The sequence below is a fragment of the Balaenoptera musculus genome, chromosome 10 (genome assembly GCF_009873245.2).
Source record: "Balaenoptera musculus isolate JJ_BM4_2016_0621 chromosome 10, mBalMus1.pri.v3, whole genome shotgun sequence".
NCBI lineage: Eukaryota > Metazoa > Chordata > Mammalia > Artiodactyla > Balaenopteridae > Balaenoptera > Balaenoptera musculus.
Window position 1 is genome coordinate 10,392,259 of NC_045794.1, and position 71,172 is coordinate 10,463,430.

The following is a 71,172-nucleotide window of genomic DNA, read 5'->3' on the forward strand; positions in this document are numbered from 1 at the left end:
TAGACTGTGAGAGCCTTAAGTATGGAACCTACTTTACTTCTGTCCTTAACTCCAGAGCCTGGTTCCAGGTAGGACGATAAATGTTGATTATTTAATGAATGAATGAATGAACCGCATGGCTAAGCAAGGTGTCTGTTGACTTAAATTACAATATAAATATGTACCCAGGCGACTGTGTGTGTGTTTGTTCGTATGAACTTAAAAAATTGCTTTTCTCGATGACTCCCTTCACTCAGGGCAAATCTAGCCAAGAAAACAAACTAAACAGTAGATTTATAAGGAGTAACAGTACCAAATGGATGAGGTTAAAGAAGAGATTGATCAGTTCGCGGGCCTTTCCGACTCAGTCAGGTGTCTTAGATGGAGAAGCTTGGATAACTGCTCCTTTTGTTTGAGCCCAGATTGACGCTCCATGAGCAGAGGAGAGAGCGCAAGTGGGGAGAGGGTCCTTCTGTTCCCCGAGGTCACAGCGTGCCTCCATGACAGATGGTGACAGAGAGAGGAGACTTTGTTTTTCTATGTGTTTACAGATTAGTTCTGCTTCCACGTTCACTCTTTTTACAAAGTATCTTAACACCTGGGGACTTAGAACTGAAATCTGTAAAGCAGTCATTCTGAACCACAAGTGAGTTGAAGGTCCTTGAAAATCTCAGAAAGATATGAAACTTCTCCCTTGAGAGGTGTAAAGAGACAGTCATGAACTTTCTGTAGTTTCAAGAGTTTGGCAAGGGGGCACAGTTGTTAAGAATCTGCCTGCCAACGCAGGGGACACGGGTTCGAGCCCTGGTCTGGGAAGATCCCACATGCCATGGAGCAACGAAGCCCGTGTGCCACAACTACTGAGCCTGTCCTCTACGGCCCACGAGCCACAACGACTGAGCCCATGTGCTACAACTACTGAAGCCCATGCGCCTAGAGCCTGTGCTCCGAAACAAAGAGAAGCCACCGCAATGAGAAGCCCGCGCACCGCACCTAAGAGGAGCCCCTGCTCGCCGCAACTAGAGAAAGCCTGAGTGCAGCAATGATGACCCCACGCAGCCAAAAATAAAATTAAGTAAAAAAAAAAAGAGTTCAGCAGCCTCCTTTGTGTTACCAGAGTAATATAATCCCCTCACACAGCAGGTGCTTAATAAGTACCATTGTGTTGAATCCACTGAGTAATGAAACATGCCAAGGAAACAGCCTTGCAAAAGAGGCCACAAGTGACTGAGCACCTGATAACATGATTCAAGCTCTTAAAGGAAGGTACCTCCTGTCTATCAAACTAAATCAAACCATGCACTGCCTTCCTTAACTGTAAATACTTTTGTATTTACAGCAACAGACAGCTTTGGTGGAAGTTCTGTTTTTCCTTTAAAGTGTCCCAGGGTTAACCCATTAAACCTTATCTGTCCTATATTCCTTGCCAGTAAATGTGTTTATCAGCTTCTTCCTGGGAGGGGGGAAAGGATTGAGATAATGGATGTAAAGGATTGAGATAATGCTGTGTCTGGCATAAGGAGGTTCCCAACAGATGTAAGCTGAAAACAGAAAACAAACAAAACAAAAGAGCAGATTAGACAGGGAAGGTGTTGGGCACACAGAGGAGCTATGGGGGAGGATATGGAATTAGTGGGGTGGTGGTGGCTGGATGGGGAGGTAGGGCGGGGACAGGAGACCAAGGTCAGGGGGCATCCCCTTCCTAGCTTGTTTTAGAAGCCCTTAAGATTACAGGTGAGCTGCAACCAGGAAATGAGGTAAAGCCCCTGACTGATGCCCGGTGGTGTATCTCAGAATGTGTAGAAATACAGCAGTAGCACCAAATCCGAGTCACGGAAATCAAGTGGTGAATGGAGGTGTTTGCTCGGAGATGTCAGCCTGGCCCCAGTGAAGTCAGTTTGTCAGCTCTTTTCACTTGGGAAAGAGAAACGAAGGGAAGAGCCACAGCTCCTGCCAAACCTAAACTGTGGAAAAGCAGGCTGTTGAAGGCAGCAGGGCAGCACCAGCTGCAAATGAGCTCAGCAGGGCGAGACCAGCAGGGAGGCCGCCAGAGCTCTGGGGAAAACACGGCAGAGACACAGCCCTGAGGTCCCTGCAGAGTCAGCCGCAGGGGGACGAGGAGGCCAAGGGCAGAGGGGGGGCCCAAAGACTGCCTGACTCTGGAGTGAGGAGGGCCCAGCTGTGTGGACGTGGCATCACATTATGAAGGTTGAACCATGTGCAGGCCGCTTGCCTCTCTGAGCCTCGATTTCCTCATCTGTAAATTGAGGATAATAACACCTGCGTTGGAGAGTTTCTGGAAAGATAGAACATGAGACAGAAAACACAAGTGCTGCAGAAACTGAAAGCTCTGGATAACAGGTTTCCTGATCATGAAAAAGAAAGTAAACTGGTTGTCTGAGTCTGCTCGGGCGGCCTTAACAAAATACCACACCCAGGGAGACTTAAACAACAGAGATTTATTTTCTCACGCTTTTGGAGGCTGCAAGTCCAAGATCAAGGTGCTGGCAAGGTAATTTCATCCTGAGGCTGCTTCTCTTGGCCCGCAGGTGACTACCATCTCGTTGTGTGCTCACAGGACCTCAGTTTTTTTTTTTTTTTTGGTTGCACCACGTGGCATGCGGGATCTTAGTATCTTAGTTCCCTGACCAGGGATGGAACCCCCACATGCCCCCTGTAGTGGAAGTGCGGAGTCCTAACCACTGGACCGCCAGGGAAGTCCCTCTGGTGTCTCTTTTTATAAGAGCGCTATTCCCACCGTGAAGGCCCCACTCTCATGACCCTAACCCTAATTACTCCTCAAAGGCTCCAGCTCCAAATACCATCATTGAGTGTTAGGGCTTCAACATAGGGGTTTGGCAGGGACACAAACATCAAGTCCATTACACTGGTTAAAAAGAAACCAGTCCTTCTTAGGTATATTCCATGATGTTATGTATTTTAGTGAAAAGATCCTGGGTAGTAAGCAGATAGGCTTTAAATAAAATGCCAAAATAGGGAAAATGCTTATCCCCTGGGCTGATCTTGCATTTCCTAGCCAGGCCCTTGTTGGTATATCACTATTGTACTCTTTTTTTTTTTTTTAATGTTTGGCTGTGCTGCTCGGCATGCCTGGGATCTTAGTTCCCTGACCAGGAATCGAACCCGTGTCACCTGCAGTGGAAGCATGGAGTCTTAATCTTAGTTCCCGGACCAGGGATCAAACCCGCGCCCTAGGCAGTGAAAGCACGAAGTCCTAACCACTGGACCACCAGGGAATTCCCTACGGCACTTTCTCAAGGAAAATGCACATGTATTTCTGACAGTGGAGAGGGGTTCTCAACTTGAAATCCATCTTTGGATCCCTGGTGTGTGTCTGTGTGTCTATGGTCCATGGACCATGAACCCCTGCACTACTGAAAATAGGGAATGTTGGTGGTCCTTGAGAATATCAAGGAATTTCTTCCATGTTTTTGGTGGATGGGAGTAAAAATGCAAGATTTTAAAAATATGCAAGATGTAAAAGAGTTTGCTATCTAAGTTGTTATCCTTAAATAAGTCATGAGATGGGAATTAGGGTGATACAACAGCTGGATGCCTGGAACAGGAGTCTGGTGACCTAGGTTCTAGTTCTGACTCCCCAGTTCACTAGATTTGGGACTTAAGATATGTCTCTCATTCTCTGAACTTCAGTCCTATTATTGGTCAAGCTTATTCCCACCTAGAGCTGCTAATTACTGATGCTATATCATGGGCCAGACACATTATGCTAAGTGTTCCCCTCACCCCCAAATATTATTAACTAACAGTTCAACGTTGCAAAGCGTGCGTATATATATGTATATCACATACACACAGTATTGTTATTATTCTGTTGGAGGAGAGCCAAATTACTTTACAATGGGAAAATAAAATTTCCTTAGGTCTCAATTCAGAAGTTCTTTCTCAAGGGATCCAAGACAAGCCTTGGTTCTGGGAAACTGAGTAGTCATACCCAGAAATACCTGGGGCCTTCATCTTTACCAAGATGAAGGCAGCTTGGTCTTCTTCCACTTTCTGTTAAAATCGTCTTCTTTTCTCCATACTCACCTTTGTAGGTACCTATTTACATGGTTCCCTCCCAGGGTCACACCCATCATTTTCTTGAAAAGACGTTTCAAGCAGTTGTGGTTTGGCATAGCACCAGAGAAATAAGGAAGTGACTGGCAGGTAGGTGGCAGGCCCAATAGCACTCTTGTTTTGCTCTGCACCTGCTGTGGGCCAGGATGGTTCAGAGGTGCCACGGCAGTGTGCCTCTGCTGGTGGGGGCCCCGGAGTGTTGCCCGAGTGCCAGCCCGGAATCTTTCCACAGGAGTTTCACTCTGGTTTGGGTTTGTGTTGTCCTGGGAATTAGCCATTGCCCATCTCTGGGTTGAGGCCAGAACCAGACGGGGATGTGGCCTGGGGGCTGGAAAGCAGACTGGAGACCCCTCTCATTCCAGCCCCTGTGGGACATTAGCCCTTTGGGCCATATTCCTTGGGGTCCCCCTCCAACACACTGAATACACTTAGCAACCAAAGGACAGGCAAAACAAGGTGATAATCTGCTAATTTTCCAACCCGTAAGGACATTTTGATGTAGAGGTGATTTACTGATCTGGGTGAAGCCCTCTTACTCATTGATTCCATTTCATCTGAAACACTATACATACCTGGCACATAGTAGGTGTTTTGTACAAGTATATACAGAGGATACATGGATAGTTCTCCTTAGTCCTTTTGCACTGAAAAAAGAGCTGGCACAAAATAGGCCTTCGATCAATAGCTGGTCCTTATCTCTTTCTTCCCTCAGGTACTTCATTCTTGTGATAACTCAGGAAATCATGATGGAGGCTGCAGTAAGGAACATATATATATTTAAAAACTTCAGGCCAGTCTGTATTGGAAAGCCAAATATTTCCTCTGCACTCAAGGGAGAATTAACTTCATTTACTGACCTTCTTATCTTGGTAGGGATATTTTTCCTGTGTTCCATTGTCTCATCAAGTAAATTTTGGACAAGTCACTTTTCTTCTCTGGGTCTTAGCCAAGACTTTAGGGACAAAGGGAAATCTGGGTATTTGGGGAGTTAGTTTATTTGAAAACAGTTTTAGAAGTGAAGGTCTTCTGTGTCTGTCCAGGTAGAAACTCCGGAGTGCCTCAATCGATGTCAGTAGAAATGTTTTCATTCTTCTCATCTTATTTAATTTGCTGGGAGATAAATGTTATGGATTGAAGGCAGAGGAAGAAATTTGTGGTTCCATGAGAATCTAAATGAATCATCACAGTGAACAATTGTGAAAAAAATCCTAAGATGGTAAACGTTTGGAAGATGGTACCAAAGAGGATAAAAACAAGATGGGAAAAGTTATCATTTATGCTCCTCTGATATTTTCCCCCTTTGGCTAAATGATGAATGACTTATTCTAAACCACTCTAGGGACTGACAAACTTTATGTTAATTTCTAAATCTTGGGATTTCCCTGGTGGTCCAGTGGGTAAAACTCCACACTCCCAATGCAGGGGGCCCAGGTTTGATCCCTGGTCAGGGAACTAGATCCTGCATGCCACAACCTAAGAGTTCACATGCCTCAGCTAAGAAGTCTGCATGCCACAACTACAGATCCCCCACGCCACAACGAAGATCCTGCGTGCCACAACTAAGACCTGGAGCAGAGAGAGCAAGAGACCAGAAAGAGCAAGAGCGAGAGATCGAGAGAGCAAGAGAGAGAGAGAGAGAGAGAAAGAGACAGAGAGAGAGAGAGAGAGAGAGAGAGATAGGTCAGGGCAGATCCACTGGGCAGGTGCGAGGGAGCTGAAAGAGGACACTGCCAGCTGCATTGGGTTTCTCAGTCACCGAACCCGTCTGGGCACTGAATGGGATTCTCTACTCCAGCCTTGGGGTCACTGGTGGCACCTCTCTGGCGCGCATGGCAGCTTCAGCTCATAACTCTCCTTGGAATCAAGACCCTGAGTACGAGCGCAGTCTTAAAGTCAGTCCCAGAACAGGTGGGCAAGTGTGAGCTGTAACCCCAGCATTTTTAATGGCCCGACCCCGCGAGGCAGAGGACAGGCGGGGACAGGCAGGGCTGGTGTTCGGCCAGCGTGCTGACTGCAAGCTCAGGTTCCCCACAGGCTGCGTGCCAGGGCCTCAAGTGTTGTGTCTCCCGCGCTACACGTGTTTACCCTCTGCATGCTCCCCTTCTTTGCTTCCGTCTCCTGGAGGTGGGAGGATGGAACCAAGGCCACGTCCAGATGAAGGCCTGGGACTGCTGCTGCCCTAGGCGAGCTCTTCTTAGCAGCTCACAGGACCTGCTGGCTGGTGCAAAATCATCTCCATTTCAGAGTGTTTTACTTTCCCAGGGCTGTGTAATGAAGTATGTCAGACCAGAACAACGGAAGTTTACTCTCTCAGGGTTCTGGAAGCTGGAAGTCTGGAGCCCAGGTGTGGGCAGGGCTGGTTCCTTCTGGAGCTCTGAGGGAGAAGCTTCTGGTGGCTGTCGTCCATCCTTGGTGCTCCTTGGCTGGTGGCAGTGTAGCTCCAATCTCTGCCTCTGCCTTCCTGTGGCCTCCTCCTCTGTGTCTCTGCCTCATCTGTGCCTGTGCATCTCTCCGTGTCCTCTTCTTATAAGGACACCGGTTGCTGGGACTTCCCTGGCGGTCCATTGGATAAGAATCCGCGCTTGCATTGCAGAGGGTGCAAGTTCGATCCCTGGTCAGGGAACTAACCTCCCACATGCCGCATGCCATGCAGAGCGGCCAAGAACTAAAAAAAGACACCGGTCGCCGGAGGGGCTGCCCATCTCACACATCCTCAAAGGTCAGGGGGGCCACCTGCTTCCTGCTGCCGTGCCCTTCTGCTTCCAGGGTGAGTCTGGGACTCCACGACTCCAGCTGGCCACTGTCTACTTGTCCGGTTTCATCTCCTGCTGCCCACACTCGGTGTCCACGCTGTACTGACAGGCAGGGCTGTCACAACCTCTGTGCCTTTGCAAAGTCTGTCCTCTCAGCCTGCAATGCCCTCCAGGCTGTCACTCGTCCTCCTCCCGCTCCACCTGAAAAACTTACTCTTCCTTGAAGCCTCACCGCCCCCCCGGGGGAGGGCTACCCTGAACGTTGCGGCCTTTCATGCCCAGCTGTGGCCCCGTGTGTTCCTTCCTTCGGCATAACATGTAACACAATGCATACATTTGTTTCGTTACATCCATCTCTCCTCCAGACTGAGCTCCTTCAAGGCAGTTTTCTTATGAGTCCCTAGCATGTTATATAGAAGTTCATCCCCAGCTGCTAAATGGCTGAAAAAACGTTGAGATTCCTTTCAGGCGTAGAGACGGAGTGGCATCTTTCTCATACGTGTGTTACATTCCCTGCAACGCTTGGTGTGTAGCTGGCTCTCAGCTGCTTCCTGTTCGGTTTAGTGATTGGATGGAGAAGCCACGATTAGCAGGAAGCTGGCGGGAGCTGAGGTTCAGTGATCCCCTCCATTCCATGAGTGTAATGACCTGAGGACATAAAATTACCCTGTGTTTTTCTCCTCCAACTGAGGTGCTTCTTTTTTTTTTGGCTGTGCCTCACTGCATGACATGTGGGATTCCCTGACCAGGGATCAGCCCGTGCCCTCTGCAGGGGAAAATCGGAGTCCTAGCCGCTGGACCGCCAGGGAATTCCTCAGATGCTTCTTTTTTTTTTAAAAAAAGGCCACCTCAGCCTCACCTGGCGTTTCCACAAGGGCCCACTCGCTTACAGGTTTCCCAAGGGAGTAGGCTTATTTGTTTTTTAAAAAATATTTATTTATTTATTTGGTTGCACTGCGGCTTGCAGGCTCCTTAGTTGTAGCACATGGGCTCCTTATTTGTGGCATGAGAACTCTCAGTTGCAGCATGCATGTGGGATCTAGTTCCCTGACCAGGGATCGAACCTGGGCCCCCTGCATTGGGAGCTCAGAGTCTTACTCACCGCACCACCAGGGAAGTCCACTGTGCTTCTTAAATGGGATTTCATGGAGCTCGGGGGGCGGGGGGCGGGCAGGTGGCACCTTCCATCTTGCTGGTGAGGAAGTGTGGGGAGAGAAAGGGGCAGCTCCTGCCCTGAGGTTCTACAGCCCCAGATGCTGAGGTGGCCGTGGTGAAGGGGTCAGAGCACCAGGGCACTGGGAGAGCCACCGCATTCCCGGTTCAGTCCTGCCATCAAGGATGGGGTCCTGGCGGCGATGATTGGGCGGTGAGGGCAGGGTCAGCAAGGACCGGGTTCTGGGGCTCCCAGAGGGAGGCAGACCCGGCCCCTCCTCATGGAAAGTGACCTCTGCCGGCCTTGCAGCTGAATGAAGGTGCTCTCCAGCCTCTGGAACAAGTGCCCTTATTGTGAGCCTCTCTCTTCTCATTTCCAGTCACTTGAGCTTCCCTTCTGTGTCCCTCAACAATGTCACCTGTCACTCGAAGCCAGGTGACACTCAGAGGAGGAGAACTTGAGTTGGAGTGTACCTGGGTCTCCAGACTCCCCTTACGGTCTTTCTCCCACTGATTTCCAAGGGCCTCAGCCTTGTTCTCTGGACCATCAGCAAATGAATTATTTCAGCTACTGGGTCCCTCCCTGTCTTCCTGAGGGGCGTCTCACAATTGCTCAGCTACCCCGCCCTCCTTAGTCTCCCCCCCCAGTCCCACCCCACCTCTCAGACAGCTGGACCCGCAAGGATCCTGGGGCAGCGCAAGGCACCCAGGGCTCAGATTTTAAGAGGGCGCCCACTCTCAGGGCTGTGTTAGTGTCACCTTAAATTTTGTGCCCTGAGTGCCTCGGCCCAGTCCTGGCTTGACGCTGGGCTGGCTATGGATAAAGGGATGGGAGGAGGAAAGGAGGGTAGAAGGGAGAGTGCTAGGAGGACAAGGTGGGAAATCTGACATCCACAGAAAGGCGGAGACTAATGGGCACAGGCGACCACGGGCAGGACTTCAAAGCAGGCATCCCCACAAAGCTCTCCTGCACGCAGCCCTGGACCCGCCAGCCAGCCAGCCAGCCGGCACTAGAGAAGGAGGAGCAATAGGAAAAACAAAACACATGCACCCCTTTCTCACTAGGTTTCCCCGAGTTTCTTGTGGACGTCGGCGGTAGGGGGATGTGGGGCAAATCCCCAAAGTCATGAGCCCTCTGCTTTCACTCCCTCCTCCGATTTGACATCTTTTTCTTGATGCCATGAACCTCACCCTAGCCTTGGTGATCCAGACCCCTAAAATGCCAGTGCCCGAAGAGCCCTTAGAAACGTCTGGTCCAGGGCTGGAAGCTGGTCCAGGGCTGGTCCAATCTGGTCAGGGCTGGAAGCATAAAACACATACTGGGCATTTGAGGATGTAGTTTGAAAAAAAAAAAGAATGTAAAGCAGCTCATTAATATTTTTAAAAATATTGATTACATGTTGAAATGATAATGTCTGGGGTCTCTTGGGTTACATAAAATACATCATTAAAATTAATTCCTCCTGTTTCTTTTTATTTCTTTTAATGTGGCTGCTAGAAAATTTAAATTACACACGTGGCTGACCTTCGTGGCTTGAATGACACATCTAGGGGACAAGGCTGAACTAGTTCAACTTCCTCCTTCAACAGATGAGAAAACTGTGGTCAAGAGAGGAGACCTGAATTAGCAGATGGCACACGCTAAAAAGCACTGTCGTTCCCAGTCCCTGGCAATCACACACACACACACACACAGACACACACACATGCACATGTATGTCTAGGAGCCTGGGAGAGGAGCCCGTGGACCTGAGCTGCAGGCCTCAAGGGAAGTGTTCCAGGACTCAACACACTGGCTGTGGTTTCTTGAGAGAGAGAAATAAAAACCTACCAAAAGTGGAGGCACTGTCTCCAAAAAGTCACCTTTAAAAAGACTGGAAACTTGGGGTGTGAGGAGACGTGAGGAGAAGGCTGGGGAGCCCTAGGCCTTCCCCGTTCATTACATGCATAGTATCCCAGGTTAGCTGACCTGTGTGCTAACCAAGCAGCACCTTAAAAGCACACAGCGCCCTCCTGCCAGGCAGTGGGGTAGAGCCTTGCCTGAGGCCAGCACCCAGGAGGCAGCCTCTCAGGGGTCGTTTGACAAGTCAATAAAGACAGGTTTCAGTGGGATTGGCTTGATCATGGCCAAGGAGTGGGCAGCGGAGGGAGGGGGAACCAGACACCAAAGGCAAATTCCTTTATTTCATAACTTTATCTGGCATCCACATTCTCCTCCACCTGCACTGTCAAGGCTTTAAGAGAGGTAGGAAAGTAGGGAGGGAACCATCTCCCCGTCTCTCCGCACTGGGGCAGCCTTCACGGTGCCCGTCTGGGGAGAGCTCTGACCGGCCGAATTGCAGAGCTGACTCTGGGCCCAGGGAGGAGGCTTTCCTTGGCTTCACCTGCCTTGGCTGAGGAGATCCGAGAGGGTGGCCAGCTCCTCCTCTCCCGGGCCTAGCTTCCCAGGGGTCCCAGGACCCAGGAATCACTCAGGCGCTGCGAGCTGTCTAGCCCTTGCCCTGGGCGCACGGGAGTGCCCGGAGCAAGGGCAGGTGTGGCTCCCTCCTGGGGGTGACAGCTGGCAGGACGGACACTGAGCAGTCCCCTCTGACTCCTTTCTTTACCCCCGCGCCCTGGGACGTCCTGAGCTGCTGATGCGCCGGGTGGGGCGGGTTGGGTGCCTTGGGTGCCCCCTCCCATCACCACCACCACCTATTTCAAGGGTGACTGTGCCGCTGACGTCAGGCGGCTTTTGGCTCATTCCCTGGCACGGGGACTTTATTTTCATAACAGCACGCAGTGCCGTGGAACTGGAATAGGCGTGTCCTCTCCCCCTACTCCACCCCACCCTGACCCTCCCCCGCCCCTCTTGCCTCTGCTCACCCCCTCTCTCCCTCCTCCCTCCGGCGGCAGCCGCCTTTATAACTGCTCCGCGCCGGGAGGGCGGGATTGCTGCCCGCGGGCTCCGCTAGCACCGAGGGGCTCCTGAGCTGCCTCTGTGCGTGGGAAGCAGCGCCAAGTTCACTCGCCGAAGCCAAGGTAGCAGGGTAAGTGAGGCGCACTGCGCACAGAGCGCGCCCGGCCTCGGGATTGAAATCCTCCGGGGGGGACGCGCGGCGGGGAGAGCGGCGCTGGGAGAGGGGATACGAGAGGAAAGAAACCCTGGTAATAGACTACAGCTGGCTCGGAGCAAAAAACAATCCCAGGAAAGGAATTCCTGTAGTTTAATTCAACTCAGATTCCCACACCCCCATCCCGGGCTTCCCAGGCTAAGAGGCAGAGAGCAAAAAGATAATCAGGATAAATAGTTTCTGCTCAGACACATTGAACAAACTGAGTAGGTGGAATCCCGGCCAGGCAGGTGAGCAGTTCTGGGGTCAGTCTAGGGGAAGAGAAAAGAAGGAGGAAGATCTTAGAGGAATGGCAGGGAATTGGTTGGGTGGGCAGGAAGAAGGAGATGGTGACCACTGCTACTTTACCCAGGTACTACAAAGTGTCCATTTATTTTGTCCTTCCACGACAAGCGTGCCCTTCTGAATTTTGGGAAGTAGATTCTAGAAGCCATCCCTTCTCTTGACGTGAGTGTGGCCCTCAGCTCTGCAGCATTCCCTCCTCTGCTGTCCCTTGAGTTGCTCTGGATCCCTGGGTTGAATGTCCATTTGAATGTCCAGTAATAGCCCACCTTCAGGCACCAACCAGATGGGCCCAAACTGTCCAAGATGGTCCCTTAAACATCCACGGGGGAAGGAAGCGGAGGCAGCTCAGGTTCAAGGAATTTGAAGGACTTTCCATTCCTGACTTCTTTACAGACTGATTTTTGCCTCTGAGGGTTTTGTAAACGCCACACCTGTTGAAGGGTTTGGTTGAATCAGCCAGGCCTGTGGGCTCATTCCTGAAGGGGAATACTTGAGCCACTTCAGATACAAGGGGCCTGGGGAGGGGTGAGGATGGGGGGTCAGAACTCCGCCCTCCGGTCTGTGTGCTGGCTTCTCCTAGGAGAGGGAAGAAATGCGGGGGGGAAGGAGGGTCAGCAGAGGTGTCACCCAGGAAAGAGGCTCCTCTGGGGTGTGGAGAGGTAGGTGGGTGCTCCAAGGGCAGATGGGAATGAGCAGAACTCAGAAGGAGCTAACATTCCTGGGAAGTGCTCTTAGCCTTGAGTCAGGAAGCCTGATTTCTCACCCCAGCTCTGCAGGCCATGTAGCTGTGAGGAGGCCTGGGCTGGGCCTTGAGTTCCTCCTAAGGGGTCTTGGAAAGGCCCCCAGCTCCTTCCCAGGGCTGAGATTCTAGCCCTTCTCTATCTGTATGTGTCTCTTTGGGCGTCCTCATTGGAGCCTGCTTCTTTGTATTCCACTCCTTAGTGGGAATTGAAGGTAAGAGGGCGTGAAGAAGAGTTTTGACTGTGATTTTATTCTCATTCTGGGGGTTTGTCTTCAGGTCCACTGCTATTTAAAAATCCACAGACTGAGCTGAGGAAATGGGCAGGAAATGATATGTTGGTACGATAGGGCCTTTAAAAACAATGAATCGAATAATAATTTTGCTTGAGGAGTCTCAAATTTTCTGAGTAGTTTGGTGTTTTTGTTTCTACTTATATTCCTATTTTTATTGCCTGTGGTCAGATTATATACATTTCTGTGCATTATGTACATTCCTGTACATTTCTTATTTCAGACTTTTTTTTTGGTGTGGTCTAAAATATGCTATTTTTGTAAACATTCCATGACCACTTCAATAAAAGAAATCATATAGAGAGGGCTGGTAAACTAGATTCCTGGCTAAACACTTCCCACAGTCTGTTTTTGTAAATAAAGTTTTATTGGAACTCAGTTATGCTCATTGTCTATGTATCATCTATGACTGCTCTCAGCTACAAACAAATGGCCTGCAAAGCCTAAGTTCCTTATTATCTGGTCCTTTACAAAAGATGTTTGCTGATCACAGATATAAAGGATCTGAATGACATGATTAATAGTAGAGATCTAATAAAATATGAAGATAGAGCATATTAAAGGATCCATAGAACATTTATAAAAATTTACCATATTACTATTTGCTTTTTCTATTTCATCTGCTGAAGACTGATAAAGAAGTATTAAAGTTTCTGTAACTATAGTATTTCTTTGGGTTTCTCCTTGTATTTCTGGTAGCTTTTGTTTTAGGTATTTTGGTGCTGTATTATTCAGTGCATAAAAGTTTATGATGGTTGTATCTTCAATGTGGAGTATTCTTAATTATTATAAAGGAAGCTTTTAGGTCAATGTAATAGCTTTTTGTCTTGACTAAACTTTGTGTGATATTAATAACTCAACTCTTACTTAATTTTCTTACCTTGAGCAAGCTATTATTTAACTTTGTACCTGATACATAATACTTGCTAAATAAACATATCTGTTATTGTTGGGGTTTTTTGCACTTATTTTCATTTTTTCCTTTCTTTCGCTTTCAACTTTTCTGAATCTTGTTGTTTTAGGTGAGGTTCTTACAGGTATAATATGGTTTAATTTCATCTTTTCAAAATAAAAAATTACCATTTACATTTATTGTAATAATAGTTGCTTGCTATTGTCATCTAATTTTTGGCCATGTGGTCTGCTCTCTCTATCTTCCCCCACATTAGATAGTCTATATTGTATTTTTAGATACACTGAGTGTATGGTAGTACCATTCTCAGGGTTTAGAAATAAAGGCTTGTAAGGAGAGATAAGTTTAGCTTGGGAACATAAATATGTTACCTTCATATGTTGAAATAAAATACTTGAAAGAAGGTGTCTTTGAGAGCTTTGAGGCGGTATACCAGTAGAGGCCTTCACTTTATCCACCTATTTCCTGGAAATTTTATGTCTTAAAATTCTGGGCCTAAGAGATTTAGTAGTTTCACTCAAAATCTTAAGTTAAAAAAGGGGATTTCCAGTATTTTATTTTATATTTCAGTAATTTATCTGAAGTTCACATGCATTGTTTAGAGCAGAGGAAGATGGTAATACCTCCAAAAGTGAATAAATTGGGATGAACACTGTTGTTATACTTGTTTAGATCTGCCTGTGGTGGAATGATGATTTATTTTCTCCCAGTTACTACATAGAAACTCAACTCAGTGATGTTATTCAGATGTTATTCATAAGCTGTTGCCACGATGCATCACTTTTATGTCCTCAGAATCTGGATGGCTTACCCAGAAGAGGGGATCCTGGAGATTTCCCTGTAGACACTTTCCATTTACAGCTAATCCTTCACCTAGGGCAGAGAAATTTCTGTGGGACTCCACCCTCGTCTTAGAGCTCAGCCTAGATAAAAATACAAGGATTAGCATCAGCACATATTCAGCTCCCCAAATCCTTCCTCCCCATTACTCACACTTGCTAATGAATAACTTGCTTTGAGTTATATTCATGCTCAGTTTTAGTCCAAAACATTTGCTCAACAACCACTGTGCAGAGCACATAGGGAGATACCAACAAATAGAAGACTTGCTCTATTTCCTTAAGAAGCTTGTTATCTGATAGGTGAGTTAGCACTGATATTAATGTATAATATATGACATATATATGGAAAAACTTGAGCACCGAGAAATTCTTAATTGTAAAAACTATGAAGAGATCTACAAATTTAGAATGAGATGGGACTAATAATTAAAAAACCCTCAAGGTAGAGATAAGTTTTGCGTCAAGTTTCTAAGAAACATGGTACATGAATTGTGGCTAGGAGGAGAAGGGCCTTTCTGGCAAGGAGAATAATGCATGTAATGAGGCAAAGAGCGACTTTGTAAGAGAGGGTCTTAGATGAGCCCCAGTTCCCTTCCAGATAGAAAATACTCTTGGAAGTTTTGCTTACCTTGCATAGATGTGGGGAGGGGAGTTAGGAAACTAGGAAAAAGTGGGTGGGAGGACCAGTTGGAGAAAAGCCTTGAAGCTCACACTGAGGCTGAATCTGTTGTAACAGACAGAAAGGAGCTGATATGCTTTTAATTATTTATTTATTTTTCTTTTGATATGCTTTTAAATTGCTAAACCCAAAGATTCCTTCCCACGTCTTCTCTTCTTTGCTGCCCTTGTAGCATTTAACTCCATCAACCACTCTTTGGGAAACTGCTCCTTGACTTCTAAGAAACCAGCCGGGCTTATTTCTTGTACTAACTCTGGCAGTTTCTTTTGAACAACCTTTGCTGACTCCTGCTTCCATGAGACGGTGTCCCAGGGTTCTGTCCTTGGCCCTTTTGCTGCCGTGCATGCTTCCTCTGTGATCTGGTCTCCTCCAAAGCCTTCCGATACCTGCTATGAGCCCATGACCCCCCATCTGTACTCATAGCCCAAACCTCTCCTGAGCCTCAGGCTCACATGTTCAAGCACGCAGGGTCAGCACAATCTGGTGTCGTGGAGCCTGGCTTTTATTTATTTTTTATTTAAAATTTTTTTTGGCTGCGCCACTCGGCTTGCGGGATCTCAGTTCCCTGACCAGGGATTGAACCCGGGCCATGGCGGTGAAAGAGCTGAGTCCTAACCACTGGGTCACCAGGGAACTCCCAGGAGCCTGGCTTCTAAGAGCCAGGTGATCTTGGGCAAGTTATTTAATGTCTCTGTTCCTCTGTTTCCTCCACTGTAAAAAGAGGGTGTAATCTGGCATGAACACACACACACCCCCCACTATATATGAGACAGATTACCAACAAGGACCTACTGTATAGCACAGGGAACTCTACTCAACACTCTGTGATAACCTATATGAGAAAAGAATCTAAAAAAGAATGAATATATGTGTATGTATAACTGAATCACTTAGCTGTACACCTGAAACTAACCCAACATTGTAAATCAACTATACTCCAATAAAAAAAAAGATCTTAGTTCCCCGACCAGGGATCGAACCCGTGCCCCCTGTGGTGGAAGCGTGGAGTCTTAACCACTGAACTGCCAGGGAAGTCCCCCCAATTCATCTTAGATTTAACAAAGTTAAACTGGATATCTCTCCCCACGAGCCTGTATTTCTAAGCTCCATTTGGTTCTACCTTCTTAAAATCTCCCACCATTCCCTGCCCGTCTTTCAGGCCTCATCTCCCCCTGGTCTCCTCTCTAAAGCCTTTTTTTTTTTTTTACCGCTTTAGGTAGAGTGGGTCACTGTTTTCCGTGTGCCCTCAGCATTCCCTGCACACTCTGCAACCCTTGTTTGTATGTCAGTGTGACTCTGTTGGTGCTCCTAGGGGCAGCGGCCACACTTTCTGTCTGCGGGTCTGCATGATTTGTACACTTAACACAGCAAATGCAGGAAGATTGACAGGAAGATTGACCAAATGCAGGATTGCTTATTTTGGAGGCTTCTTGGATGTGGTTTAAATAGAGAGAGGCTTGAACAGACTTGTGGTTGCCAAGGGGAGGGGTGTGAGGGAGGGATGGATTGGGAGTTTGGGGTTAGCAGATGCAAACTATTATACAGAGAATGGATAAACAACAAGGTCCTATTGTATAGCACAGGGAACTATATTCAATATCCTGTAATAAACCATAATGGAAAGAATATGAAAAAGAATATATACATATGTATAACTGAATCACTTTGCTGTACACCAGGACCTAACACAGCATTGTAAATCAACTATACTTCAATTTCAAACAAAAAAAAAAATAGAGTGAAGCTGGAGTCAGGGAGAAAAGCTTCAGAGAGCATAATAGTGATTTAGAGATGAAACAAAAGATTAAATTCTAATTAAGACTACTCATAAAGGGATATTCTTCCTAACTAATTCACACTGGACGTGTAACTTCATCTCTCCAAGAGTCAGTCTAATCACCTATAAAACGGGTTGTAGGAATATTAAATATGAAAATAGATGTAAAAGCATGTAAATGGGTGAACGCACATAAAAAAACATATAAACACTCAGCATCGAGCCTGGCTCATAAGAGGACTCAGTACGTGACAGTAGTTGTCATTAGTTTTAATCATACTTATATTGTGACTATTGTTATTACTACTGACTGAATGTGGCAATTCCAAGAATAGAGAGAAAATTAAAATGCTAGAAAATTGCCAGTTTGCCTGGCTTGGGATGGTGTGAAGGCCCAGCTTTAACAAACACTTGAGTTATTTGATATCATTCCCCAGGCAGTTGTCCTAAGAGGTCAGTATCGTCCTCTTCTTTTTATTTTTATTTATTTTTATTAAAAATATTTTTTTATTGGAGTATAGTTGATTTACAATGTTGTGTTAGTTTCAGGTGTACAGCAAAGTGAATCAGTTATACATGTATCGTCTTCTTCTTTTTAGATGACAGAAGGAGATAGATCTCATAAGGAGGAACATAAGATCAGCTCTGGGCAAGATTCAGGGCCTCAGGTAATTCCTGCTCAGCTAATCTGGGGTGGGCCGCGTACAATCAGCTAGGCAACTTACTAGGTCTGGCCGTAAGTAACTCCAGATGCCTCCCCACCTCTCTGGGGAAACAGGAGTCTCAGAGGTTGCAAAGAAGAAGCTGAGAGACCCTTCACATGCTGGCATTTGTCCCTGCATCGCAGTCAATGCCGTGTGTCAAGACCAGTCTAGGGCCAGTCCTGCTCTAGCACCCCTGTGGCTCTGTCTGGCAGGTGAGCGTTCACCCTGCGTCCTGAGCCCAGCCCGTACTCAGACCCTTCCACCTCACCTCCAACCCTGGTCTGGGGTTTGGTTAGGAGTTTGCAGCACATATTCTTTTAATGACAGGAAATGGGGCAGGAAGGAGGATGAGGGGGAGGGAGAAAGTGATTTGGAAATTGTCTACAAGGAGTTCCCCAGAGGGATGAACAGAGGAAATGGACATGGGTTCAGACCGCCTAGTTCAGCACCAGCCCCGCTTTGGAGAGGATGGAGGTTCCAGGAGATGGTGTCCGCACACAGAGGCCGCTGAAACCCCTCTTTCCTAAAGGGGCGGAGTCACAGGGCTGGGAATTGAGCGCAGCGACTCCCTCCTTCCCGGTCCTCCCCTCCCCCTCAGCCCCGGCTTCTGGTTCTTCTTGTTTCTCCTTTCCTTCTCCCTTTCCTCCCTCTTTCGTTTTTTTTTTTTTTTAAACCTTTCTGTCATGCCTTGGCTCACCTGTAAAGGGCTTAAGGCAGCGCCGAGGGCTATCAGGGTCTTGGTTGTGGGTGTTGGTGGATTATTGGACGGCGGTAGTTGGCTCAGCTGCTGTAATAAGTGAAGAGGGTCTCACCCTCATGACTCAAAGTCCTTTCTCGTGTCTCAGGCCAGAGGCGGCACACGCTGAAACCTCACCATCTCCCTCCAGAGCGCAGGGTTTAGTCAATCAGGGAACTGAGTGGGAGTGAATGACTGGATGCCAGTGAATCCCTCTGCTTACTGGTGCTGCTTGCTCAGGACCCATGCTACCAGAAGACACCTGGGGTCACTTAGATAGGAGCCCAGCCGCGGCCCGGGCTGCCCCCGTTTGGTCTTTGTAGGAGCAAGTCCTTTCTTGGTTGGACCCTAGGTCTCTCTGCCCTTTTTTCTCTTTGCTGTGCCTCGCAACTCGTGGGATCTTAGCTCCTCGACCAGGGATTGAACCCGGGCCGCGGCAGTGATGGCGCAGGGTCCTAAGCACTGGACCACCAGGGAATTCCCACAGGTCTGTCTGCCCTTGACTCTGGTGATGAGCAGACATAACCAGACCAGAATCTGGTTATGACTCTGGTCCTATGATGTCCATATGGCCACCAGTTTCATTTTCTCCTTATGCTCCAGCCCTTAGGTTCTTCTCTGAGGCTGTCGCTTTAGCTCCTGGTGGTTTCTGATCCCAAATGCTGATGCTTCCCTTTTCTTCCTCAAACCTTGCTTGCTAGAAGCCCTCAGCTTCTCAGAACCCTGTCCTTCGTCCCCAGCCACTTTCCTGGTGGCTCATCTGGGCCATTCCCTATGTGACCCAGCGCCTTCTCAGTGCAGACCTGCTTGTTAGTGCGTTTGGTGAGTTTGATTTCTCTCTGACAAAATTCAAAGTGCTCAGGACACTTCAGACCCGTTGTGAAATCGCTGTCAAGCTGGGGAAGGGGTGAAGGAGGGCTGAGAGGTGAATTAGGAAGGATTATTCCAAAAAAATTAGTCACTCAGATAAAAAATTACTTACTCAGAAGTTTTTAAAAAAGACGTTTGAGAGAATTGAGAACTCTGAACCCTAACTGGATATTTGATATTAAAGGATCATCGTTAATTTTTAAAGTGGGGTTAAGTTAAAAACGGTTTTATCTTTTAGAGATACATACTGAAGCATTTATGCATAGAATGATGTCTGGGATTTCTCACTAGATTAAAAATGATCTAGTGAGTGGGATGGGGATGTAGATGAAGGAAAATTGGCCAAATAGTGGTAAGTTTTGAAACCAAATGATGGGCCTTCTTTATACTATTCTCTTTATTTTTGAGTATGCTTGAAATTTTCTATAATAAAAACAAACATTAAAAAAAGTGGGTTTTTTTAACATCTTTTCATGTTTTATTTTTTTATCTTTATCTTGGTAAAATTTATTCTTTTTTTTTAAAACATCTTTATTGGAGTATAATTGCTTTACAATGGTGTGTTAGTTTCTGCTTTATAACAAAGTGAATCAGCTATACATATACATATATCCCCATATCCCCTCCCTCTTGCATCTGCCTCCCACCCTCCCTATCCCACCCCTCTAGGTGGTCACAAAGCACCGAGCTGATCTCCCTGTGCTATGCAGCTGCTTCCCACTAGCTATCTATTTTACGTTTGGTGGTGTATATATGTCCATGCCAATCTCTCACTTCGTCCCAGCTTACCCTTCCCCCTCTCCGTGTCCTCAAGTCCATTCTCTACGTCTGTGTCTTTATTCCTGTCCTGCCCCTAGGTTCTTCATAACCATTTTTTTCTTTTTTTTTTAGATTCCATATATATGTGTTAGCATACGTTATTTGGTTTTCTCCTTCTGACTTACTTCACTCTCTATGACAGACTCTAATCTATCCACCTCACTACAAATAACTCAATTTTGTTTCCTTTTATGGCTGAGTAATATTCCATTGTATATATGTGCCACATCTTCTTTACCCATTCATCTGTCAATGGACATTTAGGTTGCTTCCATGTCCTGGCTATTGTAAATAGTGCTGCAATGAACATTGTGGTACATGACTCTTTTTGAATTGTGGTTTTCTGAGGGTATATGCCCAGTAGTGGGATTGCTGGGTCATATGGTAGTTCTATTTTTACTTTAAAAAAAGCGTTTTAAAGGTAATTCAGGGACTGTTTCTCCATCTCCCTTGCATGACTGGGGGTGGGAGGTGGAGGTGAAATTGGGGGAAGTGGGGTTCTTCTCCTCTACATACCCACTGTCAATTGCTCGTGTTGTTACTTGGAAAACTGGATTCACTTCTTGGTGAGTGTTGAGCCAAAAGACACAACCAAGCCAAAGATCAGGAGAAGGAAGGATTTAATATTACTTGTAGCAAGTAAGGAGAACACTGGGGATCTTTCCCAAAGCAGTGTCTCTCCAAATGGCAAAATTGGGGAAGTTTTAAGCTAAGGGTCCATGCATATTCATGAAGGGGCTTGGGCGTCAACAGAGTCCAAGCTTTTGTTGACTTAAGTCATGATGGTCAGAAAAGGTCAACACCATCACCCCTTAGACTCCAGTTGATCTGGTGGTTGAGCGCTTCAGGCTAATCTTTGAGCAGAACTGGGAGTCTTTACAACTGATCTATTATCTTTGCTGTTGGTACTTCTCTTGCCTGATCACGGTTGCTTATTTCTGCATTCTTTTATTCCCTTAAGATCATTAATTGCTGGGACTTCCCTGGTGGTCCAGTGGTTAAGCCTTCGTCTTCCAATGCAGTGGGTGCGGGTTTGATACCTGGTTGGGGAGCTAAGATCCCACATGCCTCCTGGCCAAAAAAACAAACCATAAAACAGAAGCACTATTGTAACAAATTCAATAAAGACTTTAAAAAAATGGTCCGCATCAAAAAAAAAAAAAAAAAGATCATTAATTTCTGAGACCTGTTCATGGGCAAGCACTGTGACCAGGCTTAGATCACAAAACAACTTAGGCCAAAAATGGCTTCTCTTATGTCAAGAAAGCCATGCCTCGTTCTCTTTCTCCAGGGACCCCCTACCTTACGTGCTTACAGTGTCGGACCCTGGTCTGTGGGCACCAGGAGGCCCCAAGACACAAACCCTTCCTGCACAGCTGCACAGATGGGAAGGGCCTAGAGGTCCAAGTTGGGAGCAGGAGGTCTCTGCCCTGCCATCCCTCTGTGCAGCACCAGAACCTTCCTTTAGGTGAGAACCTCATCAGTCTCTCCAGACTGACAGTCATCAGGTTCAGAGTCCTTTATAATTATCAGGTAATTATGATAACAACTACCTGTCAACAAACAGCACTGCCCTGAGGGGTGGGGAAGGAGCAGTTTCCAGGGAAGGGCGGGGAGGTGAGAGAAATACCTTTCCAGCTGGACACTGCCCTTATGATTAACCTGAGAGGAAGTGAGGTGGGGAGGTGGGGAGTAAAGAAAATGCTGGAGCCTGGTCCCTTCCCCTGTGCCGCTGCCCTTGAATTAGACCCGGCTCTTCCTCTTCTGCATCCTCAGCATAGACAAGGGGGCGTGTCCCCCCCCACCCATCCGGTTCCACCCAGGGCGAAGTGTATCAGACTTTGGGGGGCCTTGTATTTCAGGGGTTGCCTGTATCTGAAGTGCATTTGCCTTTCTTTTTCCTCCTGTGTCTCATTCTGCACTGCCCTGGGGTGGTGGAACGTAACCCACTCTTTGCTCTGTGCTCTGCATGCGGTCGGGATGACCAGGGTGTCATTTCCCTGGAGTGGACTGCAAGTGACAGACCCCTGGCCAGGGAAGGCCACAGGAAGGTCGTGGCAGTGGTGGTGATTACCACCATCTGTCCATCTATTTCTTCTACTACAGCAAGGATCATGTCTGATGTCTGTTTTCCCCTTTACCATTGAGCATCTAGAAGAGTGATTGACATGATTGACACATAGTGGTGCTGGTTGAATGAATGGCTATATTGTAAAGTGAAGCTTGCAGGGACTTCCCTGGAGGTCCAGTGGTTAAGACTTCGTGCTTCCCCTCCAGGGTACACTGGTTCGATCCCTGGTCGGGAAACTAAGATCCTGCATGCCACCCAGCGTGGCCAAAAAAAAAGAAAAAAGTTAAGCTTGGAGAGGCAAATTTCATTACAAAGTGTGGAAGATAGATTTAAGCCATCAATTATTTAAGTTATTTATTTTATTCGAACACACCACACATATAAAATGCTAGCGTCTACGTAATAGTCATTCATATATGTATGTATGTGTCATATGGCATATACATATATATAATGTTTTCCTAATGGCTATGTGAATAAAACAATGCTGGGACACAACTATCTCACTGAACTGAAGAGATGATTTTGCATCTTTATTTATTTATTATTATTATTTTTAAATTTATTTATTTATTTTGGCTGAGCTGGGTCTTAGTTGCAGCACGTGGGATCTTCGTTGGCGGCATGGAAACTCTTAGTTGCTGCATGTGGGCTCTTAGTTGTGGCATGTGGGATCTAGTTCCTCGACCAGGGATTGAACCCGGGCCCCCTGCATTGGGAGAGTGGAGTCTTACCCACTGGAACACCAGGGAAGTCCAGATTTTGCATCTTTAAGGGAAGCAGGTGTTTGAATTCTGTCTACGCGGAGGAGGATGCTTGTTTGCTCTGCAGAGTCAGCCAGCAATTGCTCATTATGTGTCCCACCTCGCTGTGCTCCGTCTTGTGATTTGATCTTTTTTTTTTTTTTAATAAATTTATTTATTTATTTTTGACTGCGTTGGGTCTTCGTTGCAGTGCACGGGGCTTCTCTTGTTGCGGACCATGGGCTCTAGGCGCACGGGTTTCAGTAGTTGTGGCTTGTGGGCTCTAGAGCGCAGGCTCAGTAGTTGTGGCACACATGCTTAGTTGCTCCGCGGCATGTGGGATCTTCCCGGACCAGGGATCGAACCCGTGTTCCCTGCATTGGCAGGCAGATTCTTAACCACTGTGCCACTGGGGAAGTCCTTGATCTTTTTTTAAAAATTCTTTTCCATTATGATTTATTACAGGATATTGAATTAATAGTTCCCTGTGTTATGCAGTAGGACCTTTTTTATCCATTTTACATATAATAGTTTACATCAGCTAACCCAAACTCCCAATCCATCCCTCCCCCACCCCCTCCCTCTTGGCAACCACAAGTCTGTTCTTTATGTCTGTGAGTCTGTTTCTGTTTCATGGATAAGTTCATTTGTGTCATATTTTGTGATTTGGTTTTGAAGAGACAGGATGGAAGGGGAGGGGAGGGTTTTCTTGTTTGTCTTGGGTTGATCACAGCACCCCTACAGTGCTGTGAAGGGCCTGAGAAATCTTGTTTATAAGCATTTATGGGTATGTGGTGCAGAAATTCTGAGCTGTATTTTCTGCTATAAGGAAAGAGGCAGGACTCTAGATATTTTTTGCTTTTTCCTGCTTCTCAATCCCAGCTGTCTTCTTCTTGCTGATTTCTTTATGCACATTTTCTCCCAATTTGGCACTAGAAGAGGCCAAGAGCTTTCACTTGTGCTTTTCTATGGAGGGGGTCTCAACGAGCCTTCCCTTCTTTTAACTCTGCCCCCGCTCCCCGCCCCCGCAATATTTGTCTTCTAGTCAATTCAAAAGATTTCTCTGTTGAGTGAGCAATCCTGTCAGAAAAAGAAAAGCTAGAGCCAAAAAAAAAAAAAAAAAAAAAACTACATGCATAAATAGTATACAACAAATCAATAAGAATCGTGCCATAGAAACTTATAAACAGTAATATAATTCAGAAAAAAATTATAGTTTTGTTGAGAAGCTGTTAAAACCAGAGCGGTCCTGAATTTCAGCATCTTATCTGACACTGACTTTGGAATTTAAGAATCATCCATTTTGAGGAAATATGGGAACAAACTCCTTTCCCTTCCCATTTCCCAACTCATCTTCCCACGTGTGCCCGGAATCCCTAGGAATTCGATTTCATGGGGTTTGGGAAATCAGCTGGGTCTAAAATTGACATGGAGGTTGTGGAAGGAAAAAAGGCAGCAGATCTGGGAGATTAAGGACAGATGTATAGGAAGTAAGCTCCTCTACCTCAAGTCGATTTCTGATTATCCCTGAGTGGGTGAGTAGATTACCTGCTTTGTGGATCATCTATCACCTGGGAGCACCTATCCTTCAGTGGGGCTGAACTAAGAGAGTAGAATTAGGACCACAAATAGCTGGTTTATGCGGCATCTGATGAGGGAAAGAAGGGGGAGGGAATATCTCGGATTGCATTCTAAGGCCCATTAGAACTCCCTGGAGAGGTAGCACCTATAGTAGTTAAGACCAGGGATCCTCACCTAGAGCCAGATAAAACCTGGATTCAAATCCTGCCTCTGCCATTTCCTGGCTGTGTGATGTTGGGCAAATAACTTGATCTCTCCCTGCCTCAGTTTCCTCATCTGTCAAATAGGGATAATCATTTTTACCTTATAGGATTGCTATCAAATTAAACTAATAAATATATATATGAGAAGTGATTAGAAGGGTTTCTGATTCATAGTAAAAATGAGCATTAGCTATTGGGAATATTTTTTGTTGGGTCACCCACCGTTTTTGTGTCATCCGGGCCATCCCTCCTTACAGGTAGCTAATTAAGAGCTCACTATGGGGAATTCCCTGGCGGTCCAGTGGTTAGGACTCCACACTTTCATTGCCGAGGGCATGGGTTCGATCCCTAGCTGGGGAACTAAGATCCAACAAGCCGCAACGCGTGGCCAACCCTATGACAGGGAAGACCCCTTCCATTGCCTTTCTGGATTAGCAGAGCCAACTTTACAAACCTTAATTAAGAAGGGAAAATAATATGTGACAGCAGAGCTGAGGAAGAGGACCCAGGGGCTGAGAGGGGAAGGCTGGTCTTCTGCAGAGAAATCTACAATTCAGACAACTCCTCTTGTCCGTGAGAGAATGGAATGCTTACAAATAATATCTGAGGCCGGGCCCAAGGTGGAAAAAAAACTGGAGACTGACAAATTATGTTTAAAGTGTTTACTTTTTAAATTTTTTGGCCACACTGCCCTGCTTGTGGGATCTTAGTTCCCTGACCAGGGATCCAACCCGGACCCCACCAGTGAGAGCACTGAGTGCTAACCACTGGACCGCCAGGGAATTCGCAAAGTGTTAACTTTATGGTTACATATTTCCATGTTCACCAATTCCTAAGGAAACACTAGCCAAACATATCAGGACCCCTGGCAAGTTATTTGTGACGTAGTTTTCGAGATGTGACTCTGAAACACCTTGTCAGAGCCCTGGGCCCTCTGGCTTCAGGGTAAATATTAACATAGTTAAATTGCGGGGAGGAAGGTATGAGATTGTTTCTTCCCTTCATCAGCCTTTAGAATTTGCCATGAGAGGTGGAGAACAGCTAGTAGCTTGATCTAACGTTGTAAGTTCAGGGGCAAAACCCTGGCTAAATATACAAAATAGTTTCCGAATCGTTTTTGGTCCTCCGTGCCTGAGTTTGTGGGGAGATTCACCCCCACCTGCAACTTTGCTTTCTTGCAGGACGAGAATGGGCACAGTTCCCCCTGACGGTTGCTGCTTGGGCCTGGACCCCAGGTACCACAGGCTCTGTGATAGGAAGGCAGCCTGGGGCATCGTCTTAGAGGCCTTGGCTGCGGTGGGCGCTGTGACCTCGGTGGCCTTCATGATCGCCCTCCTGGTCTTCACCTGCAAGGTGCAGGACTCCAACAAGCGTAAAGTGCTCCCCACCCAGTTCCTCTTTCTCCTGGGTGTGCTGGGGATCTTCGGCCTCACCTTCGCCTTCATCATCAGCCTTGACGGCAGCACGGGGCCCACACGCTTCTTCCTCTTCGGCATCCTCTTTGCCCTCTGCTTCTCCTGCCTCCTGGTTCACGCCTTCAACCTGATGAAGCTGGTCCAAGGGAGGCAGCCCCTCTCCATGCTGGCGATGCTGGGCCTGGCCCTGGGCTTCAGCCTGGTGCAGGATATCATTGCCATCGAGTATGTGGTCCTCACCATGAACAGGACCAACGTCAACATCTTCTTTGAGCTTCCTCCGCCTCGGCGCAATGAGGACTTCGTCATGCTGCTCATCTACGTCTTCTTCCTGATGACGCTGACCTTCTTCACGACCTCTTTCACCTTTTGGGGACCCTTCACTGGCTGGAAGAGGCACGGGGCCCACATCTTCCTCGCTACGCTCCTCTCCATTGCCATCTGGGTGACGTGGATCAGCCTGCTCTTGGTTCCCACCCCTGGCCCAGAGTGGGATGACACCATCCTCAGTTCCGCCTTGGTGGCCAATGGCTGGGTTTTCCTGTTGGCTTATGTTGCACCCGAGCTTCAGCTGCTCACAAAGCAACGGAACCCCATGGATTACCCTGTGGAGGATGCTTTCTGTAAACCTCAGCTCATGAAGCAGAGCTATGGTGTGGAGAACACAGCTTATTCTCAAGAGGGAATCACTCAAGGTACAGAGCCTGGCTGGGTGGAGAATCCCTTATGGGAAAATGGGGGAGAATCATAAGATATTATTACTGTAAGGAACATGAAAGATTATCAGGTCATACTCCCGATAGAACAGATAAGGTCCCCGCAGCTCAGATCTTACTTAAAATCATCCAGCTAGAGGGACCTCCCTGGTGGTGCAGTGGTTAAGAATCCGCCTGCCAATGCAGGGGACATGGGTTCGAGCCCTGGTCTGGGAAGATCCCACATACCACGGAGCAACTAAGCCCGTGAGCCACAACTACTGAGCCTGCGCTCTAGAACCCACGTGCCACAACTACTGAAGCCCATGCACCTAGAGCCTGTGCTCCACAACAAGAGAAGCCACCGCAATAAGTCTGCACACCGCAATGAAGAGTAGCCCCCGCTTGCCGCAACTAGAGAAAGCCTGTGCGCAGCAACAAAGACCCAATGCAGCCAAAAAATGAACAAATAAATGAATAAAAATTAAAAAAAGAAAAAATCATCCAGCTAGTTAGAGACAAGTAGAACTAGAAGCTGGCCTTAGTGGTCTTTATCTAGTATGTTCTACCCAATACCATGTAGATTTCTCTGAATTAAAACAAGATGGAGCAAAGGAATGGGAAAAGAATGATTAGACAAATTCCCAGAGACAAGTGGGTGAGATAGTGTTCTTCATAAATGTCAACTAGGCAATCCTTCCAGAAATGTGGAGGCTTTGTAGATTTTTTTTTTTTTAATTGTATTTATTTATTTATTTATGGCTGTGTTGGGTCTTCGTTTCTGTGCGAGGGCTTTCTCCAGTTGTGGCAAGTGGGGACCACTCTTCATCACGGTGCGCGGGCCTCTCACTATCGCGGCCTCTCTTGTTGTGGAGCACAGGCTCCAGACGCGCAGGCTCAGTAGTTGTGGCGCACGGGCCCAGTTGCTCCGTGGCATGTGGGATCTTCCCAGACCAGGGCTTGAACCCGTGTCCCCTGCATTGGCAGGCGGATTCTCAACGACTGTGCCACCAGGGAAGCCCCGGCTTTGTAGATTTGAATGCACAAAACCCAGCCATGCAGTGACCACAGAGCACAGAGTGGGGAGAAAGCTCTTTTATCATAAACCAGTGGGAATCTCCGTAAATTTACTGAGGATTTCGATGTAGCCTGAAGAGACACATTTTATTGCCCGTCTGTGGCCCACGGGAGGGAATTTTGCTCTTGTCTGGAGTCCTGAGCAGCCAGGTTGCACTGATAGCCAGAAACTGCTTTTGCTCCTACGCCTCTATGCATTGATCTCTTGGGTTTACATCAGCCTCTGGGCCTAATCAGGGGAGGGGAGTGGGTTTGGGACAGGAGTGAGGGACCTCCAAGGCCAGGTTCGTAGCTCCAGCTAGTAAATTTCTTTGCTCTTGAAGCCTTCAGTGCAAAGCTTGCCGGTGTTTCTCTCTGCAGCCCTGGTCCCTCTCCTGTGCACTGGGAAGAGTGAAGGGAGGGGGAGGGCCGAGGGGATATTTTACCACCCACCTCCTCCTGTGCGTTCCCAATGGACACTCTCACTCTGTCACCTCACGCTTGGACTCTGTGTTATCGGTCCCTAACTAGTCGTCCTTCCCTTATTATTAATTAATTAATTAATTTAGGCTGTGCAGGGTCTTAATTGCGGCACGCGGGATCTTTAGTTGTGGCATGCGGGATCTAGTTCCCCGACCAGGGATGGAACCTGGGCCCCCTGCATTGGGAGCTTGGAGTCTTACCTACTGGACCACCAGGGAAGTCCCTAGTCTTCCTTCCTTTAATCCTTGTTTCCCTTCATTCTATTGGCCATTGCCAGCTTCCCCTCCCTAAAATGCTTCTCTGGCCACCACCCCTTCCGGCCCGCATGCCTCACTGGAGCCCCAGCATCCACTGCATTTCCCGAATCCTTGGTGAGGCTTTTCACAGCCCGAACCCACCACCCCTGAAGCTGTGCTCTCAGTTCAAACAAACCAAGCCCCTGCAATTTCCTGCCTGCGTATCCGGGCTCAAAGAGCGTCTGTCCTCTGCCTGACGTATCCCTCCTTATTCTTGCCCTTTTGCAGAGTCCCTATTCCCCAGTCCCCTCAGTCTTTGCTCCGCCCGCCTAACTCTAGACCTTTGAGATGATCTTATCAGAGTCTGTCTCATTGCGTAGTTATTTGCGTAGCTGTCATATATTCCGGACTCTCCAGCGGCACCCTCAGGGCAGGAATCATTCTGATGAATCCTTCTATTCCTCACAATATCTTACAGACAGAAGGTGTTTAGGTATTTATTGAGTAAACTGAACAGGTAAATTTGGTGGGAAATAAATGGATTGCTTTACATTGTATTTATTTAGCCGTGCCCTGCGGCATGTGGGATCTTAGTTCCCCAACCAGGGATCGAACCCAGGCCATGACAGTGAAAGCGCAGAGTCCTAACCACTGGACTGCCAGGGAATTCCCTAAATCGTATTCATGATGAGCGTATGTGTTGACTCGTGTGTTCCTGAGTTTAAATCCCTCTGATTTTGGACTTCCCTGGTGGTCCAGTGGTTAGGACTCAGTACTTCCACTGCAAGGAGCATGGCTTCCATCCCTGGTTGGGGAACTAACATCCTGCATGCTGCGTGGTGCGGCGAAAAAAAAAATCCTTCTGATTTCCCCTAAATACATAGAAAACAATTACTCACAGGTTCTATCCCTTCACAAAGAAACTCATGACTTTTTCCCGCCCTGGTTGGGCAGGTAAGGAAGTGGGTAAATCCCCAGTGAGATTCTCTCTAGGTACACCTCCAGCCAGATCTGTGTCTGAAAAGACTGGTGTCAAATGTGCTTTTGGAGTGGTCCTAGGATGAGGAGGGCTCTGGAGAGGTTTTGGAAAGCATTTCCCTAGTGATTATACGCGGCTAGTTATTCATTTGTTCAACCAGTTTTGGGCTGACTCTGTGCCTGCGCTTGAGGACGCAGTCTCCTCCCCCATGAAACTGACCATCTACCAGGGAGACAGAGAATTAAAGGGATAATGCATCATGCTTTATAAATGACTCAACTGGGGCGAGCACAGGTGGGGGCTGTCAAGGAGGGGACCCTGACATTTACCTAACCCACATTGTCTGTTTCAGGTGCTGAAGAGACAGGTGACACGTTCTATGCCCCGTACTCCACCCATTTCCAGCTGCAGGTAAATGAGCTCTTTCTCTTTGTTCATCAGCAGTGTTAGCACCCCGGGAGCATTTGTCCTTTGGGAATAGATGATGTTGCCACTCTGATGGCCCCTAGACGCCACCTAGAAAGGATCGCGGGTCTACTTTCCTGTAATCTGCCTCATGGCGTTAGGACAGGAGACTGGAGTGCAGGGCAGGGGAGGGCTTAAGAGGAAGGGAAGGAAAGTTAGACTCCTGCCCAGGTTGGAGTGCAGAGTGCTGTGGAAATGGCCGGGAAGTGGAGTGGGTTGAAGAATATGAATGTTTTCTTTTCAGAATCGGAACTCCCCAAAGGATTACTCCATTCCGCGGGCCCAGACTCGGGTTAGCCCTTACAGTGACTATGAAGGAAGGAAAGATGTCAGTTAACACGTCCCGAAGGGTGGGATGAACACAGCAAGTCAGCAGGGCCAGCGGGGAGTTCATGGGATGTGGGCGGAGTCCTGAGTCTTCCCAGGAAGCTGTGCAGAACATCACAGGAAGACCTCGCCTCCCTGCAGCCTTCAGCCATGATTCTTCTGTTCTGGGGTTAACGAGGGCCGACGGGACCGCAGTTCTCAGCACCACTGTAGTCGTTCCCTTTGTCCCATAGCTAGGCTCCTTCTCTCGAGTGGGAGTCTCGGGCCACTCCGGGTGGCTCGTAACCATCCCTGCCACCTTACACATGACTCAGGCTCTGGTCATCTGACCACACACCGGCTCATTCAGCCTCAGAAGCCAACTCTTCCAACTGTGGGCTGATTCTGTGAGAATTGCTTGGCTCAGAGCAGAGCTGCAAATCTGAGCAAACCAGCAAAGGCCTGTCTCTCAGACCACCCCACCTACATCTACACTGGAAGCCAACCTACCGACACTTCCCTTCATGCCCGGATGGGAGAGGCTAAAAGTCACCCGGAATTTGCTAACCTCTGTGATGCTGCCTAAGCAGGGTCCCCAGCGCCAATTCACTCCCAGACTCACCACTGGTCCCCAGACTCACCTCCCGGCCCTGTGCTTCACCGGGAGATCTCCCTCCAGGCCTCACCAGCGTGGACAAGCCCAGTTTCTCTTTGCCAGGAGAACGTGTGCACTGGCTTGCTCTAAGCTCTGCTCAGTGCCCTAAGCACTGACTCTTCTCCCACCCCCTTGCTCCTCAGACTCTGTAAATAGATGTACTCCGTGTTCACCCCCTGCGTTCTGGAAGTGGGTATTGTCCACTCACGGGGGAGCGTTCCTTGTAAAATAAGTTACTCACCGTTCTTCACTGGCGATGCAATAAAGGTGTGGTGGCAGCTCTTGGACTGTTGCTGTGGCAGTGTGAGTGGTGGACACCGGACACGGGGAGAGTCGCAGGCTCTCGTCTTCACGTGGGAGCTGAAGTTCAAGGTTCAGTCCCACTGGGTGTGGACTTGACCTTTCTTTCCTCCTCCTTACGTCTACGACAAGTGTGTGTTCCCCAGTTTTGGGGGTGAGCGGCAAAGGTGAGGGGGAAGCTGGGAAGGGTCACGGACCTGAGGTTTTGCTCCAGGAAACAGAGGAGTGGCAACTTCAGAATGGGGTTTGGCAGCCCAGGTCAGACCGGGAGGAGACCTCAAAGGCAGTTAGTTTCTCGTTTCATCTGAGGTTTAATTGTAGGAGGGGATAAATCCAGATCCCTAATTTGACAGAACTGGTTCATAATATCTCTCGGAAAAGACAAGGGTACCTAACAATGATCATTTGCTTAATCCCAGAAACGGCTTTGTGGGGCAGGGCAATTGAAGCTCGCTTTCGGGTGAAGAAGAAAAAAATAAATCCCCATGCACAGAAACTGAATGACCTTTACGAGATTATAGCTGAGTTAGGGAGTTACTGCCTAAGAGCCTGACGCTTGGCTTCTCATCACAAAGAAAACCCAGTTTTCTGGGGAGAGGTTGGAGAGCAATTAATGACTTGCCGAATTAGGGATATTGACATTCCACAGAGATTTAGTTGATTGTTTCCCATATGACTTTGCACTCACATTAGCCCAGCTTCGTATTGAAAAGGGGAATTACAGATGATGATTTGGATCCTTCTAGACTATTCAAGTCTTCCCAAAGAGGCCATAACCCAGTGAGGTTTGTTGTGAAGAGAAAACAATATCGTTTCATGGATATTATCTATCGCAGTGTGGATACTCAAGAAACATGTATTTCCTTCCCTCTTTTCTTTCCTTCTCTGTCTCTGGCCTGTCAACCAAGCAAAGGGGGCTGAGTGAGAGGTAAAGCCACAAAATACTCTGGATTTGCTTTCTTATTAAGGAAAGAATGTGCCAGGCCTTTGTAGCCCCGTGATGGCCATCCTCAAGCCTCTTCAAAAACAGGAGAGGGCATGGAAATGGCACCCATCCCTGGAGATTGGTTTCTCCTCCAAGAAATACAGTTTGGGGACTTCCCTGGCAGTCCCGTGGTTATGCCTCCACGCTTCCACTGCAGGGGGCATGGGTTCGATCCCTGGTTGGGGAACTAAGATCCCATGTGCCATGTGACATGGCCAAAAAAATTTAAAAATTAAAAAAAGAAAGAAGTACAGTTTGGACAAGTAGATCATCACCTCACTGAGTTCTTTTTCTTTCCAGGTGGCAGGAGAATGCTGCCCATTCAAATAGCACTCGTCACCCCTGTCCCCCCCACCCATGCTAACCTGACTTCAGGTCTCTGTCTTCTGGACATAATGAAACGCTTTTATTAAAATAGGGACATCTCAGGGACCGGAGGTTTGGGAATCTGACGGTCGCTATGCTACTGGAGAAGAGGGTTTCAAAGCCCTCCTGTAAGTCTCCATCTCCACCTGGGCTGAAATAGAATGTGCAAATTTAGCCCAGCCTGGTCCTTGAGCGACGCCAGTTGATTGATGGCTGGAAACCAGAACGGCATCTCCTTGTAACTAAATGGGTGATAATGAAATGAAGCTCAACGACCTTCCCCTCATCTTTCACTGTCGGTTGAGAAATAGACCCGAGTGTCGTCTCTGCCTCTCACTTGAGGCTGAGGCCGTCCACAGCGGCCATCCCCCCTGGTTCCACTGGATGGCGGTGACACCTCAGGTATCGGCCCTCAGGGACTCAGCGTAAGTCCACAGCTGCTCTTCCGTGAACGGTACGAGGCAGGGCGGCAGCTACTCAGCTGGCTTGAGGCAAACGCGTCCCATTTTAAAAGGCTCGAACGTGTGAGCTGTTTGCATCGCCCCTCCCAGCGTCTTTAAAGAAGCCACGCTCCGTCTCCTTTCCCAGAGCTTCATTGCCCTGCGTCTCATTTTTGTGAAACGTTCCAAGGTATTTCCAGCTCATCTGCATGCAACCTGGCATCTTTACAGGTATTGGTCTCATAGGCTGTTGTTATTAATGTCGAAGAGTGTTTATGTGGTGAGAACATTGGCTTTTGTCAGGGAAAGTTTGCCAAAACCAAGAGTACAGTCTGGCCCCGGGAATGCAGCAGTGAAATCCCCGCCCCACGCGTTCTGGGCTTTCTCCCGTCATTTCTGGACTTGTCATCGTCCCTGAGAACTGAACTGCGCCCCGCCAATCTTTCCCTCCTTGTCCACTTCCTCCTGTTGCTACCGGGTTTGCAGGTTTGCCACTGTTCCAGCCCCAACCTGAAACATGGGACTACTTTAGAACTGGAGGTGGCAGCTTCAGAAAAATCTTTCTCAGTTGTCGATCGATTGCTGAGATCCCGGATCTGGGAGCTCGGCCTCCAGGGTATAGCCAGCTGCCTTTGGAAATTCTGTGGTCCACCTGTGGTCATTTTCTGGCATCCCTTCCATCGGGGCAGATGATGCTTTGCCTCCTTGGCTTCAGGTTTTCCAGGTATGCAGAGTGTGTGGCAGAGGATGGGTGCCTGACCCCGATTCCTGCAACCTCCTGATTACCACCACTTCCCTGACCCTTCAGAGTGGGACACTCCGCTGCCTAAAACGTTAGCGTTTGAGAAGGTCACAGAGCTTCCTTAGCTGGTGACCACAGCCCTCATTTTACAGAGGAGGGAATTCAGGCCTGAAGGACTTAACACAACTGGGCTCAGATTTCTGGTACTGTGCTCCTTCTACTGTCAACACGTGTGTGGTCCGTTTTAGACACTTTTTTTTCCAAAGGGGGTGTTTGAGGAAAGAATCAGACAAAATGACTGCGGTCAGCATATATTTTAAGCTCTCCTCTCATCTTCCTTTGCCTCCCCAGATGCCTTTCCTGCCCCCCGATTTCTCCTCCAGGCACCCCTCCCCCGGGCATGGAAGCTGTGGGGAGAGGGACCGGGCGAGGACTGACATTTTCTGGGTCACCCCAGGTCACTCCTCCGCAACCTGCAAGCCACACGAGCCTCCTTCTGTCAAAGGAGGGGCTGCAAGGGAAAGCAAGAGTTCATCTTCCCAGTTGCTGTAATAATCGTTCCACTTCCTTGAGTCCCAGCCTGTGTCAAAAACCCATACCCAGGCCCTGTTCTTTTCCTTTGCCTGGAGCTATAGATACCCTTGGCAATCTCTCACTCTCTATGCGATTTCTTTTTCTTTTTTTCAAATGGAAATATAATTGACTTACAATATATTTGTCTCAGGCGTGCAACATAGTGATTCCATATTTTTATTCATTACAAAATGATCACCACCCTATGTGGTTTCTGAGGGCAGATTTCAGAGGCAGTCCTCAGGAAAACTTTGTAAGGAGCTGTTGTGTGTGTAGTGGATCTCAAGCACCAGATCCAACCATGATCTTCAACAGAAAAGAAGATGAAACTTTAATGAAATTTGGTTACCAGCTGCTTTGAGTCAGATCCCCTTCCATAATATGATCTACCAAACCTGCTGGATTTTTATCAACTCAATTTAAAAAGCTCTGAGAAACCCATGTAGCTATGCCCTGAGCTCTGGGACATGGTGGTAGAAGTTAGCACCATACCCTGTGATTATGTAAAGCTACTTCCTTTCTCTTAAGAAGGAATAATTCCAGATCAACTATTTTTTTACCCACAAGAAATTGAAATAGTAAAAGCATACATTGTTTTAGCCGGTATCTTTTAAAAAATTTTTTTATTGAAGTATAGTTGATTTACAATGCTGTGTTAATTTCTGCTGCACAGCAACGTGATTCAATTATACATCTATATATTCGTCTTCATATTCTTTTCCATTATGGTTTACCACAGGATACTGAATGTGGTTCCCTGTGCTATACAGTAGGACCTTGTTGTTTATCCATTCTATATATAATAGTTTGCGTCTAGCATGATATCTTTATGAACAAGCTATCTTCATGAAAAAGGCAGGCCTAATGATCATAGAGTTAGGTGGAGTCATAAGTCAAACATCCAAGAAAAGGTCATTTATTAGCTGGAGGTCTCTAGTGGTGTCCCACAGGGCTCTGTTTTTGGATCTGTTTGGATAACATTTTTATTGACCACTTGGGTAAAAATAAAGCATATTTCTCAAATTTTGCACATGACACAAAATTAGGAAAGACTGAATAATAAAACCAGAATACAAATGTATTGCAGTAGACTGGAATAAAGATCCCAGACCAAGAATTTAGTTTAATAGATGTAAATGTATTCATGCCTCCAAAATAAATTACATAAGTATAGGTTGGAAAGGCTTGGTTCAACCGCAATTTTTATGAAAAAGACCTAGTAGTTTTAGGTGTTTATAAGACTGATAAGGACCAAGCAGACAAAAAGCCAACTCAATCGAAGGCAGCACTGATACCATTGTGAAGTCTGGGTCAAGGCAGGTGCTATTCCCACTGAACTTGGGGCAGGTTATACCGCATCAGAATATTAAATCCATTCCTGTGCATCTCACCGTAATGGAGGAGCTTCTAACAGAGGAGCTATTTTTAGAACTACGTGATATACAGCATGGTTGATGGTATTGGAGATATTTCATCTGGAAAGGAGAAGACTTTGCAGTGTGTATGACCATCATCACAGCTAACATTTATTGTGTGCTTCCTCTATGCCAGGCTCCATTTAAGTGCTTTACTTGTTTCATATAATTTAATACTTATAAAAACCATATGAGTTATTATGATCATCATCTCCCTTTATTTAACAGCTGCAGAAATGGAAGCATGAAGAGGTTAACTAGTGTCCAAGGTGACACAGTTGCCAAGTGGGAGGGCTGGGAGTCAAAGCTGGAGGGCCACCTCTGGATCTCCTATGCACACCTGCAGCCTGCCTCAACTACCTGTAATCATGACGGCACAGCAGACGGCTCCAGGGTTAGAAATTGGAGGGAGATGGATCCCAGAAGAGCTGCCTGTGAAGTGGTGGGTTATCTCTTGCTAGAAGTGTTCAAGGTCAAGGGTGCTCTGCTGAGGATGATGTGGGGAATTCTGTGTTAGGTAGGAATGAGGTTGGAGTAGATAACCTCAAGGAGTCTTGTAACCCTCAGGGCTCTGGACTTCTACTTGCCGCGTTGTTGTTCTTGGTGCCCTCACCTTTTAGTACATGTTATTATTGGGTGTCTTAATCCATCCCCTGGCTGGTAGTTGTATTTTACAGAACCCTTCTTCATAGCCTTGCTTTAGAATGGAAGGTGCCTTGTGAATAGAGTCTGTGCTATATTTAATTTTGCATTACTGTGGACATGATGATGATGATGTAGAATCCTTTGCAACGATACTTGAACTTTATAAAAACCAGTGTGCCCCTACCCCTTGCCTCGGGTACATGCACTCCATGCCTGAAATATTGCCTGATTTAGTTCTTTACTCAAAAGCTACTATGTCTTAAGTCCAAAAACTACTAGTCCCTGTTGTTCTTCAAGGGTGATTCATGGCATAAGAATGCTATGATTTGTATTGCTCAGCAAAATCAAAAAGGCTTGTGGGTTGCACTTGGACAGCATGAGCTTAGTCCTCTGAGTCATGAGCCCATGAAGTCTGTGAACACTTGGGAACCAGGATGAGGGTCAGAGGGAGCATCTGATTGTACTTAGCTAGTCGAGAGAGAGAGAGAGAGACAGAGACAGAGAGAGAGAAGAAGGAGAAGGAGAAGGAGAAGGAAAGAAGAAGAAGAAGAGGAAGAAGAGGAAGAAGAAGAAGGAGGAAGAGGAGGAGGAGGAGGGGGAGGGGAGGGGGAGGAGGAGGAAGGGGGAGGAGAGGGGAGGGGGAGGACCAGGGCTGTGGAGAGAGGAGAAAGTGTGGGAGTTGGGGTGAGGAGATGGGGAGAGAGGGTTGAAAGGCAGGAGGAAGGGTTGTAACATCAACCAAATAATGGCAAAATAATGAAGAAAAAAGCATTGTAAGGTGAAATAAAAGTTAAGGACTTAAGAATCAGAAATTCAGGAAAACATTAAGTTCCAGTTCCCAGAGCGTCATGAACTGTCTGTGATATTGGGCAGATGAGTTTGACCTCATCACAGAACCTCCTATGAAGAATGGCTATTTTTCCCTCTAAGTTCCCAGAAGTTCCCTGAATCATGGAAGAGGGGGACGGTGTGAGGAGAAGCAGCCTCTGAAGGCACAGACCCTGGCATGTGGTTCTTCTGATTGCCTTGACCCTCCCTCCCCCCCTCCCCTCCCCACCCCCTTCAAAGGCACTGGCTGGGGCCTCTGTCCCCTCCTTTTCCTGATACACCACACCTGGAGGCAGTGACACACCAAGCCGGAACCCGTTTATTTTCCCCAGGTCACTGGGGCGTATGCGTGCGTGCGTGTGTGTGTTTTGCATTTAATTTTAGGAGAAAACAAGAGGATGGGGGAAAAAGAGTTCTTGGGAATACCCTGGGGGTCCAGTGGTTAGGATGGTTAGGACTTTCACCAAGGCCTGGGTTTGATCCCTGGTCGGGGAACTAAGATCCCGCAAGACACATGGCACGGCCAAAAAAAAAAAAAAAAAAAAAAAAAATTGGCCTTGGTTTAAAAAGAAAAAAAAATTGTTCTTTATCAAGTCCACATAAGGGATAAATGGAAGAGTTTTCATGCTCTGCAAATATGTTTTCCAGCGGCCTGTGGGAGTCTCTGAAATCCCAGTACGTGTGTGAGGTGTCCGCCTGTGTAAGGACATGTGCACTCCAGCCCCCAGCCCTCCCCCCGGCAATACACATATCTACCCTTGCCTATAGCCACAGATCAGATGGAACGGTAAGGTACGGAGAGCCCTTCCCACAAGCGTGACGAAACAATTATCCTTGATCCCGGTCGCTGCCTGTATGCATACATATTATCACGCCAAAGAAAACATATTTCCATTCAAATCAGTAGCAGATCAGAAGGTTGCTGAGTGCGTAGCTGAGAAGGGATGCATGCCAACCACTGTCCCTTACTCAGGGTGCATGACCCATCCCTGGGACCTCGGTCTCCACAATCTCACGTACCCTAAGGGTTGGGTCACAACCAGACGGCATTACCCCACTTGCTCCAGCTTCCCAGACCCCTGCTTTTCTCAGAGTGTCCCATCAGCCAGAAATGCATTCCAGTCTGAAAAAACCTTTCCATATACAGCGAAGAAATCTGAGCATATAACCTAAATACCTAGTCGAGGTTAATCCCAAGTAGGTTTTCACTAGATGGTTCGGTTTGGGCCTAAATCCTTAAGTAGGGCCTTCTAATCAGTTCACCTATTGGGACACTTAGAAGTGGTGCAAATAATTTAAGGCACACAGGGGCAAATGGACACTGCTGTGCGTTGTCCCACATAGTCAGTCTGGGTCTCTGGCCTCCCCAAACCCTGCCTGCTGCCCCAGTGCCTAGGGAATCAACATTTTGCCACCCTTGTCATCCATTCCACTCAATGCCTCTCTCCTGTCTGGTTCTGACCCTTCCGGGTAGAGTTCTTTTTTTTTTTTTTCTGACTTGGAAATAAGTTGTTTTTTTTTAACATCTTTATTGGAGTATAATTGCTTTACAATGGTGTGTTCGTTTCTGCTTTATAACAAAGTGAATCAGTTATACATATACTGATATGTTCCCATATCTCTTCCCTCTTGTGTCTCCCTCCCTCCCACCCTCCCTATCCCACCCCTCTAGGTGGCCACAAAGCACCGAGCTGATCTCCCTGTGCTATGCGGCTGCTTCCCACTAGCTGTCTATTTTACGTTTGGTAGTGTATATATGTCCATGCCACTCTCTCACTTCGGCCCAGCTTCCCCTTCCCCCTCCCCACATCCTCAAATCCATTCTCTAGTAGGTCTGTGTCTTTATTCCCGGCTGTGCCGCGCAGCATGCGGGATCTTAGTTCCCTGACCAGGGATCGAACCTGTGCCCCCTGCAGTGGAGGCATGGAGTCTTAACCACTGGACCGCCAGGGAAGTCCCCGAGTTCTTAATGTTTCAATCACTCATTTCTGAGACAAGTTTCTCCATCAGTTCTTCCCTCGAGGGGGCCCAGCTCTACAGGCCTCTCACTGCAGTCTCCCTGCCCCCGCCGCTGCAGCTCTTCCCCTTCACAACATTTGCATCTCAGCTCAAATATCGCCTCCTTAGTGAGGCCTCCCACCTCCAGTCTATTTAATGCTGGTCTCCCCTAGCAGCTGGTCTTCCGAGTCATCAGTCTGTTTGCTTCAGAGCGCTTATAATTTGCAATTACATTTCTGTGTTGGTTTACTTGCGTTTCTCCCACTATTCTGAATGTTTTAGAAAGACAGAAAATTGTTTTGTTTCCTCCTGTAGCCCCAGGGCCTAGCACAGTGCCTGTGCACATAGGAGAATTTATTGCAGGAACCAATAAATTTTGGGGGAGAAAGGTAATTCTTTTGTTTGTCACAGGCTAATTAGGATTATGGCACCTCCCACAGAGAGCACCACGGTCAGATTCCCTCTTGTTTGCTCTGGTGTCTTCGGTGTCATTTATCTTTAAATAATTGTGATGAATTGTCATTTATCTTTAAATAATTGTGATGAATTTCAGCTGATCAACCATCCGATTTTTTTGTTTGTTTCCTTACAAGAACACTTAACTCCAATGTGATAAAAGCTATTCACAACCCTGAGCCTTGGAGGAAGGAAAGGAAATTCTTTACTTTTTGGGCTGAGTGCATTTCATCACGTCCAAGTTTTATTTCCCTGAGGCTTTTCTTTGTCAAGCTTGGGAAAGTGCTGTTTCCTAGGAGAACTACATAAGAACAAACTTCAAATATGAGAAAAGAGAAAAGCAGCCCCCAAGGCAAAAGTCAAAGAAGCATTTTAGATTGATTCCCCCCTCCCCAGCCCCACCAAGATCGATGGCAATCTTTTTTGTTTCAAGTGCATTCCTTTTCTAAACTGACTTGAACAAAATGGATGAACAAGGACTGTATAAACCAAACTGGAAATAGATGAGAGTGTCAGCAAAGAGGCTCGGAAAGGATTTATCTTCCTAAATCTCAAGGCAGTAAGCTGCTTCTGGCAACATTTTCTCTTAGGAAAACTGGGTGAGTGTGTCCTGGGTTGGGACTGGATGGGAGTGGGCGAGGGTCAGCAGGGATGCGGCAGGCGTGGGGTCGGAGTGAGCTGAACATTACACGGGACAAGGGGAGAGAAGAAGATGCAACCTGGACGCTGAATGTTCCTAGGGACAGGACTGACTCATAAAATCTTTCCATTGATTATGCCATATCAAGCCAGTCACTTTCTGCCTTCTCGGGCCAAATTGGAAAAGCCCAGGCAGACTTTGCTCCAAACCAGAGCAAAGAGGAAGCCTTCTCTTGTCAGCAGAGCAGCACTTCCCAAACTCATGCTATCTTAAGAGTCACATGGGAACTTGTTAAAAAGGCAGAGTCCCAGGGCCCTCTCTGGAGGTTCTGATTTAGTAGGTCCGGATCCAGGTATGAGAAGTTATATGTGTAACAAGTATCCCAGATGATTCTTCTGATTGGGCAGGTTTGGGGAAAGGCGTTGGAGAGTTAGCTACATTTGTCCTCATTTTCTAATTCCCCGATCTTCCAGGCAAGCCCCAGCAGCTGCCTTCCCCACCTTTGAACTCAAATCCAGAGGAAGACTCTCCGTCTGCTCTCTTGTGTTGGAGCTATAGCGTGATTCTGCAAACAGGGCTCCGGTTCTGTCGCTGGAGGGATCTTGGTGGGGACCCCCCAGTGTTAAAGGTGGAAGTGGCTATGGAAGCAACGGCCTCAGGAGGGAATCCCCTTAGGGTTGGAGCAGGCTTCTCCTCCACTAGGCGTTCTGGGGCCCTTTCCTCATGCTCCCCGTAAAAGCACACCTCCTCTCACAACACCCGCCTCCACCTCTAAGCTCATTCCCGAAACTCTCTCTCTGTTTCTGGTGGAACTCCACAGCCTTGGATTCAGATGACTGTGCATTTCCACTTCCAACTCTACCGGTTCAACACAACTCATCTGCTGCCCTCTCCATTTCCAGATCTGTTTCTCCTCCTGGACCCTCCACCTGGGGTCACCTCTTTTACAAACTCCTCCGCCGAGTTACCCAGGTCAGGATCCTGGCACCTTCCTCTTCCTCATTCTGTACGTCGAAACCTAAATATCTGTTTAACCGCAGTGGTTTGCAAGCCTGGCTGCAAAACAGAATCATCTGGAAAGATTTAAGCACATACCCATGCCTGGGCTCCACTCCCAGAAATTCTGATTTAAATTGGTCTGTGGTGAGGTCAGGCCATGGAGAGCTCTTAAAACTTCCTAAGTAATTCTAACATCAGCCAGGGTTCCCTCTCCAGCCGCCGTCCCACCCTTTCCCACCAGGCAAATCTGGTCCATCCGCAGGGCTGGGGCCAGGGTGGGGAGAGCGGAGCTCTTACCTCCGGCACAAAATTCAAGGGAGCGCCAAAACCCTCAGTCATCAAGATAAATTACAATATTTAAAAGAACCAAAATTAGTGCAAAAAGTCCATGATCAACAACACAGAGACATTTTATAAAAAACAGGCTGTCACGGTTTGTTTGTTTCACGACCCTGCGTTATTTCGCAACAGGAACAATTTTTTCCAATCAGGCTGCGGTTCCCCGGCTGGTGTGCCTGTCAGGTCCCTCCCAGGGGGTTTATGAGGGTTGACAAAGGCGTGTAAACAGACTGTGCAATGAAGGGCTCTAGATTTTTTTCGACTGGAGAGCTTTTGTTAACTTTTTCCATTAGGTTCAAAATGTGGGGGGATTTGTTGATAAGCGTGCTCAGGGGTACACATGCCTCTGCCCCAGCTTCCAGGCTGAACGGCCGCTCCTTTCCGTGTCCTTCGCACCCACATCCAGATCCCTGCTTTTGGGATATAAGCCCGGTGTGAGCCGAGGAAGGCCAGTTCTCCAGCCTCATCTCTTACTGCTTTCCGCTTTGTGTGTTTCTGCTCTGGCAATAATGAATGCCTTGCAGTTCTCCAATACGCCTTGGTTTTCTTTGCAGCTATGCCTTTGCACTGACCTGTTTTCTGCCCTGCAAATCTGGGTCATTGCAGTCAGTTGCATGGTTGTTGTTGATTTCTGCACTGCGCCAAGACACCTGGCTGAGATGGTGAGTGGGGTTGGAATTCAGCCTTGCTCTGCTTACCAAGCTCCGTGCCCTTAGCATAGGCTGCATCCCTGGGGGCTGCGGGCATGTGTTCTGATTCATCCACCCAGAGGGGGCACGCTTTTCTAACTTAAACAAAGACGCCCTGTTAGCGGCTGCTCAAAGTATCATTCCCAACGTCATCTGCCCCATGAATTCCTACCTACCTCCCATGTAAGACAGAGCTCAAGCTTTGACCTCTATTGGGAAGTCTTTCTTGCCCTCGGTCTCTGAGACAGAGTGACTCTAAGTTACCACCTTGCCCTCTGCATGCTTTTATAACGGCAGCTGTCCCAGTGAAGTGTAATTATGTGAACAGCTGTAAAGCCACACGCCTGGCAGAGAGGTCTGGCCTATATCAGTTAAATTCAGGATGGTTTTTCTTTAATCTAAGGATGCCTTTGTAGAACACTGGAAGAACAAGTGGTAAAGTAAAATATTCAGACAAGTACCTCCTTGTTTTACGTTAAGGTACCAGACAATTTGTTCAGTGGCTATGACAGTCAGTCAGGCTGGGCTGGGCAGGCGGAGGTAACAACCCCAAATCTGGGCAGCTTACAATAAGAAAGTTCTATTTCTTGCTCACACCGTATGTTCATCATGGAACCCAGATGGATGCAGCAGCCACTGTTTGAAGCTCTGCTTGCCACATGGTGGAGGAAAAAAGTTCTTGACCTTGTTGGACCAACAATTAATTGCTTCTGCCTGGAATCAGCTTTGGAAATGACATCATTTCTGCTCCGACTTATTGGCCAGAATTAATGTCGTGGTCCCACCCAACCTCAAAAGGGACAAAAAGTGCCATCCTACCATGGGCCTGGATGGCAGGAGAGTTTGGAAACATTTGGCAAATAGCACTGCTGACTCCCAGAGCTGACATTTTCCATAAAATGGACTGACTTTTCTTATTTCCTAAATAGCCATTTCTACCAGTTGTTTTGGCCTTCACAAAAATGCATTATCAACAGCAGGACATGGCAATAACAACTATAGCTAAAGCACAGTCTTTTTTGGAAAACTTTCAGTGACATCTCGGTCCATAAATAAGGATTCTTTGGAGGTATGTGTCTATTTTATTTTATAGTTCAGATTGCATTGTACAAAACAGCCGAGTGATGGTGGCCCAAGGGCAGTTTTAGATTCTTAGTATCTTAAGAATAAATAAATAAATAAATAGTCTAATCCATCCAATAGATCAAATGAGATAGACAGTGGATGTGAAAACCATCTGTAAATTGTAAGATGCTAAAAAATAAGTTCTATTTAAAAACGCATTATTATTAGCCTAATGTACCAGTCAGTCCAAATCTTTATGTTCTAAGATCTCCTCCTGCTATAGGTATCTTCTCATTTCTTTTCCATAGATTTTCATTTGCTTTTAAAACAAACCCCTAATAAGAACAGAACCACAGAAAACATTCTTTCAGTCTGAATCAGCTATATATTCAAAACAAAAATTGGAAAGCTCAGTTTTTCCAGAAACAAATTGCCCTGGGAATGATGCCACTGAATTAGACAATAAGGAATTTAAAAATGAGTTGAAGATGAAGTCTATACAAGTTTCTTCTGCATGCAGATAAAGTCCAGGTGGAAACTACATCCAAACGTTCCCTTTGTAGCATATATTTTAAAAAGCCCAGCCCCCCTCCTTATACGCAGGTGGAAGATGTACAAAGCCTTCAACTCCTAATAACAATAATTAAGGGGTGAATTTCAAAAAGGAATTTTAAAAGCACAATGTGCTCCCTTAGTGTGTTTATAACATATAAAGAACATGTTACAGTTAAGAAGTGTCAGTTCTATAAATTGAAATATATATGCAATGCCATAATTTGTATCTTTTCTTTGTCTGTGTTTTACACCTTTTTAAATGGATAGCTTCTTCTCTTCTGCTTCACAGCATAGACTACGTTATCCTACAGTTAGTGGACAGTAATGGATGGCAACTGAAATTCCTACCAGTTTAGTTTATCTTGAATCCTGTGATGACACAGAACTTGTGACTCCAGAATTTGTGACTGTAATCATGTGAAAATCCTGCTGAAATGAAAAATTACGTTAACCTCCAATTATAGAATTTATGTGTAAAAATGTGAATAAATCTCAGATCAAAAATCAAACATTTAGATGTGAATTGGGTTTCTCTAAGAACGTAGAAAAGTCAATATAATCCTCTAAATTTTCACATTAAAAAAAAGTCTGCCCAGAGGACTCTTTTCCAAACCCAGACTTGATTTAACCACATCCTAAATATGGTTCAAGTTCTAATAGTTTCACTATCTTTAGAAAAATCCAGGGACTTCCCTGGCGGTCCAGTGGTTAAGACTCCACGCTCCCAGTGCAGGGGGCCCGGGTTTGATCCCTGGTTGGGGAACTAGATCCCACATGCTGCGTGGCGTGGCCAGAATTGGGTTCTTACTATCTAAAACCTTGGTCAAGTGGCTTAATCTCCCTGATCCTCAATTTCTTCATCTGCAAAATAACAACATGCCTTGCAAGTGTGTACCTTGCCTATGCATAAATATTAAACAAAAAAATCCAGAAAGATAGCAGATGGTATTTCCAAAGTGTACTTGGTAGTTCTTTGAGTGATGGATGAGATCAGTAGTAGAAATTCATCCTTGAACTCACCTCTCCGATCTGACAGTTTGACCATCCTAGCAACCCAATCCCTCTGATTTTCTTGAAACATTCTTTTCTTTTTAATAAATTTATTTATTTATTATTTATTTATTGGCTGCATTGGGTCTTTGTTGCTGCACGCCGGCTTTCTCTAGTTGCGGCGAGCGGGGGCTACTCTTCATTGTGGTGCATGGGCTTCTCACTGTGGTGGCTTCTCTTGTTGCGGAGCACGGGCTCTAGGCTTGCAGGCTTCAGTAGTTGTGGCTCACGGGCTCAGTACTTGTGGCTCGTGGGCTCTAGCGCGCAGGCTCAGTAGTTGTGGCGCACGGGCTTTGTTGCTCCGCGGCATGTGGGATCTTCCCGGACCAGGGCTCGAACCCCTGTCCCGTGCATTGGCAGGCGGATTCTTAACCACTGCGCCAGCAGGGAAGCCCCCTGAGACATTCTTGAAGGCAGTCCAGGAAAGGCATTCTAATAATGCTTTAAGTAATGGTGATCTTTATGCCTCCTGAGGTAGTCACTTTGAAGTCCTTTGAATAAATAAGTTCTGATATATGTTAAAATGCAAACATAATTATAACTAATCTATCTTTGAAGAGTAGCAAACATGATCTCTCACTGGAGACCAGCAGCTTAAAACTGGTCTGAGCCATTAAGACATTTTAAACAACTCCCGGGGACTTCCCTGGTGGTCCAGTGGTTGAGAATCTGCTTTGCAATGCAGGGGACGCTGGTTTGATCCCTGGTTGGGAAACTAGGATCCCACATGCCATGGGGCAACTAAGCCCGCGTGCCACAAGTAGAAGCTCGTGTATCACAACAAAGTTAAGAGCCCTCGTGCTGCAACGAAAGATCCCGCGTGCCGCAACTAAGACACAACGCCGCCAAAATAAGTAAATAAATAAATATTTTTTAAAAAAAGACATTTTAAACAACTCCAAGAAAAAGTCTTTCTTTACTCAGATGTCAAGCTTGACTTCTCAGAAGTTAAGGATGTTCACTCCCATTTAATGTTAACTGAGAAGCACTTCTTTCAGATGCAAAATACAGAGGCTTTTGTACCAAGGAAGAAAAAACAAGATTTTCTAGTTTATGTCTCATGAATTGTGTACTTGTGAAATAGATGATTAGGCTTATTCAGAGAAAGATGCTACAGAAGTATCTTGTTTACCATCTGAGTTTGAAGAAAAAAAGAGACTTTTATTCTGCCATAAGTTGGTGTGTGACAGCCCTGTGTCTCCATGTCATCAGAGAAAGTTTCTGGGAAAAGGTAGATTCGGAACTGATTGTGGAAGGAGGAAAAGAAGGATAAGAAGGCATGAATCTGGCCAATGTGAAGTAGATATAATCCTAGGAAAAGGGAGCATTTGTTTAAAAGAAGAAATAAGAAGGAATAATGGGTAGAGAGAATGAGGAAACTTGAACCTGACCAGACCACAGGTTGAAATAAGGCATAAGTAAAAGACCCTTTAAGCTTATGGAGAGATCATGGAATTTAATGTAGAGAGAAACAAATCTTTGATCTTCTGGATCAGGAAAAAATTCATCAAGATGAAGGATATATTAATTCCACCTGGGCAGGTATTTCATTAGCACCAAGCTCTACTGAGCAAACCAGCCATGCTCTACCAGGAAGGCATTTTATTTTATTTTATCTTATTTTATTTATTTATTTATTTAATTTTTTTGGCCACACCGCGTGGCATGCAGGATCTTAGTTCCCTGACCAGAGATTGGACCCGGGCCCCCTGCAGTGGAAGCGTGGAGTTCTAACTACTGGACCACCAGGGAATTCCCTCCAGCAGGAAGGTATTTTGTAATGAATTTTTTCATTGATACCCTTTCTTTTGGTAAATGAATAAAATCAGAAAAATAAAATCAGAAGAGGATGATCTAAAATGCTTAAGTGAGTAAACAGCTTTTGCATTCAGTAAATGAGTTTAGATCTTCAGATACTCCATGTTGAATTGAGTAATTGAGTATGATATGCATATCATAAATAGTTTTCTTAAAATTTATTTATTTTATTTACTTACTTTTGGCTGAGTTTGGTCTTCACCGCTGTGCATGGGCTCTCTCCAGTTGCAGCGAGTGGGGGCTACTCTTTGTTGCAGTGTGCGGGCTTCTCATTGCGGTGGCTTCTCTTGTTGCAGAGCACGGGCCCCAGGTGCATGGGCTTCAGTAGTTGTGCTTCGCGGGCTCAGTAGTTGTGGCTTACGGGCTCCAGAGCGCAGGCTCAGCAGCTGTGGCACATGGGCTTAGTTGCTCCGTGGCATGTGGGATCTTCCCCGACCAGGGCTTGAACCAATGCCCCCTGCATTGGCAGGTGGATTCGCAACCACTGCGCCACCAGGAAAGCCCCATAGTTTTGTCTATTTTTTTAAGTGGTTCCTCATGGATCCCAACTTAGAAGACTATTGAGGTTTTTAGCTTTACATGAATTGCTGCATAAACTCAAAAGAAATGAATTGGTATTTTCACTAAAATATTCTATAATTTCATAAAATTATATTTTCCTGGATTAATCTCTCCGGAGTAGGTCACTCATCGTGCATGCTATACCTTCCCTAGCTGCCCAGAGGATAATTCCCTGCCCACAGCATCTCACTGAGGGAGCAGACATATACAATCAAGTCTGCACCGCAAGACCAAGCCACACATAGCTGAATGGACCAGTGGTGGGTACTGGATCCAAGGGCAGCCAATCCACAGGCTGAATGTAAATGAAGAGGCTGGCCAAGGCAAAGGAGTACCCAATCAGAGACAATGGTGATCAGCTGGACCAAGCGGACTCCCTCTCAGGAATCTGAATTATGACATATGGGGAGAGAATAAGTCAGCGGCTAGTGGGTGGATGGACATGGGAAGATACCACAAAAGGAAACAGTGAGGAAAGTATCAATGTGGCTGAGGGGGATTGTGGGGCTGGGGCAGGAGACAACAGGGTCCACCCAACACCTGACAGTATTCCATCTCCATGAAGCCGGCGGCTGTAGTGGGTTCCCGGAGAGAGTTTTCGCTCCCTCCTCCCACATGTAACCTTACAACTCCATTCCTGAAACAGCCTGAAGGAGATACTTTGCAACCTTACAACCCCCCAAATCTAACTAGTATTAATGCACGGTCCAAAATTTGATAAAATTGTGCTGTAAACCTCAGAGGCAATTTGGTACAAAGAGATTCAGTTTTACCTTTACTGATTTTAGGGAAAACATTTTGGGAAACAATATTAGCCATCCTATATGACTTTAATAGGTTTATTGACATTTGTCAGCTGACTTAAACACCTCTCACCTAGAAAACTGAACAGAACAAAATTATGTTGAAGGTGTCATTGTCATCATTTTGGGGATAAAAACTAGGAGATCAGTGATGATGTTTTCCCTCCAGAGCAGACGGAAGTTTGCATGGCTTGCTGTTCTCTCTCACATTAGGTTTCTTATGTGGTTTGTTGAATAGTATGCCACCTAATCAGTAGGTCAGAGTCTTAATGTTTAAACATTTTCTATTTTTTTATTACCAATAAGGGCAGAAGGTCAAACTCTTTGGTCGTTCACCTAGGTGCTTGCTTGTGCTGAGAACATTGCTCAGGGCACAGATTTGAAAAAGGAGCAGGTAATCTGAGTGCAGCAGAAAAATACATGAAATCGCTGGAACATTGTGTAGAGGGTGAGCCCTTGAACAGCAGCTGGGAACCTGGATTCTAGTCGGTTCTGCCCCTAACAAGCCATATTATCCTGGGCAAGTCCCTTTCCTTGTCTGTAAAAGGAGGTGTAACAGAGGAAGAACAGAACTAACACCATGTTGAAACTGCCTCTCTCATTCTTTAGCCTGTGTATTCCATTACTTTAGCCTTGCACATCAAGAGTTAAACATTAGAGAAATGTTGCTTGTACCCAAATAGTTCATTAAACTCCTGAAGAAAGTTTCTATCCCACGGACTGGATCTGGATTAGTTATGGCTATTACTTATAGATAAGTTCTCTTTCAGCCTGGAAACCTTGCAACTAAGCAGAGATAAGAATGGGAAAGTAAAAATAACTGCTAACAACTTGAAGTTTTGCAGAAGCCTCGTGATCCAGCCTACGTGAGCAAGCAGAAGAACAAAGTTATGCTTCCCTTGAAGACCAGGTGGCTCCAAGAAGCCTGCAATCCACCTTTATCCTTTAATCTTGAACCCTCTTGCTTCCCCTTTTCCCTTAGCATAAAAGAAGCCTGAATTCTATTCTGAGTTAAGATGGTCTTTAGGACATTAGCCCTCCATCTTCTTGGTTTTTTGACTTTCCGAATAAAGTTGCCGTTCTTTGCCCCAACGCTTTGTCTCTGGACTGATTGGCCTGTTGTGCTGTGAGCAGTATGTGTCTGGACTTGATAACAGAGGAAGTGGTGTTCCTGAAATTCTCTGCATTGTGTTATCTCCCCCACCAAAAACGTAAGCCCCGTCAGAGCAGCGTTGTGTGCCTTGTCTGCCTAGGACTGAGTCCGAGAACAATTCCTGGTACCTTGCAGGTGCTCGGGAAATACTCATCCATGCTGTGCACTGGTCATTAAAAGGGCTTTTTTTCAATATATGGAATCTTAGTTTCTTTTCAAAGTGTTTTCACATAGCAGGCGCTCAACACTCACTGGTCTGAAATATCACATTTGATTCTCAAGGGTGCACGCCTTACTTGTTTTTTTTTTTTTTTTTTTTTTTTAAAGTTATACAACAGTTTATTCCTTTAATTTTAATTGGCAGTTTACATATCTACATACTTCTGTATTTTGCATTATCTCCTTTCTTTTAAAATACACAAATACTTTCTAGGAAATATTTCAGTTTACAAATATTAAATCCATTATGAATATCGATTTCATATTCATTCCCTAAGCTTCCTTTATTGTGAATTTCTTCCTTCCTCCGTTCCTTTTTCTTCTTTTTTTTTTTTTTTTTTTTTTTTTTTTTTATTCACACACACACACACTGTATTTTATTTTTACAAGACATAAATAGACTGACACCAAGCATTGTACATGGATGACCACAACAAAAGCAACAATGATTGCAATTACCAAACATGAAACACACTCATACTATGTCATAATATTGACATTCAGTCCAGTAATCCTCCACTGTAACAGCTCCTTTACTTTGCAGTGAAAATTGATTTGTATATTCTTTGCCTCTGAGTCCTTGTGGGATTTTTTTTTTTTTTTAATTCAGACAGAAAGTCACAAAAATTATACTCATCCTCATCAGTTCACTCAGTCCCATGTAATTAATTTTTTTTTCATCTTGATCTTTTGTTAGCACTTTTATGAGTTCATCAGTTTTTCATTAGAGTTCTGAAAATGCTTATTCATTCAGTTCAGCAGTACAGTCAGTTACCAGAAACCTGTACTTGTCAGAGTCTTTTCCATGAATTTCTTGAAGATGAAACCCTTTTATAGGAACATATTTGCAAAATCATCAGAGTACACCTACACTGATGTGTATGAAACTGATGCCTAATAAGAACCTGCAGTATAAAAAAAAAAAAAAAAAAAAAACAAACAAACAAAAAAAAAAAACAAACAAAAAAAAACAAACAAAACAACTAATACTAAACTTTCATTGGGTTATTTGTATGGAAATATGTTAATATAAATGTTTCAGACATTACATGAAATTTCTAAAAATCTTATATTTGTATTTGTATGGAAATATGTATGGAAATATGTTAATATAAATGTTTCAGACATTACATGAAATTTCTAAAAATCTTATATGTTCTGGTATAATGTTATAAGTAATAATCCTAGTTATTACTTTAAAATGTATATCTCAGAAATAACTAATTTTCTTGTCAACTGCATTATTATGAACTTTCATCAAATCTTTAACTGTGGTCATTTTTAAGTCTTTTGTCATTTACAGACAGTTCTGGGTGTACTCTGATGATTTTGCCTTACTTGTTAATACAGAAATACAGGCATGGAGAAGCCTCGTAGGGTGAGAGAGGAGTGGCCTGAGAGTCAGAAGACCTGGCCCAACACAAACTACCGTGTGACTTTGGACAAGTCATTCCATTTCTCCGAGGCTCTGTTTTCTCATCTGCGAGGTGGGAGGCTGAATTAGACTCTAAAAATCCTTAGGGCAACACGCCTCTGACTCTGGTCCTGTTATACCTGTTATATCTAACAAATGGGTCTTAAGGATGTATATATCCACTGGGAAGGATGGGAAGCTGCATGAGGGATGAAGGAAAAGTAATTAGGGCAGAGGCATCAGTGCATTAGAAACATCAAGACAGGTGGACTCTCCTTTTCATGTACACCTGAAATCCTTTACGAGCATCAACTCGGGTGGCTCTCCCTTTGCTGTTTTTAGTTCATCAAAGCAGGTCATTGACCTCAGTCACATCTGCTGCCGTACTCACTGTCATGAGGGTGCTAACATCATGGGAGAAACCTGCCAGATTGCAAGCCCATGAGATGCACAATTGTGGGGATCCTGAGGTTTCTGCTATAACTTTTATTGCAAATTCTGGGTCAATCATATTTAGGGGCCCTTTATAAAAATGACTAGAGGGGTAATCCAGTACTAAGTTGCTACTGACATCTATAATTTGTCATATTAGCATGACCATAATTTCATCAAACTGAGGTCTTTCGGTCCCATTAGTAAGAGATGCCAATTTGTCCTAGCATTACTGGGGAAGGGAATCTTTCAGTTACATGAATGAAGAAAGAGGGACTCCCCTGGTAGTCCAGTGGTTAAGAACCCGCCTTCCAATGCAGGGGAGGCGGGTTCGATCCCTGGTCGGGAAACTAAGATCCCACATGCCATGGGGCAACTAAGCCTGTGTGCCACAACTACTGAGCTCCAGCGCTGGAACAAAGATCCCGCGTGCTGAAACAAAGATCCTGCGTGCAACTAGGACCCAATGCAGCCAAAAAAAAAAAAAAAAGAAAAAGAATGAAGAAAGAAACACATAGTCACGGTAGGGTGGCCAGCAAGATTGTAATTCTGCTTGAAAGGGCAGTCTCCTGATGAAGGGTCCAGATGGATGGAGAGGACTAGGTGTCAGGGAAGGAAGGACGAGCCGATGTTTTGTTGACAGGTGGGCTTCCCAGTGGCCCATCAGGGCTACAGTAGGATGATCTTCTGGGTTTTCACTACTCATGTTTCCTGCGGACTTTATCATTCTGCATCTTGCTGAGGGCTTCCTTTAGCCCAAGGGATGAAATCCTCCTGTGTGGGATCAACAGTCTGCAAAAGAAGAAATGCCATCATCAGCTTTCTGAGGCAACATAGGGGATAATACTCTCCAAAACTATGCTTGAAATATTATCATTTCACCATCATTTAATCCTTTGATAATAAAAAAAAGGAAAAAAATGTTGAGCCTATCCATATCACAACTACTTTACCATCTTCCCTCTTAGCCATTAACAAGAATCTTTTTGCAGGATTACTGGAAATTGAAAGTAATCCGAGAAATTCTTGGCGGGGATAGTAAAGATTTTCTCATCGTGTAAAGGCCCTCTGGAGGATTAATTACAGCAGATGATATAGCTGTGTCCTGGTCTGTGTGTCATTCCAGGAAAAGGCAAATTCTCAGATAACAGACCAGAGGGTTTAACCTAGTTAGAGTTGCCTGGTACAGTTCATTGAACAGACAGTCTGAGCATGACTTTCCCTCCTGGATCTTAGTGACTTCTGAGCCTCATAATAAAACAATTGTGTCCCAAAGTGGTATTTTTAGCTGTTCGGATTTGTGTGTCTTCAAGTCGTCACGGCACAAACGCAAGTTACTTCCAGTCCGACTCAGCAGTGTCCCTCTGTTTTCGCAGGCAAGGATTAAAATTGGTACACCCATCTGGGCGTCCAGCTGATGCTGACAGACCCAGCCCGGTTCTCGGGGCAGCCTGGGCTGCTGGAGCTAGACAGTGACTCAGAGAGGCAGCCAGCGTGGCCCAGAGGATACATTTAGACAACTGATAATAAGAACAGATCTGACACTCATACATATTTATAATCCCCTGTTGTCCCCAAGGCAACAAGCCGTGAGCTTGCATCTCTTCACCCTCACACAAACCCTTCAAGCTGCCTTTTCCTTCAGGGACATTCACCTGCACCAGAATATACTGTCGATGGCAGTGGCGGAGGGGATTGGGAGGGGCTCGGGAGGGGCTCCTGCAGAGGCAAAGGCATGATTTAGCTTTATTGCACTGCCCTGGTGTGGATTCAGTCCGGATGGCTCAAGCTCCACATGCCTGGAGGGAAGACCCTGCCCTGCCTCTCCTCTCTCAGGTAAGTACAGCCATTGGAGATGAAGACTGACTGCTCTCCTAGGGAAGGAGTGAGTTGCTCTGTCCTTCCCTGAAGAATGCAGATGGGCACATTTACCTGCTGCTGAGTTGGGGTTACCATATTCAGTTAATGCTACATCCTCCTCAGCTCCATCACCGTCTTGGACTGAAAGTCAAAGGAGAGAAGGGCTGGCTTAGTGTCACGGATTCACCTGGAAACAGCACCTGAGGACTATGAGACTCAATGGCTTGCAAAGAGGCTCCTGACCCTTTAAAAAAGGAATTCTCCGCTGAGGCTGTGTGTGTGTGTGTGTGTGTGTGTGTGTGTGTGTGTGTGTGTTTTAATCTGTGATTTTAAAAAGAGTGTTTTTAAAGCTTCTGAGGAAGGTTGCATAGGGATCACATTTGTGTGCTCAGGAGAAGCACATCTGTGTTTAGTAACTGAAGAGGCTGAAGGCTCATCATCGCTTTCTACAGAAAGAGCCCTAGCACGGGGTCAGGGTCTTCGTACCTTCGTGACCTTGGGCATCTCACTGTCTTCAGCAGTAAAATAAAAGGCCTTCACTACGTCATCTCTAAAGTCCCTTTAGGCTTGATACTCTGCAATCTTTGGTTCAATTTTAAAAACTGGACATAGGGAATTCCCTGACCGTCCAGTTGTTCGGGCTCTGCACTTCCACTGCAGGGGACATGGGTTCGACCCCTGATCTGGGAATTAAGATCCCGCAGGCCGTGCCGTGTGGCCAAAAAAAAAAAGAAAAGAAAAAAACTGGACATAATTTTTAAAATCCCTAAAGACCATTTTATACTGTCGTAGAATAATCACACTTGGTTGTTTAATATCTGTCTCCTCAACAAGCCTGTAAGCTCTGTGAAGACAGGAGTTGTATCTGTCTCTTAGACCAGGTCCTTGCTCGATACTTAGTTGTCATTTGATGGTCTGGGACGTAGCCGTGTCATTTTGTTCCTGCTTAGTGGCTGCAGCGCTGAGCGCATGGACTGTTCTGCCCTCTCACTTGTTAGCTGTGTTACCTGCGGCCAAGTTCCTTAACGTTTTGTTGCCTCTGTTTCCTGATGGGAGTAAAAGAGGAATCATGATGATCGTAATAGTCAATCTATCTCATACGGTTGCTTTGAAGATTAAATCTATCAGTATCTATCTATAAAGCCCTTGGAATAGGACATGAAATATAGAAAGCACCATAGTGCTTCCCTTTGTATATTGTTATTGGCGGTGGTGTTGGTGGTATAGTTATAATTGATGCTCTGACATCCTCCTCCTACTGGTGTTTTTTAGAGGGATTGAATCCTGTGAAAATAAAACATTCTTCTTTCAGCAGAAATGAACTGAATCCTTGGTTTAACTTCGTTCCTTGCAGCATAACAAGACTCCTTCCCACTCAGCCCCTTGGTAACCCGTGTTCCTCCAATAGTCTCATCAGACCAGATCATAAATTAGAGAAGCCTAATTCTCCGGCTTGAGTTATTGTTCATGAATTTACCAAAAAGTCGAGTGTTTCTCTCTATTAATCCTGCCACCACCTCCTGGTATGGATCCGAGTTGAGTAAGTAAGACCTTACATTGATACCTGGAGGGGCCAGGGACACTATGACCATCATTTCACTACAAGGAGCCTGAGCTCCCAGAGGTTGGGGAGCTTGGTTGGGTCTCAACGTTGGTAAGAAGCAGAGCTGAGCCTCGAAGCCAGGGCATGTGAGGACAGGGTCTGCACCCTTTCTGCTGCCCCATTATCCTTGTCACCCAAGCATAATGACAAAGAGAATGTCATTATCCTTGCCTGGTCTGTCCTCACACCAAGCAAATCCTGCCCAGACTCACGGCTTCTTTTGTACTTTACGCCAGTTCGCTCTTTGTGACCTGTAGCTCTAGAGGGTTACAAAGAGAGGTTTTCAGTTTTGTCCCCCTGAAAGAACAAACAAAAATGACACTGCCTGGGACCATCCAAATTTGGTTTCTCCTAGTAAGGTGGGCACCTTGAAGCAAAAAGTGTTGAGAATTGTCCAAAAAAAGGCTATGTTTGCCAAAAGTTGGTATGCCTGGTCCTTGCTGTAAGGAAAACAATCTGAAGGACCTCTGTTTGCAAGAACATTTTTCTCTCGTTTTACAACATTTGATATTCATTGACCCATTTTTACATTTCATAGCCTCATTATTTCTGTCTTAATAATACCTTCAAAAAAATCATACTAGATTTGTCTGTAGATATTTAAACACAGGATAGAAAAAATGCCCACAATTACGTGATCCTTTAAAATATACAGGGGTCTTGCTTTTAGCAAACTTGATATAACAATATTCTAATTCATCTAAAACAGATAAAGCAGGCAATAATTAGAACAGGAGCTTTCCCTTCATAAACAAAGATTCATGGCTGATATTCTATATTTAAGGTCTTTGCAAATTATATCACATTTAAAATTCTCAGTTAAAAGAGCAATTGATTTTAAAAGTTCAGTCAGTCTACAGTTTTTAAGGAACACGTTTATAACATGGGGCAAAGAATATTTATACCCATTTGTTTGGTGTTTTGTAGTAATATGCCTGATTGCATTTTCATTCTCCATCAAGATGTTTTTATATCTTCGAACTAAGTCCCTAAGCCACTTCCAAGAGATAAAGACTAATCTTTTGAAAGACTTCCAAGGAAATGAAGTCCTTAATCCGCTTTGCTGATCTATTTCAGTGTGTACCAACTCTTAGTTTTGTATTTAATCTAAATGCTTTGTGCTTCGATTTGAGTCTATTTCTACCCTTCGTCTTTAGCTGGAGACAGAAAGCAGGACAACAACCTCTTGGAGAGAGGTATTCATACGTGTGAAATTCCCTGCTAATCCCCTCTTGTCTGACTCTTCTTTCAACTGAATAATTCTGGTCTCACAACCCAGCGGTAAATCAAATAATTATGTGACTGGAGTCATAGCTATAAATTAGAAGAGTCACATGACAAATGCACGCCTCAGGGACTGGTACAAAATGTTGTGTTTCAGTACAGAATTTAGAGAAAGGCACATAAAGCTTAAGAACTACCATCTCAGTTTCACTGTCCTAACCTTTCCATGTAGGTCTGACGTTATAACCCCTTCATCATCTCTGTGGTTTTCCACCCAGCCTCTCCCACACTTCTCATCAGTGGATCTCAGAGCTGGAATGCGTATTCTTGTCAGAGACTGACAGATGCTGAGAACAACGGCCGGATTGTTCCAGCTGACCACTTGTCTGTTTACACAGCACTACGATTATTTCTTGAGCAAACAAAAACAGACAGCCGTGGGCTGCGCTCCCACCGTCAGCTCCTGACCTACAGCAACACTTAGGATTTTTTGAGTTATTGTTATTATACTGTACTGGTCTGGCTCTTATTTATTTTGTATTTCTTTGTACGTGTTTCCTAGCTAGGTGTCATCCTGTACTTTTTCTTGCATTTTAATCATCCTTCTAATTTTTGATATTTGTACTTTTTATAGGTGACCTAAATTCTGATTTCCTTCTCTAAGCTTAAGTTTCTGGTTATTCTGCCTAGTTTTGGAGAGCAATCTATATGTTCTTTTCTACACTATCGATTTTTTTTTCTGCCACAAAATATTGAGCTACGTTGACAATGACTCTCACTGGCAGAAATGGATATTCTACCCACGTTCCAGAAATACGGATAGTTATAAGGAAACATTGTGCTTTTGAAAGCTCTTGCTTTTCCACTAAGACACTTCTTAGAACACTTTAAACACCTGCCTAGTCTTTTGGGCGCATGGAAAATTGATCATTACAAGTCCCAGTGGGTTTTGGGTATTATGAAACTCTAAGAACTTTCTCTCTCTCTCTCTGACTTTTGTTTCCTGGAAACATAACAGCAACAAAGCAAACAGAAGAAGTTTTATCCTATTTTTCGGTGAGAACTATGAGAAGTAGTTTCAAGAAAGATCGACTCTGCAATTCTGCCCCAAACCTCACATCATCAAAAGCAATGAAAAACTCTTAAAAGAAGGATGTGTACTGTCAATTTCCAACTCATGGTCAACTGAACTGAAAAGAATTAATAGATGCTTCCATCTGCACAGGATTGAATTTGAGTATGTAATTAGCCATAGATTACAGCTCAAAAAAGTGTATGACTTAAAAGGAAAGCTTCTATTAATTTTTTTGAGCCTGGTAAGCATAATGTGTGCTATACAATATATAAAATAACATCATCTTTGCACATTAGAAATACACTGTGAGAAATCAGATGCCTATTAAGACACAAAATTTGATGTAGAACTGTGATACTGGGTTATGAATAATAGGCCAGATATTTCAGAAAGGGATTAATGAGTTTTGACACATTTCCAGATAACTGAAATTAGCCACTAATCCCCCCAGGTTATTGGGGTCCAAGCCTCCTTGTTATCATGGATAATATATTTTATTCTTTAACAGTATATAGTCAGGTGGCTTGGTCTTATATAAGGATACAAATCCAACCCAGAAATTATTATGAAAATGTCACATAAGCAAGTTCTTTATTTCTATTAATGATTACACATCTGAGACTCTGCTCAGAATTCTGACTTCATGGCTCATCCTGTCACTTTTTGTAAACCTCGAAGGCTTTCAAGGAGTGAATGGTTTACAAAGTAGGAATCCAGCAGTTATTGGGCTTTGAGACTCTAATGAGGGGATGAGTCATACAAATCAGTCTGTTATGATATTTGGGCAAGTTGGCTTTGAGACTTAAATTTGAAAAATGTCAGTCACTGGTGCCAGGGTTGCTTTTGCACTTGATGGCCAAAACATCTGCACTTAGCATAGTATGTCATGCAATGGCATGGGCCAAGCCTAATTTGGGGCTGGTTAACTCATTTTATAGGGGGTGCCTTTCTTTATCCAGCATGAATACTCAGAGCCACACCCTTTCTATTTAGGGCCTTTGAGTCATTTCTGTCTTGGTCTCTCCCCATAAATCTCTGTATTTCGGAGGAACTGAATTTTCAGAAAAGTTTAACCTTGACTCTGAGTGTCCCCATCTCCAGGCTTGAGGTATGTAGTCACCCACCTAAATTCTGACCATTCCCTTTTCTTTCTCTCTTGGTTCATCCTCTTGCCCTGTTTTTTCTCCTGCTTCTCTTACGGGAGAGCCTCCCCAAGCTCCCCAGGAAAGTACCTCTTGAGAGTTGCTGATTCTCCGCTCTGAAGCTGCGTTCATAAACTGGGAGTGGGCAGGCATTGCCTTGCAGAGGGCAATCCTGCTGACATGATCTATAGAGAAAGCACAGCTCTGGTATGATGTACAGCAGCAGGAAAACCCACGCGTTGGTGACCAGGGCGATGCAGAGGACAGGGTCGTCCCACTCGGGCTGCCGCTGGAGCTGTGGGTTGCCTCTCATGAGCATGGAGATCCACGCCACCCAGATGATGATGGAGATGAGCATGGTGACGAAGATGAGTCTTCCGTGCTGCTTCCAGTTCTCACATGGCCCACAGAAGGTGGCCTTGGAGACGAAGAACGTGAGGGCCATCAGGAAGAGGACGTAAACCAGGAGGACCACAAAGTCCACGTTGAGTTGATAGGGTGTCATATCCATAAACATCGTACCTCTGGTCATGATGAGAGTCACATACTCGGTGGCGATGATCATCTGCAACAGGCTGACACCAATAGCAATGCACAGAATTGTCGTCCAAGAGGAGGACACTTGACCCCGGACCAGCTTCACCAGGTTGGAGGCATGAGCCAAGAGGCATGAGAAACAGAGAGCAAAGAGGACCCCAAAGAGAAAGTAGCGGATGGGGGCAGTCTGCTGATTGAGCTGGATGATGAAGGCAAAAGCAAGGCTGAAGAGCCCCAGCACGCCCAGGAGGAGGAGGAACTGCGTGGGGAGGACATTCCACTGGCTGCAGTCTTGAACCCTTCTCATGAGGAAGAGAAATGCCAGGAGCAGCAAAACTGTAACTGCTATGCCAGTGGCTGCCAGGGACTCCAGAACAGTGCTCCACGCTCCCATGGTGTCACAGAGGAAGTAATAGTCCCCAGTGGGCTCTCTGCAGTCCTCATACATGGTGACTTGTAGGTGGACCTCACAAGAATGGTCTTTTGTTCCCGTGCAAAAAAAAAAAAAAAAAAAAAAGTAAAAGACAAAGGAACAAACATAACTTCATAACTTGACCTGCACCCTCAAGAACCCCTGTTGGGTAGTCTTGGGCAGGACACTATAATATCTCCGATTCCCACATGAAGATACCTGGACCTACTGAATGAAATAGCTCAAAACTATCAACCCCTCAAAACGATCCTAGCTCTATCCTGCTGGGAAAGGAGAACCATCTTCACTTAGGGGCTCCAGAAAACTCATGAATTTTCACGTCATAATTTCCACCAAGGCTTTTTGAGGGCTAAGGCAGAATCTTTTTCATAAAAATCGGGCATGTGACCACGTTTGCATGATGGTTAGGACTCCAGTTATAGCAGGCTCCAGAACAAGCGTTGTCAACATTAATGGACCATTTGATCATTCAAGACATGAGGCACTGCTCGAAGGAGACAGGCAGATGATTTTTCCCAGTCATTTTAATGACTCTTCCTTCTTTTAATTCAAGTCAATCCAAGGCAGCGCATTACAGTTAAATACCCACTGTTTTAGTCTGTCAAAGAATTTTACAAAAAGGTCTCTGCCTTCAATTAACTTTTTGGAGAGTTTAGCACCAAACTCTATGTCTTGCCTGGGGTTGTCTAGAAAAACATCACACATATTCATTTGGAAACAAGTACCTTGCAGCTGAATACCCCTAGCTCTACTCCCCTTCAGCTATTCCCAAGCCAGCTGGCTGGAGTGACCCAGGCTGACAGCTGAGGGCATGGCCCCTTCAGTCCCACTTACCTCCTCTGTGTGCACGCTGGAGGCCGAGACTGTAGTGGCTGCGAGGTTGTAACTGCCAATGAGTAAGAAGGAGACAACCTCAGTGTCTTTAATCTCTCCCCAAACGGGCGGAAGGATGGAGGCCCGCACTCGGGTTCCTGCAGGGCCTATAAAGGGGTGTGGCTTTAGGAAAGACCGCCTCCTCCCCACAGCCTCCGATGTGGTCTGGAGGCTGCGAGAGGCCCTCTGTTGGGCTCACGCGAGGACACTTCGTTCTTCTTCTGACCTATTCCCTAAAAAGCCGTCTCCAGTCTTCCCCACATCTTGATCATAAGATCCAAAAGAGCATCCATCCCAGAGGAATAAGAGGTTTACTGGGCCATAAAGAAGGGTTATGCACATTAAAAGGGCCAGTGGTTGGCATCAGTGTGATTAGGGAAAATTTGTCTTCTCTGCTCTGCCCATTTCTTTTCCTCTCCTGTGGAGGTCCTTCCTCAGGCTTTTTTTTTTTTTTTTTAGTATTTTGTTTACTTATTTATTTTTGGCTGTGTTGGGTCTTCGTTTCTGTACGAGGGCTTTCTCTAGTTGCGGCGAGCAGGGGCCACTCTCCATCGCGGTGCGCGGGCCTCTCACTGTCGCGGCCTCTCTTGTTGCGGACCACAGGCTCCAGACGCGCAGGCTCAGTAGTTGTGGCTCACAGGCCCAGCTGCTCCGCGGCACGTGGGATCTTCCCAGACCAGGGCTCGAACCCGTGTGCCCTGCATTGGCAGGCAGACTCTCAACCACTGCGCCACCTGGGCAGCCCTTTCCTCAGGCTTTGGCTGCCCATCAAGTGGGGTCCCTACCTGGACCAGCTCTTCCGGGATTGCCAAAGCCTTTGGTATAATTTCCCTCTCTCCTTGCTCTCCTCACGCCCTTCAGAACGTACTCTTTCTGGGTCTCATTCCGTCGTGGCTTTCCCAGGGCCCAAGATAGAAGAACTTGCAGTTAAAAGTTCCAGCTGATATTGGTATAACATATTCTTTTTCTCTGTGGTGACGTATAATAGAACACGCAGTACAGGGTCCAAGCTATACTGACCTCAGGCCACCCCCCAAGCCCCCCTTCAAATTTACTTAACTCCTTGGTTCTTTTCCTGGATATTTGCCTTTTTAAAAAATGTTTGGAGGTTTTCCTTGCTTTCATTTTTTTAATGAATTATTATTTTTATTTTATTTTTAAAAATTTTTTATCGGGGTATAGTTGTTTACAATGTTGTGTTAGTTTGTGCTGTATGGCAAAGTGAATCAGTTATACATATACATATGTCCACTCTTTTTTTAGATTCCTTTCCCGTATAGGCCATTACAGAGTATTGAGTAGCGTTCCCTATGCTAGACATTAGGTCCCTATTAGTTATCTGCAATTAATTTTTAAAGATAGAAGTATAGTTGATTTACAATGTTATGTTAGATTCTGGTGTACAGCAAAGTGGTTCAGAGATATATATATATCTTTGCTGTTGATATATATTCTTTTTCATATTCTTTTCTGTTATGATTTATTACAGGATATTGAATATGTGGATATTTGCATTTGACAGAGGACTTCTGAAGACCCCAATCAGTGCCTGTTAGTGTGGTTTCAAGTGTCCCTGTGATCTGGCCCCTCCCTCCCCCATCCAACCATATTTCCTTCAGGTCTCCTGACCCTGTGTTTTATTCAGGTTGGTTTTCTCACTCCCATCTGCTTGCCTTCTCTTAGAGGTTGTCCCTGTCCTGAACTGCCTTTTGCTTTATTCCCACTTATCCTCTGTGCTCAATTCCCATTGATCCTGCTTCCTACCCAAATACACTTTCCCTGCCTCTGAGGTCTAGTTCATCTTCTCTCGTCTGTGAGCTTCCCTGATCACTCTGGCCCTCACTGATCACTCCTGCCGGAAACTCTACAACATGTAGGGTCTATGCTGTCCAAAACTATGGAAATAATATTTTCTGTCCATTTTATTTGTATTAATCAATTTATTCATAACTATAAGCAACAAATGACTTTAAATAATACATCTATTAATTACTTTTATTTGTAATGGTCTCATCCCCTTGATTAGACTTGTAGTTGCTTGGGGGTTAGGCTCCACAGTTTATGTCCCCACAGCACCTGGCCCTGTGGGGAGCACCTCCTAGGTGATGGATGGGTTGATTAATTGAAGGATTCTAATGATAGAATTCCAGGCCATGTGAAGGTACTTTTTAGCAGTGTGGTTTTCCAACCAATGCTTTTAAATGGAAACCACCTGCAAATAAATCAGAATCTTAACAAACCCTGGACAAATTCATTCTGCAGTTGTGTTTTATCATATAAAGGCTCTTTAACTTTATTTTTTATTTTTAAAAATTTATTTATTTATTTATTTATGACTGCATTGGGTCTTTGTTGCTGTGCGCGGGCTTTCTCTAGTTGAGGTGAGCGGGGGCTACTCTTCTTTGTGGTGCGCGGGCTTCTCATTGCGGTGGCTTCCCTTGTGTGGAGCACGGGCTCTAGGCGCGCGGGCTTCAGTAGTTGTGGCACGTGGGCTCAGCAGTTGTGGCTTGCGGGCTCTAGAGCGCAGGCTCAGTAGTTGTGGCGCACGGGCTTAGTTGCTCCACAGCATGTGGGATCTTTCCGGACCAGGTCTCGAACCCGTGTCCCTGCATTGGCAGGCGGATTCTTAACCACTGCGCCACCAGGGAAGTCCCAAGACGCCTTAACTTTAAAAAGCTTTTTTTTTTCCTCTGAGAGAAGATGATTCTAGGGAGAAGAGTCCTCCCCTTTACTTGCTTTGGGCATAAGCACGGTCTGTCTGAAGCTGTAAAAGCTAATCTGAAGTTTACGTTAAGCATAAAGGAATTTTCCAGATGCTAAAATGTGACATCCAGGAGGATTCACTCAAAGACCCTTGTGAGCTGTGAAATTGCTGTTAGTAGACCAACAGGAAGATTTCCCATTTAATTCTTCCAAGAGGACTATTTTGGTGGCCCTGTCTCTCCTCCGGCCCAGTTCTGGCTGGCCTTTAGTCATGGCATTCCTCACTGTTGTGAGGTTTGAGCTCCTGGTGTGCTGGTCTTCTAAGGAGATTCCTCCTGACCCCCTGATGGCTTGAGGCAGGTGAATTAATGGGTTAATGACCACAAAGCCCTTTGAGCACCTTAGATAAAAGAACTGTCACAGGTACTAATTATTGTTATTTTAAAATCTGGAGTCATAGGATTAGCCTATCTGCTCTGGGCCCTAAGGAAATGAGGGCTTCCTTTGCTTACTCACACCTCCTTACTTTTGTCTTTTATGTGGTGACAACATCACACCAAACAGCTCAGATATGGCTTTGATAAGTCAAATTATACTGATTACAACGAGTCCATTGAAAATGGAGATAAAACAGTCAAGAGGCTAAACGCCTTTTGCCAAACATCTATTTGCATTGTTTCCTTCTCCCAGAAACAGAGCTGGAGGGAATGTTAGAGGTGACCTAGTCTAACCTTTTCATTAATAATAATAAGGAAGCCACCATTATAACATGAAGAATTTAGCAATAAGGAAGCAGAGGCCCAGAGAGACGAAGGGACGTGCCCAAGGTGTGGAAGTGTGGAATGTTAGAGGGAGACAACCAGCTGTTGTCTGACTCCTGGTCCCATTCTTGCTGCTGTACGAGGTTGCTTTCCTGACACTTCTCACCTCGTGAGGACAGGCCCTAAGAGAGATAAGCCCTTAGATGTGATAAGTCGGTCAAGACGTGAAAGAAAAAAAAGATTAGGAGAGTGCATCACATACCCTTCATCCTCAAACAGCTGTCATGGCAACCATGTGAGGACCAGCTAGCTGTGTGAGATGGGGTGAGTCAGCTGGGGACATCCTTCACTCTTTTGCTCACTGCCCTCTCCAGGGCTGGCTTCATGGGGGTGCCACCAGTGCCCTTGTTCAGGGCCCAACACACAGAAGTGTCCTGTGCTTGGAATCTAATGCTTTGCTGTCACTGTTTTGAAATTCTTATTAATTTAATGTTTGAATTTGTGTTTTATCAGTGAAGTCAGATGGGACAATGGAGCAGGCACTGGGGGCTTGGAGCCTCGGCTCATGCATGACCTGCCTTCCATGGTGTCTATGTCTCATCGCCCCCCTGTCCCTCTGGGACAGGTTCCCAGCCACCCCTCCATGCCACCCCAGGTGCACTGGGTCACCTGGTTTCCTCATTTCTGCCCCTGTCTCTCGACTGCTGCCACATTCCACCTGGGCTCACCTCTCTGACGTGGGTTGGGGTGATGGGCCCTTGGAAACGGGGGATTGACTTATGTCCAAGCAGGGTCCTACATTTTCATTTTGCTCTGGGACCTGCAAATTATGTAGCTGGCCCTGGGCAACTCCTGCAGTTTTCTGGTATATGATGGCTAACTTGATCAATTTCCTATCAGGATGTTAATGTTGTACAGTTTAATTGTATATTATAATGTGCAGTTAGTTGTGAAGAACCGCAGTGTTTTATTTGGGTCAGGAAATTGTGAAGACTCTCAACTGAGTATTATTTAATTAGTATTCAGAGTATTTTGGGGGAAGGAAGTTATCTGACATTTTTCCCCCAGTTGGTGGCTATTATAACTTCTTTTTTTTTTTTTTCTTTTTTGGCTACATTGGATCTTCATTGCTGTGCACAGGCTTTCTCTAGTTGCGGGGAGCAGGGGCTACTCTTCGTTGTGGTGCGTGGGCTTCTCATTGCGATGGCTTCTCTTGTTGTGAAGCACAGGCTCTAGGGCACACGGGCTCAGTAGTTGTGGCTTGCAGACTCTAGAGCGCAGGCTCAGTAGTTGTGGCGCATGGGCTTAGTTGCTCCACAGCATGTGGGATCTTCCCAGACCAGGGACCAAACCCGTGTCTCCAGCATTGGCAGGCAAATTCTTAACCCCTGCACCACCACGGAAGTCCCTATTATAACATTTTAATTGAACTAATATACATTGCTCTTATACTGGGTTGTTTTATCATTATTAGTAGAAAGAAGATGATGGGAAAATGTAGAGGTATGTTCAAGTTCAACTTCTTGATCAGGAAGTGTAAACATGACAATATTGAGAAAAATGCTGACCAATAAAAAATTTTATTTTATTTGAGCTGCATTCTGAAAAGGAAGAAGTAGATGCAAAATCTTATAATGAAGATTATTTAAGTGTGATTTAATAAAATATGCAAAGCTTAACAAAAATGAGAGACAACATATAATTTGTGATGAAATTTTTACAAATGAAAACTTAAAATCTTCAAAATTAAAAACACACCCGAGAAAATAACATGGTAACCTGTCAATAAGTCCCTCATGTTTCCAAAGGGAAAACACATAAATTTATCAATGATTTCTAAGTTGTCATCTACTATTAATGAAAGAGACTTCTAATAATCTATTTAACAACATATTAAGTGGCAAAAAGGAAAACGGGTCACACAGCTGCTAAAAATTATTCTTCCAGTATGTATGGAATAGTACATATGATTCTTGAGGGTAAAATGATAAATCAGCTGACAAATTAAAAATTAAACCTCTTAGTATCTCATAATATCTAACCAAATCTGTACTACTGCAGAACATAGTGAAGCAACGTCGTAATGCAATTATAGTCTGATATAGAGTTTGTGATTCAGCTTGATAAAAGCACTGATATAAATTTCCAACACTTTCGATTAGATCGGATATGAGTGACAAAAGGATTTTTTTCTTTTTTTAAAAATATCTTTATTGGAGTATAATTGCTTTACAATGTTGTGTTAGTTTCTGCTGTACAACAAAGTGAATCAGCTATACGTATACATATATCCCCATATCCCCTCCCTCTTGAACCTCCCTCCCACCCTCTCTATTCCACCCCTCTGCCACAAAGCATCCAGCTGATTTCCCTGTGCTATGCGGCTGCTTCCCACTAGCTATCTATTTTACATTTGGTAGTGTATATATGTCAGTGCTACTCTCTCACTTCATCCCAGCTTACTCTTCCTCCTCCCCGTGTCCTCAAGTCCGTTCTCTACGTCTGAGTCTTTATTTCTGCCTTGCCACTAGGTTCATCAGTACCGTTTTTTTTAGATTCCATATATGCACTTTAGCATATGGTATTTGTTTTTCTCTTTCTGACTGACTTCACTCCGTATGACAGACTCTAGGTCCATCCACCTCATTACAAATAACACAATTTTGTTCCTACAAAAGGATTTTTATAGGGGATTTTTTGTGGTGTTTAATTTCACTCACAACTGGATTAGATATGATCTCTGAGTTGGAAAAAATATATATATATTTAAAATAAATTTATTTATTTATTTATTTATGGCTGCGTTGGGTCTTCATTGCTGTGTGCGGACTTTCTCTAGTTGCAGCGAGCGGGGGCTACTCTTCGTTGCAGTGCGCGGGCTTCTCATTGTGGTGGCTTCTCTTATTGCGGAGCATGGGCTCTAGGCACGTGGGCTTCAGTAGTTGTGGCTCACGGGCTTCAGTAATAGCGGCGCGCGGGCTCTAGAGCACAGGCTTGGTAGTTGTGGCGCACGGGCTTAGTTGCTCTGTGGCATGTGGGATCTTCCCGGACCAGGGATCGGACCCGTGTCTCCTGCTGCATTGGCAGGCAGGTTCTTAACCACTGCGCCACCAGGAAAGCCTGAAAATATATTGTTAATTCAGCTGTTTAAACTGGAAAACTGTAGAGGAATTATAAGCTTAGACAACAAATATGACCAGAAAAAATGACTAACAACCATGGTTTATTCATCATGAAGCTTTGGCACCTAAAGAAATTTTACTTGAACCTCACAAATTTATTGAAATCAAATGAAAAGCCAGTGAGCAAAACCTTTAGACATATTTTGTTCAGATGTTGGAGCTGGCTATATCCATTTACGTACACGGTGGAATTCCTGGTTGCCAGAAGGTAAAATACTAAGCTAAGCATAATAGATACACTCAGAAATAAGATGTAGATTTCTCGAATTGAAAAACTATCTCATTTGGCAGATATTTTTGGACATGGTATTCGGATAATAAAAGTGCACGTTTAACTGATTTTGGGACATTCTTAAGTACAATTTTGGAAGAAAATCGTGATATATTTTAACATGTCAAACACATTCAAGGATTCCAAAAGACGTGGTGGTTTTAAAAGATGGCTGTAATTCATCAAGAGATGGGGTCAAATTCCCCTCCGCTTGAAGCCCTGGCTGGCCTTAGTGATTCTCTTGTAACCAATAAAATGGGGTGGAGGTGATGTTGTGCACATTGTACCAAGGCTAGGTCAAAAGACGCCTTGCAGCTTCAGTTTTGGTCCCTTGGAATGCTTGGTCTCCGGCTGCTTTCTCCTGAGACACAGTTGCTTTGTTCTTAGAATCCCAAGCCACACAAGAGACCACATGTAGGTTCTCTGGTCAACAGCACCAGCTGAGTCCAGCCTTCCAGCCATCGTGGCCAAAGCAACAGACATGGGAATGGAAAAGCCAGTTGGGAAATGGATCCTCTTGTTCCAGCGGTTCAATTAAACCTTCACTAAACAGGATTTATGTACATGTCAAATGCAAGACTTACTTGCATTGCTATGAGTTTTCTACAAGTTAACGTTTATTTCTATAGAGTTCTAAAATAGCCTAGTCGAAGCCAAAGGCACACATCTTTATAGGATCAGGTAATCTCAGAGGCACCAGCGTTCCATCGAAAGGATGTTCATTCCAAAGTCTTTAAATTTTCCTTATAAAGAAGGTAATTCTAGCTGCTGTATGTTCCCAACATAATTGTAACACATAGAATGGAAGGTTATAAAGTCAGTTTGAATGAAATAAAGTTAGAGATATGCATTGTTACATTTTGCTTTTCTCTCAAGGTCATAATCATTACTTTTGCTAGGAAAATATGAAGCTTGAAAGAAAAATGTTTGAATAAAAGATCCATTTGAGGGACTTCCCTGGTGGTGCAGTGGTTAAGACTCCGCACTCCCAATGCAGGGGGCCCAGGTTCGATCCCTGGCCAGGGAACTAGATCCCGCATGCATGTCGCAACTAAGAGTTCGCATGCCACAACTAAGGAGCCTGAATGCTGCAACTAAGGCCCGGCACAACCAAGTAAATAAATAAATATTTTTTAAAAAAAAGATCCATTTGCTTTTCAAAACTGTGAATAAATAATTGAATTAAACTTGAACAATGAAGAGAATAAATGATTGCATTTAATTCTTATACTGAAGAATGATAAAAAGACATTATGTTTATCATGTGGATTAAGATTAAAGAAAAATTTCCAGTGCTAAATAGAGAGTATTACTATATTACTAATCACAACAACCTATCTGGGTGAATTTTTAGAGTTTTCAATTTTGGTTGGATTTAAAAAGGGAAAGAACCAGGTCCAACAGTGTACCAGATGTACACACTGCTTTCTCCTCAGGTAGTACATGGAATGAATTTACAAACAGGTAAGCACATTTGTTCACTAAATAAAAATCATGTCTAAATTTTTGTTTCTGTGTTGTTATTTAAAGTTTTTATATTCTATATAAATATCAGTAAAATACTATGCAATGTTGTCTCTGCTATGCTTTTTAAAATGACTTTTTATTATTTATTTATTTATTTTGGCCATGCCGCACAGTGTGTGGGATCTTAATTCCTCCACCAGGGATTGAACCCATGCCTCCTGCAGTGGAAGCACGGAGTCTCCACCACAGGACTGCCAGGGAAGTCCCTAACAGACTTTTTTGAAAAAGCAGTTTTAGGTTTACAGAAAAATGGAGTGTAAAATACGGAGTTCCCATTCTCCCCCTTCCCCGCCTCCTACTTCAGTTTCCCCTATTATTAACATCTTGAAATAGTATGGTACCTTTGTTACTATTGATGAACTAATATTGATACATTATTATGTATTGTTGTATTGAAGTCTATTGTTTCTGAAGTTTACATTTGTTCTTTGTGTTGTAAATTCTATGGATTTTGACAAATGTATAATAATGTATATCCATCATTACAGGATCATATAGTTTTGTTTCACTACTCTAAAAATCACCTATGCTCCACCTTTTCATCCCTCCCTCTCTCCCCTACTCTGCTTTTACTTTACCATTGGTAGTAATGGGAAATACCGTTTCATAAAACGTGTTATGCGTGTGTGAGCGCTCGTTCTGGATTGAAAGGTAAAATGTATTTCTGATACTGGACTGGGGTGAAAAAGAAGCTTGAAAAATACTAGTCTCATCAAATGAGCACTTGCTCACCCTCTGACTTGAGTTGGATGTTTGCTATGATCTTGGGCAAGTGTCTTGATCTCTTTAAGCTTAATAAATGTTTCCTCTTCCCTGTGGATATATTTACATAAAGGAAAAAATGATTTTTGTGATCATTTGGTCTGGGCTGAGTTAAAGAGTTTTGAAAGCAACATGATGGTATAAACCACACCAAAAGTTAAGTAAGACTGCTTAGCCTAAGAGTACTAGGAATTTTAAAGGACTTCTATACCTTAATTATCAGCGTGCAAAGTATTATGTTAAATTCAAATGTTAGGTCTTACATATTAAAGTAGCCCATTTATTTACTCCTAGAACCTCTTCCTAGAAATCTGTTGTTGGCATTAACTCACTCATGTGCTTGTTCATTCTTCTAATGACTTTTAAAAAAATTTTTATTTATTTCTTTTCGGCTGCGTTGGGTCTTCGTTGCTGCGCGTGGGCTTTCTCTAGTTGTGTCGAGCGGGGGCTACTCTTCGTTGCGGGCTCAGTAGCTGTGACGTGTGGGCTCAGTAGTTGTGGCTCGCGGGCTCTAGAGTGCAGGCTCAGTAGTTGTGGCTCATGGGCTTAGTTGCTCCGTGGCATGTGGGATCTTCCTGGACCAGGGCTCGAACCCACATCCCCTGCATTGGCAGGCGGATTCTTAACCACTGCGCCACCAGGGAAGTCCTTTCTAATGACTTTTTATGAGCATCTATTTCATGCCAGCCACCGTGCCTGTGCTTGAGCTATTGTTACCAGGTCCAAGCTCATACTGCTCGCTGCATGACAGGCCAATAAATTGAGAGACGAGCTGTTGGGGCAAGTAATAGTGACTTTACTTGGAAACCAGCAGACCAAGAAGATGGTGGACAAGTGTCCCAAAGAACCATCTTCCCCGAGTTAGAATTCAGGCTTCTTTTATACAGAAGGGGCGGAGGTAAAGTCCTGGTGCCTGCCAGACTCTTCCTGCGGCCGTTCAGATGTGGGCCTGGTTAGGATGTTTCTTGCAAGCTAAACAAAGGTATTTTAGCTTAAAGTTCATTACCTGGGAGGCAGGGTTCCAAGAGATGGGCCATTTTATGTAATTTAGTGATTAACTTGTAATTCTGATTAACTTGTAATGGAATATAAAGGTTCTTCCCTATTACAATATCATATCACATGAGGCTTAGGGCCCATCACCTGTATTCAAGTTGCTTACAGACTGGGGGTGAGTAGAGGGTAAGCAGGTAATGAAAACAGCAAATATTCTGTGTGTACACCAGCGAGGGGGTCCGAGAAGACGTTTCAAGAGGGAGAGATGTCTAAGCTGAGGGAAGCTTTGTGAAATGAGGGGTAAGAGAGCTCCAGACGGAGGAAACAGCCCCCGTGATGACCAGCGTGAGCCGTGGCGAGTAGGTGAGCGTGGACGAAGCACCAATGGGTGAGAGAGAAGGCGGCAGAGGGTCCCAGGCCTTGTATTTTAAGGAGTACAGATGCTACTCGGCGAGTAATTTTATGTATTGTGTTTAGCTTTATATTGCATTGCATTTAATATAATTCATTTATTTACTTCTCCAGCACATCATTATGGAGCATCTCTATTTCTTTTGCCAAATCCTGTGGCTATAGTGATGAACAAAAGAGACATGTGTCTCGTGCTCAGTGAGCTTACAGTTTGGTGGGAGAGCAGCCAATAAAACATCAAAAAAAAAAAAAAGTATATATATGTATATATTTATATATAAATATTTACTGATTGTGGAAAGTACTATAAAAGATGCTGTGATGGGGAACAATGGAGTGGGGTGCCTCTGTTAGGGTGGGTTGGGGGGGGGCCTCTCTGAGAAGCAGAGACCTGGAGGATGGGGAAGAGCCAGCCACGCCCATGCAGAGTGGGAGAAAGAGCGTTCCAGGCAGAGAGGTCAAGATGAGCAGGAGCCTGAAGGTGCCAAAGAGCGTGGAAATTTGAGAAATTGCAAGAAGCCCATTGTCTGTATCACGGAGGGTTTAGAAAAGGAGGAGAGTGGAGATGGAAGTGGGCATCAGGTGGTACAGGCACTTGCGACCCAGGGAATGGAGTCTGATGTCACAGGAAACCACTAAAGGGCATTAAGTAGGGAAGATGAATTGTGGAAAAATCACTCTGGCTGC

At 45.2% G+C, this 71,172-nt stretch overlaps 2 protein-coding genes across 2 annotated transcripts; one reads left to right on the forward strand and one right to left on the reverse strand.

Moving 5' to 3' along the window:
* The first annotated feature begins 10,857 nt into the window (after positions 1-10,857).
* GPRC5A (G protein-coupled receptor class C group 5 member A) lies at positions 10,858-30,927 on the forward strand. The gene is made up of 4 exons (XM_036866959.1): positions 10,858-11,011; positions 25,532-26,460; positions 29,567-29,625; positions 29,924-30,927. The coding sequence occupies exons 2-4, from the start codon at positions 25,539-25,541 to the stop codon at positions 30,014-30,016; spliced, it is 1,074 nt and encodes a 357-aa protein (XP_036722854.1). The 5' UTR covers positions 10,858-11,011; positions 25,532-25,538; the 3' UTR covers positions 30,017-30,927.
* Positions 30,928-51,848: 20,921 nt separating this feature from the next.
* On the reverse strand, positions 51,849-59,847 carry GPRC5D (G protein-coupled receptor class C group 5 member D). Its single transcript, XM_036865896.1, has 4 exons — positions 59,834-59,847; positions 58,120-59,046; positions 53,070-53,126; positions 51,849-51,928 (listed from the first exon to the last, which is right to left on the reverse strand). Exons 2-4 carry the CDS (start codon positions 59,012-59,014, stop codon positions 51,849-51,851), a joined length of 1,032 nt encoding a protein of 343 aa, XP_036721791.1. The 5' UTR covers positions 59,015-59,046; positions 59,834-59,847.
* Positions 59,848-71,172: the final 11,325 nt, after the last annotated feature.

Bases quoted from the DNA above. Each gene is read 5' to 3' on its own strand.
- GPRC5A (XM_036866959.1), top strand. From the start codon at position 25,539: ATGGGCACAGTTCCCCCTGACGGTTGCTGCTTGGGCCTGGACCCCAGG. The intron at 26,461-29,566 runs GTACAGAGCCTG...TGTCTGTTTCAG, and splicing joins TCAAGAGGGAATCACTCAAG to GTGCTGAAGAGACAGGTGAC. The intron at 29,626-29,923 runs GTAAATGAGCTC...TTTTCTTTTCAG, and splicing joins CCACCCATTTCCAGCTGCAG to AATCGGAACTCCCCAAAGGA.
- GPRC5D (XM_036865896.1), bottom strand. From the start codon at position 59,014: ATGTATGAGGACTGCAGAGAGCCCACTGGGGACTATTACTTCCTCTGT. The intron at 53,127-58,119 runs GTACTTTCCTGG...TTTGACTTTCAG, and splicing joins GAATCAGCAACTCTCAAGAG to TCCAAGACGGTGATGGAGCT. The intron at 51,929-53,069 runs ACTCAGCAGCAG...TGATGGCATTTC, and splicing joins AACTGAATATGGTAACCCCA to TTCTTTTGCAGACTGTTGAT.